At 33.9% G+C, this 72,089-nt stretch overlaps 1 protein-coding gene and 1 long non-coding RNA gene across 2 annotated transcripts; both read left to right on the forward strand.

Moving 5' to 3' along the window:
• The first annotated feature begins 34,517 nt into the window (after positions 1 to 34,517).
• LOC126810282 (uncharacterized) lies at positions 34,518 to 54,477 on the forward strand. Its single transcript, XM_056098853.1, has 5 exons — positions 34,518 to 34,524; positions 49,938 to 49,973; positions 50,309 to 50,338; positions 52,661 to 52,748; positions 53,078 to 54,477. Exons 1-5 carry the CDS (start codon positions 34,518 to 34,520, stop codon positions 53,742 to 53,744), a joined length of 828 nt encoding a protein of 275 aa, XP_055954828.1. The 3' UTR covers positions 53,745 to 54,477.
• A 12,682-nt stretch (positions 54,478 to 67,159) lies between these two features.
• LOC126810299 (uncharacterized) lies at positions 67,160 to 69,071 on the forward strand. Its single transcript, XR_008786230.1, has 3 exons — positions 67,160 to 67,204; positions 67,840 to 67,936; positions 68,265 to 69,071. It is a non-coding gene; the product is annotated as an uncharacterized LOC126810299 (long non-coding RNA).
• Positions 69,072 to 72,089: the final 3,018 nt, after the last annotated feature.

Consider the following 72,089-nt stretch of genomic DNA (forward strand, 5'->3'; position numbering starts at 1 on the left):
TTGGTGAAATATGTGAACAGTCCAAATTGAACGACAACAGCAGTTTGTGCCTACTTAGTCCATTACACACTTTATTATTATTATTTAGTCGTTTGTGAATCAGTCATTTCTAATTACTTTTGTATTGTCTTGGAAGATATGGTTTTTTTTTCATTACAAATGGAGTCCGAAACGATAGAAATACACGACTCGTGTACTGATACAATAAGTTACTGTTCATTCCATACAGCTTATATTTTTCATCTGTGTCAACTGGTAAAAACGCGATCTCGAAATGATTTAATGTGTATAATATCCAAAGCTACCTTAATCTAAGCCTTTTTTTATCATTTCTAGTAGCATCACGTGTAACTAATATAAACATATTTCTTTAAAATATTTCACACTTATCAATATATATCTTTCGCAGTGTAACGAAGAAGAATATAAAATGGTAATGGGAAGAATTAAAGTATTTTTATTGTGTTGGTACCTGATATTGGTATATACTGTGGCAGAGTCAGGTATTATATTTATAGACAAATATTTCTGGAGCTCAACAACAAAAAATATAATAAAATAAATCGAAGGAAAATAAGACCTATTATATAAATACATACAACTATTCTGTAAGGCGGGAACAAAACAGATATACGAATTGAAATGTACCTTGTCCATAACTAATTGAACACGTACAGAAACAAATATGGTTGAACGAAAGTTATGAAGTAGTTATAAAACGTTTATTCCGAATAATAAGTAAAGGGTTCTTAAAGTTCCTTATAAGTTATACCGTATATGTTTAACGCCGTGTTCCCTCAGTTTCCTTATCCTTTCAAACCCTGGAATCAGAACAAAATATCCTCTGATAATTCTTGATTAGAATTTACAGAACTCAAAGTTTAAATAGTTAATGTGATAAATAATGTAGTATTTAGACATGTTGTGCTGTATTAAACTAAACTGCACTGCTCACTTAGGTTAAATGACTGATCCGATATTCTTCTGTATACACGAAGCTCGTCTAGTTGGCAAGGCGCTTCGAAAAGCTTTCAAGTTTCCACCGATTTGACGGACTGTTATTGTTGATATCACCAATCCACGATGGCGCGATGATGTTATGTTTGGTTTACGGTCCAACAGTACGCGTCGTAGATATCACAATTGCAAGATGGCGAAGATGGTCTATATAATACATAAAACTGCATAATACACAATGCCCAAACGTCATTAATGATAATTATATTTATCAGCTGTTTTTGGTCCGCCGGGTAAAGGTTTAGACTGATCTGTAATTCCAGTGGTTATATCACATATACAATAACACTAGTCGATCTCGGGCGATTTGGAAAATGTTGTCTCACTAATATAAACATAATATAATAATAATAATGTAATAATTTATCCTGTATATATTTGATCTATCTATGTTTTCACAATATGTAAAGTCAGTAACGTTTATTGCTCATAAGGTGTATTAGAATTAATATGCATTGTACCGATCCATTTGTTATTTTAATACATACATAATGTGACGTTTGGATATGAGATCCATGTCATGGGCTCCAGATCCACATGGGTCGGTCCTGAAAAGGAAGGCCCAAGCTGTTTGTTGAATCCGCCAGAACTTAATCAATAACTGTATTGCTGGGAGAAGGAGACTAAATTGAAAACATTACAACCGGTCAACTTGCTCCGGAGTCTGTCATGTGGCTCATCAGATGTGGATGCAAGAGTGACAGCTCATGTAGTACGCGTACTTGTAGCTGCACTAGGGACGGCTTAGAATATATCGAATTATATTTCTGGGTATGAATATTAGGAAAATAAAGTCTGTACGATAGGAGAAAAAACAAAAGTCAGTAAAAATATATATTAAGGTAAACATAAGGTTGGTTGAAAGGAATTTGTATTTTAAATGTATAAAATCTGGTCTATTATTACATTTAATCATCTTTATAACAATATCTTACAGCTGAATTCTCAACTGAACAGACAGCAACATCGTCGGGTAGGTTTTCTAACTTTACTTAAGCTCCTTACAATTGCACAGTCTTAAACTAAAACATCCACAGTAATATTTAAATCTTGTTGTTATTTATTTACAATGTTTAAAACTAGCATGGTATTTTGTCATTATTGGTTCTTCAAGACACAACTCTATGTGAACTCCACGTAATACTTCTAATCTTCTTGACATAATGTACAAAACTTCTTTAGTTAAATGATTCCTTGGATAGCATGTATTGTGAGAGCCCTGGTTCTAGCTCGGCTCCCCGGTCTTGATTCGGGACCTTGTCCAAATTAACCGCTAACTTGCGACTATCGTGTAGATCTCTGCATAGTCTTCAGTCGAGGATGGACTATGCTGTGATTGGGTAGAGACCTTTCGCCAATCAGCTACCGACAAGACAGGATGTCAAGATGATTACACAGCTGGCCTATTGCATAATGCCAGATTAGCTTTCTGTAAAAGTCAACGGACGTTACATAACTAAATCTAACCATCTGGTAAACTACTCTTGCAACTTTAAATTGAATTTTGATAGATCTTAATGTTATGGCTGGGCCCATTAGTAAATCCGTAATTTTCGAAATTAGAAAGACCATGTCAGACAGAGCCAGAACCGAAAAGCTTTTTTAACACTTTATTTACACAGCAATATTTGCTCTAAATTAGTAGAAAATGTATTCGATTCAGGGCGAAATATTCACTTATATATTTTTCAGAGTTGGCAGTTCTCATTATAATAGTTAAAACCTAGATAATGTAAAGGGATTGTGCTGAACATTTCAGTCAAATTGCTTCACTCTAGGCCGAGAAAACAATATTTCAAAGGGGCTAAATCGACCTGGAAAGTGACACAAATGGGTCGCAACGCATATAATAATAATATAATATGAAAATGTACACTGATTTAAGTTACATTGTTTCCGTATTTACTCTAATTTCAAATCAGTTATGTTCAGCGAGATACGCCAAAGTCCCAACAGAATGGCAATCTCTAGCGTTTGGTTATTCCGTCTACAACGGTAGTATGTATTGCGCATGCTCTCCAGATAAGAATATCACTTCGGTTGAAGCGGACGTTAAATAAATCTATGTCACACACATATAAGAATATGCGTCACCGTTTGACATGACTTGTGCAATATCTCTAGCTCGAGTGCTTTGTTACAAATGGCGCTGAAACGCATTATGGTACACGAATGGTAAAATGTTCATTTCGTCTTAAATATTGCATATCAGAAGTCCATCTTTTCTCGGTAAAATCAAAACATTATTGTTGATTTAAATTGACACATAATTCGTGTTTTCAATGTTGAAGACTGTGAATGATATATTGAGTTAAAGATTTAGCTACTTTAAAATCACTGTAGCCCCGATTGTTACGATAATTAACAAAGTCTCGATTAAATTTTAAAAGGCCAACCGTTCTAATCTAGTTGAAATCTCGAGTATCCGATGCCATCGAGAGTTGATTGTGGTCTTGTGTTGTTAAAACATGTCTAATTAATAGTTTATATAACATTTCAGGCCTAACGAATTGGCAGATTTAGCACTTACATAATGCCTGTTTAAGGTTTAGACTAATCTTTACCCCAGTGGTTATATCACATATTCAATAACAATAGTCGATCGCACTACTAATGTAACAATGTAATAATAATAATAATGTAATAATTTAACCAGAATATATTTGATCTAATCTATGTTTTCACAGAATGTCAGTAATGTTTATTTGATTGTCCAATTAAATAATTGACAAAGCTGTCTCATGATTAAAAGACTGATTTAGACACGCATTGCGTTCTTGAGAGAGAGAGAGAGAGAGAGAGAGAGAGAAAGAGAGGGGGGATTGAGAGAGAGAGAGATCATGTAGATTCGCTGGGGGATACCGTCGAGGTTGAAGAGACGCTGTCTGGATTCAGAATGCCCCGTTAGGTCGTGGGAGAAGTATATTATGTAGACATTCCGCCAGTAAACCCGTTCTGCGAAATGGCGGAGTTAAGAGAGTAAAAGATGACACTTTTTTGTAATCTATGCTTGTAATCTATGTATCCAGTGCTTGATATAAAATGTTAAAACGAACTGTTGCATTGTTGTTCCTGGTAGACAAACGTCTTAGTGGCTGAGATAAAAAAAAATGAATACACAACGTGAATCCTAGCCAAAGGAAGAGAATTATAAATATTACCAGAGACAATACTGAACGATCACAAGGCTAATCAAATGTGTAGCAGGACTGGGCTTTCCACATCTATCGCTACATGGTACGGGACGGGGGTCTGTCAAGGGACAGTGTATAGCCCTTCGGATGGGAGAGAAAATAGGGGTCCCGTGTACGCAAAAGAAACTGTGTCAGTGGGAATTCGAAATACTGCTGAGGCACCCGTCGTAGAAGTCAATTAATTGGAAAACAAAGTTTACTTGACGAATAGACAACCAAGATATGATACTTCTAAGAAAGAAATAATAACTGGGTTTTTTTTAATCTCGAATAACCAAACACGTTTTGTTTCCTTATTCGTTATTCAAAATTTGAATCCCGAATAACGAACACATTATGTTTCGATATCCATTATTCGCCAATAACGAATAACTAAACACGATTTAACTTTTAAAGGTTTATAAACTTGTCAATTATTATACTTATTCAATAACTATCATCTTTATAAAATCTTACAGCTGATACTTCAACTGAACAAACAACAACATCCTTGGGTAGGTTTTCTAACTTTACTGATTTTAAATTGTTTTTTGTGTCTGAATATTAGACATCAGGATCTCATATTTTCACGAAAAAAAAATATTAATATTGATTGAAAATATGAAATGGATCTATACTGAATTCTAATTTGTGTTTTTAATTTTGAATATTATGGTTAATATTGATTCCGAGGTTTAGCTTTTTAACAGCTGAACTTTTCAACAGCTGACCAAGAGAACCCTTGCTTTGCTCTACGGCACAAGAAAACCCCAAATGTGACCTGTTTGACTTGGCAGCGGCGATCTATGTAAACATCACCGTTTTATCATGCCTGCCATTTGAATAAGCTATACCGACTTAATCTGACAGATTAATTAAATTCGAATTGTAATTCTTTAACGTGTATTTCTGGGTATGAATATTATGGACCTAAATCTCTACGCTTTAATCCGATTCATCTATAATCTGACTTGCCTAGCAGGAACATAGCTTAACCAAACACGCATTCTCGGTATCTACTTTTGCATCGTTCCGTTCTAGGATGTACCGACCATAAACTAATCTGTACAGAACCATTAATGATATCAATAACTAATGTAACGTTTGGATATAGACCAGGATGTTCACCTGTTAATGAGACAGCTACCTGTATGGGTAATATATCATGTTGTAACGAAACGACTGACGATTGTTTTACACCTTACAACCAAACACTTCTATCAGAATTACAACACGCCTGTAATGGCGAAACAACATGTACTCTTAATAGAACTAATGGCTTGGATGAAATATCTTCACTTTGTAATTTTACTAGTGGAGCTATATTTCATTCGTACAGCAAGATAGAATACAACTGTGTTACAAACAGTAAGTTTCAATTGGATTTAAGGGTTTGGTGTATGTAAGTTTCAATTGAGATTAATGGTTTGGCGTATTTAAATGTTGGAAAGGGGTCATAACAAACAAAACTATATCATTGACTCACAAACTAATTGGGTATCCATACAAATAAAACAATGTGTTGCTAAAATGCTGCGACGGCCCGAGTTCACCACCAATTCACAAATCACAAAAAAACGTGAACTAAATTGCAATTTATCCATGATGCAACATGTTTATTTTTTTGATATCCTGCATACTGATGATTAGGTACAAACTCATCGTTTGGCTTTATTTGGCTACTAATTAGCATATTGCCTACTTTCTCTTATGTGATTCACTGAAATGTTCATTATTTACGCGGTCATTCTTGAATGAACGCAGGTGACATCATTGCTTTTGCAATTTGTGCTGGGTCAAACTGTTAATTACTTTCCTAACATGAACAAAGCTTAAATATGTTTGAGACACATCAAGGATGAAACGCCAGGGAGAGGGGGGGGGGGTATTTACGTTTCAAGTTAATCTGCTAGCAAATGATTGAATAATTTGAATATAACGCTAATAAATGACACTGGAAATGTACACAGCATCTGACTTGTGCTCATTAGAGAGAGAGAGGGGGGGGGGGACGTCCACTCAATACAATACTAGGTCTTTTCGGGACTAACATATGGTTCAATTTTATTTCAATAATTCGCGGGAGAGTATGGGTCTTTTAGCAGTGGGGGAGGCATGGGAACCCGGAGAAAAGCCACGAGGTTGGACAGGCGACCCTACTCCTTGTCGTGTACAAGCGGGGAATCGAAACCACACCAGTTGACTAAATATCAGAACTTATGTTCAAACGCGCACGCACTAACCATTAGTTTACCTTGATAAACTATAATGTCATATAGCTCATACTAATCTGTGCTCAATCCTGGTGCATGACGTTTCTGTACTATAAATAACCACTAAACAACATGTAATATAAACTTTATGTAACTGCTTATTTTTCTCGTGATTTGTTTTCACGGCGGCACAGTTTCCCTAGACCCTGTTCGTGTTGTGTAGTCAAATTGATTTTAGCGAATATAGATGTAAATACCATTTGATTCACAAACACCTTTCCAGTCACTTAGAAAATAAATCACCTTGATAACATTATCTTACAGCTACTGTCTCAACTGAACAAACAACAACGTCGTTGGGTAGGTTTTTTAACTTTACTATTATGTTTTAATCACAACTTCAGCTTCATCTTTCCTTTCCACAGTGTTAAACTAAAACATTAACGATAATAACATATGTATTTTGTCAAGTTAATGGTACTACGCTTTAATCACAACTTTTATTTATTAACAATGTTTTAAACTAACATATATTGTACTTTGTCATTTTAATGGAAACGCGAGGAAGATAACTTTCCCCGCTCGATAACTGCGGCCCCTTTGTGAGAATTCAAGTTTTACAAAGCATCAATGAATTGTTACATTATTGGTTCTTTAAGACACAACTCTATGTGAACTCCATGTAATACTTTTATTCCTCTAGACATATATTGTACAGATCTCCTTTAGTTAATGCATCCTTAGATAGCTTGTATTGCGGAAGCCCATGTTCTAGCTCAACTGTCTGGCTTTGATTCGAGACCTTGTCCAAACTAACTGCAATTATCGTTTAGCCCCTTGGACTGTTCAGTTGTCCATCCCAAAATCTGGATCCCTGTCGTGGATGTACTATGCTGTGATTGGGTAGAAAGCGTTAACCAATCAGCTACCGACAGATGTTGGCGCCTGATTAGCTTTCTGTACACGTCACTGGATTATTTGTCCAAAATAGCATAATTTGAATACACCGACACTTGATTTATATACAGCATCTGATAATCTTAAGGTATCTTAAAATGGCTCATACTGATGTATGGTCCTGCTTTTATCCGTTTCTGTATGACAAATAACCACTAAACAACATGTATTATAAACTTTATGATTTGCTTGTAATATCTGATTACAGTTTAATTGATAAATTGACAATAAGTGAAAATAGTTACGTAAAGATTGTCCAATTAAATAATTGACAAAGCTGTCTCATGATTAAAATACTGGTATAGACACGCATTGCGTTCTTGAGGGAGAGAGGGAGAGGGAGAAGAGAGAGAGAGAGAAGAGAGAGAGAGATCATGTAGATTCGCTGGGGGATACCGTCAAGGTTGAAGAGACGCCGTGTGGATTCAGAATGCCCCGTTAGGTTGTAGGAGAAGCACATTATGTAGACATTCTGCCAGCAAACCCGTTCTGCGAAATGGTGGGGTTAAGAGAGTAAAGGATGACACTTTATTGTAATCTATGCTTGTAATCTATGTATCCAGTGCTTGATATAAAATGTTAAAACGAACTGCTGCATCTTAGTGGCTGAGATAAAACAAAATGAATACACAACTTGGGTCCTAGCCAAAGGAAGAGAATTACAAATATTACCAGATACAATACTAAACGATCACAAGGCTAATCAAATGTGTAGCAGGAGAGTGTATGCGTTTTTGGCAGAGAGTTTTTGGCATGTGGGCTTTCCACATCTATCGCTACATGGTACGGGCTGGGGGTCTGCCAAGGGACAGTGTATAGCCCTTCGGATGGGAGAGAAAACAGGGGTCCCGTGTACGGAAAAGAAACTGTGTCCGTGGGAATTCGAAATAAAAGTAGGTCCCATTTCATTTCATATACTGCTGAGACACCCGTCTTAGAAGTCAATTAAATGGAAAACAAAGTTTACTTGACAAATAAACAACCATTATATGATATTTCTAAGAAAGAAATAACAACTGTTTTTTCAATCTCGAATAACCAATAACGTTCTATTTCCTTATTCGTTATTCAAAATTTGAATCCCGAATAACGAACACTTTCTGTTTCGTTATCCATTATTCGCCAATAACGAATAACTAAACACGATTTAACTTTTAAAGGTTTACAAACTTGTCATGTATTATACTTATACAATAACTATCATCCTTATAACATCTTACAGCTGATACTTCAACTGAACAAACAACAACATCGTCGGGTAGGTTTTCTAACTTTACTGATTTTAAAATGTTTTTTGTGTCTGAATATTGGACATCAGGATCTCATATTTTCATTAAAAAAAAACATTAATATTTATTGAAAATATGAAATGGATCTATACTGAATTCTAATTTGTGTTTTAAACTTTATGTAATATAAACTTTATGTAACTGCTTATTTTTCTCGTGATTTGATTTCACGGCGGCACAGTTTCCCTAGACCCTGTTCGTGTTGTGTAGTCAAATTGATTTTAGCGAATATAGATGTAAATACCATTTGATTCACAAACACCTTTCCAGTCACTTAGAAAATAAATCACCTTGATAACATTATCTTACAGCTACTGTCTCAACTGAACAAACAACAACGTCGTTGGGTAGGTTTTTTAACTTTACTATTATGCTTTAATCACAACTTCAGCTTCATCTTTCCTTTGCACAGTGTTAAACTAAAACATTAACGATAATAACATATGTATTTTGTCAAGTTAATGGTACTACGCTTTAATCACAACTTTTATTTATTAACAATGTTTTAAACTAACATATATTGTACTTTGTCATTTTAATGGAAACGCGAGGAAGATAACTTTCCCCGCTCGATAACTGCGGCCCCTGTTGTCACTAAGAAGTGAATCGGACTTTGTGAGAATTCAAGTTTTACAAAGCATCAATGAATTGTTACATTATTGGTTCTTCAAGACACAACTCTATGTGAACTCCATGTAATACTTTTATTCCTCTAGACATATATTGTACAAATCTCCTTTAGTTAATGCATCCTTAGATAGCTTGTATTGCGGAAGCCCATGTTCTAGCTCGACTGTCTGGCTTTGATTCGAGACCTTGTCCAAACTAACTGCAATTATCGTTTAGCCCCTTGGACTGTTCAGTTGTCCATCCCAAAATTCGGATCCCTGTCGTGGATGTACTATGCTGTGATTGGGTAGAGAGCGTTAACCAATCAGCTACCGACAGATGTTAGCGCCTGATTAGCTTTCTGTACACGTCACTGGATTATTTGTCCAAAATAGCATAATTTGAATACACCGACACTTGATTTATATACAGCATCTGATAATCTTAAGGTATCTTAAAATGGCTCATACTGATGTATGGTCCTGCTTTTATCCGTTTCTGTATGACAAATAACCACTAAACAACATGTATTATAAACTTTATGATTTGCTTGTAATATCTGATTACAGTTTAATTGATAAATTGACAATAAGTGAAAATAGTTACGTAATGATTGTCCAATTAAATAATTGACAAAGCTGTCTCATGATTAAAATACTGGTTTAGACACGCATTGCGTTCTTGAGGGAGAGAGGGAGAGGGAGAAGAGAGAGAGCGAGAGAGAGAGAGAAGAGAGAGAGATCATGTAGATTCGCTGGGGGATACCGTCGAGGTTGAAGAGACGCCGTGTGGATTCAGAATGCCCCGTTAGGTCGTAGGAGAAGCACATTATGTGGACATTCCGCCAGTAAACCCGTTCTGCGAAATGGTGGGGTTAAGAGAGTAAAGGATGACACTTTATTGTAATCTATGCTTGTAATCTATGTATCCAGTGCTTGATATAAAATGTTAAAACGAACTGCTGCATTGTTGTTTCTGGTAGACAAACATCTTAGTGGCTGAGATAAAAAAAAATGAATACACAACTTGGGTCCTAGCCAAAGGAAGAGAATTACAAATATTACCAGATACAATACAAAACGATCACAAGGCTAATCAAATGTGTAGCAGGAGAGCGATTGCGTTTTTGGCAGAGAGTTTTTGGCATGTGGGCATGGTACGGGATGGGGGTCTGCCAAGGGACAGTGTATAGCCCTTCGGATGGGAGAGAAAACAGGGGTCCCGTGTACGGAAAAGAAACTGTGTCCGTGGGAATTCGAAATAAAAGTAGGTCCCATTTCATTTCATATACTGCTGAGACACCCGTCTTAGAAGTCAATTAAATGGAAAACAAAGTTTACTTGACAAATAAACAACCATTATATGATATTTTTAAGAAAGAAATAACAACTGTTTTTTCAATCTCGAATAACCAATCATGTTCTATTTCCTTATTCGTTATTCAAAATTTGAATCCCGAATAACGAAAACATTCTGTTTCGTTATCCATTATTCGCCAATAACGAATAACTAAACACGATTTAACTTTTAAAGGTTTACAAACTTGTCAATTATTATATTTATACAATAACTATCATCCTTATAACATCTTACAGCTGATACTTTAACTGAACAAACAACAACATCGTCGGGTAGGTTTTCTAACTTTACTGATTTTAAAATGTTTTTTTGTGTCTGAATATTGGACATCAGGATCTCATATTTTCATTAAAAAACCCCATTAATATTGATTGAAAATATGAAATGGATCTATACTGAATTCTAATTTGTGTTTTAAACTTTATGTAATATAAACTTTATGTAACTGCTTATTTTTCTCGTGATTTGATTTCACGGCGGCACAGTTTCCCTAGACCCTGTTCGTGTTGTGTAGTCAAATTGATTTTAGCGAATATAGATGTAAATACCATTTGATTCACAAACACCTTTCCAGTCACTTAGAAAATAAATCACCTTGATAACATTATCTTACAGCTACTGTCTCAACTGAACAAACAACAACGTCGTTGGGTAGGTTTTTTAACTTTACTATTATGCTTTAATCACAACTTCAGCTTCATCTTTCCTTTGCACAGTGTTAAACTAAAACATTAACGATAATAACATATGTATTTTGTCAAGTTAATGGTACTACGCTTTAATCACAACTTTTATTTATTAACAATGTTTTAAACTAACATATATTGTACTTTTTCAAGATAACTTTCCCCGCTCGATAACTGCGGCCCCTGTTGTCACTAAGAAGTGAATCGGACTTTGTGAGAATTCAAGTTTTACAAAGCATCAATGAATTGTTACATTATTGGTTCTTCAAGACACAACTCTATGTGAACTCCATGTAATACTTTTATTCCTCTAGACATATATTGTACAAATCTCCTTTAGTTAATGCATCCTTAGATAGCTTGTATTGCGGAAGCCCATGTTCTAGCTCGACTGTCTGGCTTTGATTCGAGACCTTGCCCAAACTAACTGCAATTATCGTTTAGCCCCTTGGACTGTTCAGTTGTCCATCCCAAAATTCGGATCCCTGTCGAGGATGTACTATGCTGTGATTCGGTAGAGAGCGTTAACCAATCAGCTACCGACAGATGTTGGCGCCTGGACTGCACTATCAACGATGTAAACATGATTTCATAGCTGGGCTACTGCATAATGCCAGATTAGCTTTCTCTACACGTCACTGGATTATTTGTCCAAAATAGCATAATTTGAATACACGGACACTTGATTTATATACAGCATCTGATAATCTTAAGGTATCTTAAAATGGCTCATACTGATGTATGGTCCTGCTTTTATCCGTTTCTGTATGACAAATAACCACTAAACATGTATTATAAACTTTATGATTTGCTTGTAATATCTGATTACAGTTTAATTGATAAATTGACAATAAGTGAAAATAGTTACGTAATGATTGTCCAATTAAATAATTGACAAAGCGGTCTCATGATTAAAATACTGGTTTAGACACGCATTGCGTTCTTGAGGGAGAGAGGGGGAGGGAGAAGAGAGAGAGCGAGAGAGAGAGAGCGAAGAGAGAGAGATCATGTAGATTCGCTGAGGGATATCGTCGAGGTTGAAGAGACGCCGTGTGGATTCAGAATGCCCCGTTAGGTCGTAGGAGAAGCACATTATGTAGACATTCCGCCAGTAAACCCGTTCTGCGAAATGGTGGGGTTAAGAGAGTAAAGGATGACACTTTATTGTAATCTATGCTTGTAATCTATGTATCCAGTGCTTGATATAAAATGTTAAAACGAACTGCTGCATTGTTGTTCCTGGTAGACAAACGTCTTAGTGGCTGAGATAAAAAAATGAATACACTACGTTGAGTCCTAGCCAAAGGAAGAGAATTATAAATATAACCAGAGACAATACTAGACGATCAAAAGGATAATCAAATGTGTAGCAGGAGAGTGTATGTGTTTTTGGCAGAGAGTTTTTGGCATGTGGGCTTTCCACATCTATCGCTACATGGTACGGGACGGGGGTCTGTCAAGGGACAGTGTATAGCCCTTCGGATGGGAGAGAAAATAGTGGTCCCGTGTACGCAAAAGAAACTGTGTCAGTGGGAATTCGAAATAGATGTAGGTCCCATTTCATTTCATATACTGCTGAGGCACCCGTCTTAGAAGTCAATTAAATGGAAAACAAAGTTTACTTGACAAATAGACAACCATTATATGATATTTCTAAGAAAGAAATAATAACTGTTTTTTCCAATCTCGAATAACCAAACAGGTTCTATTTCCTTATTCGTTATTCAAAATTTGAATCCCGAATAACAGAACACATTCTGTTTCGGTATCCGTTATTCGCCAATAACGAATAATGAAACACGATTTAACTTTTAAAGGTTTACAAACTTGTCAATAACATTATCTTACAGCTACTGATATCTCAACTGATGAACAAACATTGTCGTCTGGTAGGTTTTGTAACTTTACTGATTTTAAAATGTTTTTTGTGTGTGAATATTGGACATCAGGATCTCATATTTTCATTAAAAAAACACATTAATATTGATTGAATAGATGAAATGGATATATATTGAATTTTAATTTGTGTTTTAATTTTGAATATTGTGGATAATATTGAATCAGAGATTGAGCTCTTTAACAACTGAACCTTTCAACAGCTGACCAAGAGAACTAGTGTTTTGCTCTACGGCGCAAATGTGACATTTTTGACTTGGCAGTGGCGATCTATGTAAACGTCACCGTTTCATCATGCCTGCCATTTGAATAAGCTATACCGAATTAATCTGACTGATTAATTAAATTCTAATTGTAATTGTTTAACATGTATTTCTGGGTATGAAAAATATGGACCTAAAATCTCTACAAAGGGTGAAAAAACAAAAGGTCACTAGAAATATAATAATATAAAGTGGGTTGAAAGGATTATGTATTTTAATTGTATAAAATCTTGTCAATTATTATACTTAATCAGTAACTAACATCTTTATACAATTATCTTACAGCTGCTACCTCAACTGATGAACAAACAACATCGTCGTCTGGTAGGTTTTATAACTTTATTATTACTACACTTTATTATTATTACAACTTCAGCTCCATCTATAATCTTATTTGCCTAGCAGGAACATAGCTTAACTAAACACGCATCCTTGGTATTTACTTTTGTAACGTTCCGTTCTACTCCACTAACCCCATGGTCCATTCACGGGGAAAACACATAGTCAAATTGCCCGAACAGCGGCACTGCGGCCTACTCTTATATCGAATTCCAACTGTCAAGGGATCTCTTACGTGCACGCCAATGTGTACACGGGACCTCGGTTTTTCGTTCCTTCCGAACGACTAGACAGCTGTCCTTGTCAAGCCCTCCGCCCTGCATCACTGACAAGGGAGAACCACGCCGGAAAATCTGGATGAACTTTCTCGGCCAATGCAGGGATCGAACAGAGCACAATGGAAAGATAGTATACACAGTATATTAGGTACTGTTTATACTATCTTTCAATTGTGCTCAATCCTGGTGGCTAACCTTTCTTTATGATAAATAACCACTAAACATGTAATATAAACTTTACCTAACTGTTTTTATTTTAATTTGATTTCACGACTGTAAAACACCTAGACCCTGTTCGTGTTGTGTAGTCAAATTGATTTTAGCAAATATAGATGTAAATACCATTTGATTCACAAACATCTTAAGGTTGACTGGAATCCTATTTTCCAATAACTACAATAATCAAATTATTCTAGCTTGTCTTCATTGCCTTTACTTATGTCGGGGGGTTGGATGGCCGAATGGTTAGCACGTGCGTGCTGTATCATAAGGCCTGTCATTGAGTCAACTGGCGTGTTTTCAAATCCCCGGTTGTACGTGACAAGGAGTAGGGTCGCCTGTCCAACCACATGGGTTTTCTCCGGGTCCTCCGGTTTCCTCCCACTGCTAAAGACCCCTATGCGCAAGCGAATTATTGAAATAAAATTAAACCATTTGTTAGTCCCGAAATGACCTAGTTTGTGTCGAGTGGACGTTAAGCCCCATTTCTCTCTCTCTCTCTCGCTCTCTGACATGTCTCTCTTTACTTATGTCATTTATATACTTCGAGAGTTTGACGCGACCTACTGGAGTGATATCATGATTCTTAACTACATACGTTTGTGGATCTACTGCACAAGAAAACCTCAAATGTGAGCTTTTTGACCGCGCATCGGCGATCTATATAAACGTCAACGTTTTATTATGCCTATCATTTGAATAAACTATCGTTCGAATATATTAAATTCGAATTGTAATTCCTTAATATATATGTTTTTGGTGTGAATATTAGCAAATAAAATCTCTACAAAAGGTGAAAGAATAGGAATATGTATTTTGAAGGTTTACAAACTATTATACTTAATTATACAATTATTATACTTAATCAATAACTATCATCTTTATATCATTATCTTACAGCTGCTGTCTCAACTGATGGACAAACAACAACATCGTCGTTGGGTAGGTTTTCTAACTTTACTGATTTTAAAATGTTTATTGTGTCTTGAATATTGGATATTAGGATCTCATGTTTTAATGGTAATATAAAACAATAATTGACTGCCTCCCTTCGTGTTCTCGCTACAGGTACTGGAATAAATGTTCATTCTAATTACCATTTATATTATTATTGAATATATTGCCATATAAACGGAACAATCCATTGTGCCAACCATATCTTTGTCTTTTCTTAAGTTTACCTAACAAAATAAACTTTGCAGTGAGCAAATTTTAAAAAAAAAGCTCCAGCGACCGAGAACGCACATTGTCATTAGGTGAGTTTTTGATTGTTCACCGTCATCGTCGCGTGGTGTGTGCCAGGCTTAAAGGGCCAATCCCGATAATGTTTTGGAGAATAAAACTGCTTAATTTTGTGTTAATAACCCCTCAAAACCATTTGCCAATGAGCTATGCAACTAACTCAATATTTGTTTTCAAACAACTTAAACCCGCCAGTCTTCATCTGGAAATGGAGACCGGTGTCCCAAACTGTATTATGCGGTGTCTGGATAAAACCAGATATGTATTTTATCAATATATCGTGTAGTTGAATTTACCTTTCGTTATCAAGTACAGTACATGGGTCATTCACTGTATAGATTTCTCACGGAACAGGAATCGATTAATCAGATCACCCAACTAAAAAAAATGACCCGAAATCTTAAAAGGGTTACGTGTCCTGATAAGCAGTTTTGACGTTCACGTATATTTAAACGACTCAATATTTTAAGCTGAAATTTTTAGACCAGGTAAATACACCATTCGTCTGTATTTTGGCGTTTAACTTTCATGCTGAACTCTTATATGACTACAACCCTATTAGATCACTTCGCTCTCAAAATAAACAGTCACTAGTTGTTCCAAGATATAATTTAAAGTCATATGGGTATAGGTCTTTCAGTTCAGCTGGTCCTAGATTATGGAACGAACTTCCACAACAGATCAAGAATCAACCATCTTTTAATCAATTTAAATCCGCACTAAAGACTTTCCTGTCTGTTTTTTCAACTAAACTTTAGGCTTCTGTTTACGTCAGCTGTACTTAGAATCCGATATTGTTTTTGTAGAGCAGGGGCTGATCTTTATGGAAGGTTATCCTTGCCAATATTAAATGCTCTGCGACAATGTCGTTTCCATTGATAATATGTAAAAAGTACAATGTACAAAGTCCTAATAGCGATATTGATAAAGTCAAAATACATCTAAGGCAAGAGTTAAATGTAAAACGTCAAATGTTAAGTGTTAAATGACAAATGTTTTGTGGGAAAATGCTTTTTTTTGACGTGTCTACATTTTACATTTCTCTCATTACATTTTACATTTGCGCTCTGCCACATCCCATTTGTCCTTCACGCTTTCTACATAGCAACTTTAGCACAGCATCAACTTGCATATGCAAATGTAGGATATCACGTGACTTATTAACATATATGGAAACCCGGCACAAGCACACTATAAAGATATTCACCGCACGACAAAAGAAATCAAGCTGGCACACCATAAGAAGCTATCTGGACGACCGTGCGTAATTTTGAATGTGCCAGGAAATAATTGATAGATTCAAGCAGCCAAAGAAACATACTTTCCAGTAATTTATAACACAATAACTGGAATTTCTTATTAATACCCGCATTTTTATATTTTAAACACTCCCACTCTTTCCGGTCTCTCTATAAACAGAGTTGAGTAGCCTACTTTGATCCATTAAAAAACAACAATATATAAGCATTGTGCCCACAAATAAATAATATATTTAAAGAGAGGAATGACTATACATCTTTTAGTATGGACATAGAGAATTTTTGATTAAGCCCTGTATCTTTAATTTAGTTTAGTTTAGCCCCCCCCCCTTCCTTCACTTCAACTTTAATCTTATTTTGTAAAGTTAAGCAAATATGAATGTGCCAGAAAATTATTTGCATATTTGAAAAGAGCAATCAGTTATACTTAACATGGTATCTGGAATTTCGTATTTAGACCAGTATTTTTACTTGAATACCCCTTTAATAGTGTGATATTTATTGGATTTAATTATGAAAATACGATTGTACCAGAAAACTATTTACATATTTACAAGCAGAAATAAATGTGATTTTCACTAATATGTAACATGATACCTGAAATTTCGTATTTGGACATTGCACAGCCCAACCCTCCCAACGGTAATCGTCATAAAGTGCCATCCAAGGTGTCAAGGTGAGTAAATTTTTGTTGTGTGCTAGGCAGATTGCCTGTTATAGTGTCATGAATATCCTTGTTCTGGCTTATAGTGTGCCAGGTTTCCGTATATGTTAATAAGTCACATGATATCCTACATTTGCATATGCAAGTTGATGCCGTGTGAAACATGCTATGTAGATTGCGTGAAGGACAAATGGGATGTGGTAGAGAGCAAATGTAAAATGTAATGAGAGAAATGTAAAATGTAGACACGTCAAAAAAAAACATTTTCCACAAAACATTTGTCATTTAACACTTAACATTTGACGTTTTACATTTAACTCTTGCCTTAGAGGTATTTTGACTTTATCATTACCGGTATTATGACTTTGTACATTGTACTTTTTACATATAATCAATAGAAAAGACATTGTAGCAGAGCATTTAATATTGGCAGCGATACCCTTCCATAGATCTTATTGTTATTCATGGCGGCAACACTCCTCTTAAAATGGGTATCAGGATCCTTGCATGGCACGCCGTTGATATCACAATCGCAAGATGGTGGCGATGACGTCCTGCTCGGTCTCTGTAATAATGTACCTCCTGTATATACACGATTTTGTTTTCAGCGAATCTAAAGAAAATGAAATGAAATGAAATGTGGTTTAACGTCCTTATAGTATTCTTCTCCGAACTGGGCTAATGAAGACGGGCATATGCCATACAGTGTGCTATGAGGGAAATTTTGCCCGGACAGCGGCACTACAGCCTACTCATATAGAATTCCAACTGTCAGGAGATCTGTTACGTGCACGGATATGTGTACACGGGACCTCGGTTTTCCGTCCCATCCAAACGACTAGACAGCTGCCATTGTCAGGCCCTCCGTCCTGCATCACTGACAAGGGGGAACCACGCCGGAGAATCTGGGTGAACTTTCTCGGGCAATGCAGGGATCAAAAACTGGACCTCCAGGCTAGCGAGCCAGCGTCTTACCCACTTAGCCACCGTGACCCTCAAGAATTTAAAGGGTATGGTTCAACAGGCGTGGGATGTATTAGCAAAAATATGTTATATTAATATATAATGTAGTATTTTGATATGGGTCGGCTTTTCCTTCTGTTGATGTAAATGTTTGTTTTAATATACAAACGATGTTAGATATAGACGCTGCTATGTAACATGAATAAATTATATCATATACCACATTTAATTATTGACCTTAATACATGTTTTACAGAATCCCTCATAAGTACAGTTTGTAATGGTTCACGAGGTTTATGACTACAGAATCATTGGTTATAACGTTTGGATATAGACTATGATCTAGTAGTAGTTACCTATTCATTTGAGTTAATCTTACATATTTCTTACCTTTTATTTTACCTTTCAGAAACTAAAGTTAGTACAGTTTGTTATGGTTCACCAGGTATAGGAAGATGTACTGAACATAGCCTAATCTGTACGGAACCATCATTGGTTATATCAATAACTAATATAACGTTTGGATATAGACCAGGATGTAATACTGCTGGTGTACCTAGTTGTATTAATACAACGTGTTGTAGAGAAGAGATTGGAGATTGTTTTACACCTTACAACCAAACTCTTCTATCAGTGTTACAACAAACCTGTAATAGTAGATCCAGTTGTATTCTTAATAGAAATAATGGCTTGAATGAAAGATCTTCATATTGTTCTAATGGTATTCCTATATATCATTCTTACAGCAAGATAGAATATCAGTGTGTTATAAACGGTAAGTTGTAATTGTGTTTAGCAGTTTGGTGTTTTTAAGTGTTAGAAGTGGGTGATAACAAACAAAACTGTATTATTGAATTACACTTTTACAAACTAATTGGGTATCCATACAAATAAAACGAGTAGTTGCTAAGAAGCGGCTATAGTCCCAGTTTAACCTCAAATCACACATCACAAAAAACTTAGACTAAATGAATAGACCCCGTTCCCCTAATGGCTTCATTGAGAAGGTGATTAGGGGGGTCACTCCAGGATGAATGCAGATGGAATCAATGTTTTTGATCCAACTATCCATTTGACTTATCTAACAGGAACAAAGTTTATCTAAACACATGCTTCACTGTTTTCAATTGATTGACCGTACCAAACATGTAAGGACTTTAAACAAAATACATCAGCCGGATTATTGTTCATAATATCATAATTTGAATATAGTAGTAGTATATGACACCGAAAGTAAATACAACATATAATTGGTGATCGTTAGATACTACAGTGGTCTTAAGGTATATTAAATACTGCGTAAAATATGCACGCAAATATCATTTGATTCACGAACACCTTACAACTGACTAATAAATTGAAAAAAAAAATCAGTTTTGTCTTCATTGCCTTGAATTATGGCATTAATATATTAAAAAAATTTTACTCGACCCTTTGTGTGATATCGTGATTCTTAACTACATACTGTTTAGTGCATACGAAAACCCCAAATATGACCTTTTGTCCTTTAAATCTATGCAACCACAACAGTTTGATTGTGTCTGTCATTTGAATCAGCTATTGTTCGACTATATATCGACTTAATGTGACTATTTAATGAAATTCGAATTGTAATTATTTAATATATATTTGTTGGTGTGAATATTCGAGACATAAAATCTTTACTATAGGTAAAAAAAAAGTAACTGGAAATGAATATCTATTTCAAATGTCAATTATTATACTTAATCAGTAACATTATTTTCCAGGTACTATATTAACTACAACAACATTGTTTGGTATGTTTTCTAACTTTACTATTACGCTTTAATCCTTTGGAAAGTGTTAAACAAAATGATCCACAGTAATATTTATATCTTGTTTTTATTTTTGGGACGAACACATGGATTTTGTCATTTTAATGGGTACGTTTTCAATTCGAGGAGAATAATATTACCCGCTCGAAAATTGATGTCCCTATTGACTTTGTGAGAATGCCAAGTTTTATTCCATGAAGTATCGTATCGTCCCATAATTGTAACACGTGTAACGACGGATAAGCCTGCAATGTGAACTGTAACATGTATATATAAACGATGCTATGACATCGTTATCCTGTTATTATGAAATTACCTAAAGCTTTGTGATATTTGGTTCGAAAAAAACATCGCCGCGATCAGTATTCTTCCGGCAAACGTTTGTCTTGATAAAACGCGTACATAAAGGACTAAAGTAATTTCATTTAACAGGTGTTACAAAGTAGGGATGTATGTTACACCGAATTTCAGCGAAAACATATTTCATTAGAATTTTAACAGCTCCCATTTTGTTTTTTTTTAGTCCGGTAGCAGGTCGATAAACCTGAAAACATAGTCTACTTATTCTTTGTTTGATGGACTAAATAACCACTAAAGAACATGTAACAAAAACTTTATGGAACTATTTGCTTTTCTTGTAATTAAATTTTACAGCAACAGCAGATAACCTAGACTCTGTTCAATCTGTGTATTCAGATGATTTTACCAAAGATACATGTAAATACCATTTGATTCACAAACACCACCTTACGACTGACTATAATCTGATTTTTAGTCCCTTGGAAAAAATCAACTTTGTCGTCATTATCTTGAATTTATATATTATATATTACGACATTCTGACGCGACCTTCTCGTGTGATATCGAGATTCTGCACTACATACATTATTAGCTCTAATGCACAAGAAAACCTCAAATATGACCTTTTTGATCCTGAATCTGCAATCTATATAAACGTCACAGTTTTATCATGTCTGTCATTTGAATAAACTATCGTTTGAATATATATCGAATAAAAGTGACTGTTTAATTAAATTCAAATTGTAATTCTTTAATATATATTACTTGGTGTGAATATTAGGAAAATAAAATCTCCATGAAAGGTGAAAAATCAAAAATTCAAAATATTGAAATATATATAAGGTAAATAAAAGGATGGTTGAAAGGAATTTGTATTTTAAAAGTATAAAATCTGGTCTCTTATTATACTTTTACATTATCTTACAGCTGCTATCTCAACTGATAAACAAACAACATCGTCGTCGGGTAGGTTTTATAACTTTACTATTACGCTTTTATCATAACGTCAGCTTCATCTATTAATGTTTGAGACTAACGTATGGAATTTTGTTATTTTTATGGATACTGTTTCAACGCAACAAAGATACTTTTTCCGCTCGGTAACTGCTAACCCCTGCTAACCCTATTACCACTAACAATTGAACGTCAAACATTGAATGCATCAATCAATCACGACATGTATGATAATGTTTGAATGGTGTCGAACCATGTCATGCAATGCCAGAACACTACACAAGCTTAGATGGCAATGACCAAAGTAGGGTTTGACAATTTGTACTATTTAGAATTGTGACGATAATTATATTTTCAGTAGGGTAAAGATTTAAAAAGGACATAAATGTAATAATATATTTTAGGAGATACTAAGACAGATGGAGGCGAAACTGACGCGGGTAAGTAGAAGACGATTATCAAGAATATGACGGAAAATAACCGCTTAATTTGTTTTTTCAAAGAAGGCGCGTTTATTAAAATATAATCAGACATATACAAATTGGTACCAGGTGTTCTAGAAAGTGTAGGCATAACCGCCACTATGTATAATCAAGTTGAAATCATAACTTGTATGGAACCGTAAAATATACCGTGTATATATTGGCTTGCACGTAAAGAACCCTTAGCAGTTTGAATGTCTATATAAGAGTCCGGAAAAAATTTCCCTCATAGCAGACTGCATAGATGGACATGTGTCTAAAAGCACACATTAATGTTTTAGAATTTTAATTTTTGCTTTTAATTTCGAATATTATTTATAATATTTAGTTTTAGGTTAAGCTCCTTTAACAACTGTAAATTTCAACAGCTGATCAAGAAAACTCGTAATCATTTTTATATTTTTATTTTTTTTAGACACGGATGTTGGCCGTATATTGTGTATTATTATATTTAGATACAGATGTAGGAGATATTGTTGATGGTATATATGTTATATATGTATATTACTATATTTAGATACAGATGTAGTTGGTAATGTTGGTGGTATATTAGATATTGTATATTATATTTTGATACAGATGATGGAGGAGGTACTAATGTTGGGGATATAGTTGGTGGAATAGTTGGTGTTATATTAGTTATTGCTATAGTCGGTGCTGTCATATTCTTTTATAAGAGGTAGGTTTGTTGTGTGAAATTTATAAAACAAAATTTCAGCATGGCTGTGTGTCTTATACACTGTATTAAAAACAGGTACCTTACTATGCTGACCAGGTGTCCCTTGCTCTTCAGATAGTACTACATACATGGGTGTCCTGGTAGTGTATGTAAAATATCACTCAGCAGTTGGAATTCTAAGACGAGTAGGTGAAAATGATGATGTTAGGGCCACGTGCATATCACTCACGTAACCATAGAAATAATATAAATAATAACACTACGTTTTGAACGAGTTACAACACAAAGACAATTTATATTGAATAAAATTATTTGTATTTTATTCCATGCTGATGTACCTGGGGTTACCAAGAAGACTTATGATACTGATTTGAAATCATTTATTGAAATGAGAATATCTAATCAGTTTAACATTGAGAATACCCAATCCATTATCAATCTGCCAGATGAACTTGTTATGTATTTTATGTATACTTAATATTTTAGGAGAGGCCAAAAAGCTGCCCATGTTAGTAGAAATGTTCCAAATCTACGACATCAAACTGACTCGGCCTTATCTAGAAACATAACCCCTCATTATTCAGATATCGAGTTGGACAATACCACCTGCCTTCCACGTACTAATCCGCCCTCTGGTGACGATTACGATTGTATAGCGGGAGATAATCACATGAAACAAGCTGATCATTTTAATTATATTGGACAGAAAACTGTGACGTCAGATATTAATTTGAACCATACTGGAGGGGATAACTACCACCATATTGGAGAGAACCAATCAAACACCGTTACTGATGATGCCTATAACCATATTGGTGAACATAACAAAACTGAACTGGATAGTGGTGGCTACCATCATATTGGAGGTAATCTCGGACGTAACGGGATAACGGACGTTACATACAATCATATTGGTGGTAGTCATAGACACCCAGTTGTTACTGATGGTACTTACAACCATATTGGTGATAGTCACGGACACCCAGTAGTTGCTGATGCTACATACAACCACATTAGTGATAGTAATGGAAACCCAGTCGTGGCTGATGGTACATACAACCATATTGGGGATAATCATAGACATCCAGTCGTGGCTGATGCTACATACAACCACATTGCTGATAGTAATGGACACCCAGTCGTGGCTGATGGTACATACAACCATATAGGGGATAGTCAGGGACACCCAGTTGTAGCCGATGGTACTTACAACCATATTGGTGATAGTCATGGACATCCAGTCGTGGGTGATGATACATACAGCCATATTGAAGGGGATCATACCGGTGATAAACAAGAAGGGGATTATTCATTGGCTAAACATAATTAATATAAATATATCACTGGGAACTAAACATAATTAATAGTATGTAGTAAATTATTGTTTTACTTATACTTGTTAAATGGTAAATAAGCATATCTATTGAACATGATTATATACCTTGGATACGGTCGCTACTACGAACTCTAGCTTATGGTCGTGATTTCGATCTCTCATGATTGTATGAGGCTTGGAGATAGGGACGCTTTCTCAACCAAGTTGGTTTACTTTGGGTTCTTCGGTTTCCGCCTACAGGAAAGACCCCTGCGCGTGCGCTAAAGGTGGTGGATTTAGACAACTTAAACACTATGTTTCTGCTATACTGTTAACAAGGGCTGATACAAGGTGACCCACAACACACTTGTCTTTCAATACATTCAACCTGACATTATACAACTTGGTGGATTTATTCAAGAAATAAACGATATTTGAGGGCTGAAATATCCTTGTACCAACCATATTCGGAGACTATTATTATCTGATCCAATAAATAATAAAGATTATTCAAAGTTATGTGTCACAATGGTCTTAATATAGTCCTTACGGTCATCAATAATTATGTTATCATATTTGCTAACTGTATATTAAGTGTCGATTGCGTCGTTTGTAAAGATACATTTATGCCAATTCTGTGATTGGTTTATGCGGTTTGGTATGAAATCTCTTTATTCAGTTTTCTTAATTCTCAACTGAAAGTCTTTAATTCTTATTTCTTCATTTGTTGACGTATTTCGTCATTTATACACCAGATTAAAATATGTACCTTTAAACCATTACTCAAAATGGTTCAATTTAATGTTAGATCGGATTAACCCATACAGTTATGCATATAGAAACATAACTCTATCGATTAGCCATACTACAGTCACGGACATCGAGCGATTTGTCTTAGTGTTTGCTTGCTCGATTCCCCATTATTGTATTGTGACTTATTATTGTATGCCAGGTTGATGTCGGCTCAGCTCTAGCGTCCTCTGTCGTCATAATGTTGCGGTTCGGTGAATTTGGAGAAATGTTTTTGGAGAAAAGTTTTGCAAGATTGGTATTTGGAGATTTGTTTTTCGTTGTATGTCTATGATGATATCTGAATGTAAGCCAATTTTTTTATTTTCTAACATAAACCTCCTCTTTATATTAAAATATAATTAAATTAAACAAAAATACAATTTACAAATCTGATATACAAATTTTGATTTTAGTATACAAATGTCGAAATACAACAAATGAAGAATTTAGAATTAAGAACTATGAATTAAAAACTAAAAATTAAGAAAACTGAATAAAGAGCTGATTGATTTTCCATAGTTTGGAAATACGACTTATCATTGGATGATTCATACGGGGATTTCTAGTATTCTATTTTTAATCAACATTTGAGGTTCTATTTATAGATTGATAGTATTATACCATTTGTATTAATTTTGTAACACTCTATAACATTTTATATTATCATATTATACATTACAAATAAAGCATATATTTATGGAATACAGCTACTAGTGTATTTAAGACATCGTTTCGAAGAGTATTATCTCCGCGTTATCAAATTAATATATCAATACATATATGAGACAAATACACGTGTAACTGTTTTCCATAGATATGTATTTTGTAATAATTATGTTATAAGTTGCAGCATTTTGTATGAATTCTTTTATACATTGTAATATTTTTGTATTAATTTTGTTGTAAATTTAAACATTTTGTAGTAATTATGTTATACATTGTAATATTTTGTATTACTTCTGTTATACATTATAATATTTTGTATTAATTCTGTTATAAATTGTAATATTTTGTATTTATTCGGTTATACATTATAATATTTTGTATTAATTTTGTTATAAATTGTAATATTTTGTATTAATTCTGTTGTAGCATTTTGTATTAATTCTGTTATAAATTGTAATATTTTGTAGTGATTCTGTTATACATTATAATATTTCGTATTAATTCTGTTATAAATTATAATATTTTGTATTAATTCTGTTGTAGCATTTTGTATTAATTTTGTTATACATTGTAATAGTTTGTATTAATTCTGTTGTAGCATATTTGTATATAAAGTGGCAATTGCGTTGTTTGTCAAGATACATTTATGCTAATGCTGTGATTGGTTAATGCGGTTTGGTATGGAAGCTCTTTATTCGGTTTTCTTTTGGGAGAAATGTTTTGCACGATTGGTATTTGGAGATTTGGATTTCGAAATTTGTATGTCTATGATGAAATATAAATGTAGGGTATTTTTTAATTTTTGTTTTGTTTTTTATTTTCTAACATAAACCTTATCTGTATATTAAGATACAATTAAATAAACAAAAATAAAATTTACAAATCTAATATACACATTTTAATTTTAGTATTCAAATGTCGAAATACGACAACAATACATGAAGAATTTAGAATTCAGACCTGTGAATTAAGAACTAAAAAAAAAGAACACTTGATACTTTATACGGGGACTTCGAGTATTCTATTTTTAGACGACTTTATTTCGTATCAACATTTGAGGCTCTATTTATAGATTGATAGTATTATACCGTTTTTATTACGTTTTTCATAAACTTTAATATTTTATATTATCATATTATACATTAAAAATAAAAACATATACATATGGAAAACAGCTATTAGTGTATTTAAAGCGATGTTTAAATAAGTATAATCTCCGCGTTATCAAGCTAATATAGCAATACATATATGAAGCAAATACACTTGTAGCTGTTTTCAATAAATATACTGGGTTTTTATTTTGCTTTTACTCTATCCAGTTATTAAATACCATTTAAAGATTATATTACATATTAGAACATTTTGGATTCATTCTGTTATACATTGTAACTTTTTGTATTAATTCTGTTATACATTGTAACATTTTGCATTAATTCTGTTATAGATTGTAATATTTTGTATTAATTCTGTTGTAAATTGAAACATTTTGTAGTAATTATGTTATAAATCGTAGCATTTTGTAGTAATTCTGTTATACATTGTAATATCGTGTATTAATTCTGTTATAAATTGTAACATTTTGTATTAATCATGTTATACATTGTAATGATTATGTATAACATATCTATGATATAACATATCATACATAACATGTAGTGGTGATTAAACGTCATAGCTCTGATATAACATATCATAATATGCGCCTGTATGAATAAAATGTGGTATGATATATAAGTGATTAAACAGCATATATGTGATATAGTAAATCATAACCTACACGGGTGGTGATTGACCAGCATCTCTATTATTTGCAGCCATAAAAATTGTCTTCTTGATATGTCCTGACTTATAAAAACAATGACGGTGTCAAGAGCGAAATTTAATACCTGGTTTTTAAAAGTGTTTTTTTTTTTATACCCGATGATTTGTAAATAATCTGTTTTATTGAATGAACCTATAATATGTATTATGTATTGGACTTTACACAGGTACACAATTATACACTACACGGCCTGAACCAAGTCATGTATACGTTTAAATGATACAATCACATGTATAATGAAACCTACACATGTCATTTGTTACACATTGTTTAGTAAAACATAAGTGAACCAAATCAAACGCGAATGGCGTGTTAATTTATTATGTCAAGTATGTTTTCATTACGTCAAATATTCTAAGGAGCTATTTTGTGTTTAAACGGAACAGAAAGAAGTGAACAAATGTTAACACATTGTCGGTATATTGACAATAAAATTCTGTGAGTAATTCATAGATAATCACGATATATGATTCAAATTAAATTATTCTTTAATCTTCTGTGTTTAGTATCCTGATATTAACATATTGAATACATTATCATTACCACATATTATTCCCACATTCGGAACATTGATTCAATACGTCATTTTATAACAGCAGATGCTGCAGCAACTCTAATACGATACCTTATTTTTTATATGTAATAGTCTGTTATCTTTCCTACTGTTCTGCTCCTAACCTGGGCTAATGAAGACGGGACACGCCATACACATAGGCGTACAGGGAAATTTTTGACTGGGGGGCGGGGGGCGGGGGGCGATGGTGGTTGGTGCCCCAAAAATGTAGTTAGGTTCTTAGTATGTTACATAATAATCATAATATCTCTTTTGCGATGAATAAGTTCTTAACTGTAATTCGTGGCTTACTGTACTCCAAACAATAGAGGGTTCGAGTCTTAAGATTTCTATTTAATTGCCTAACTATAGACACTCTGAATTTAAATTCGCTGTTAAATTGGACGCATTCAAGAACACAATATTTTTTTATACAACTTTTACAAAGTACAATTGTGTGCCCAAATTTTTCCAGCATTTGATACCCAAATTGGACCCCCCCCCCCCCAGCTCGTACGCCTATGGCCATACAGTGTGCTATGAGGGAAATTTTGCCCGGACAGCGGCACCATGGCTTACTTTTATATCGAATTCTAACTGCCAAGGGATCTTTTACGCGCACGCCAATGTATAGACGGGACCTCGGTTTGTCCTTGTCAGGTCCCCCTTCCTGCAGCACCGAGATGGAGATGGCTGAATGGTTCTTTAATGTATAGTCGAGCCACGTGGTAATAAAACAGGGATTACATTGTATAATCTAAACAGGAAGTTAAATAGTGATATAGTTAATAGACTGTGTTAAAGACTGTGTTTAGATCGGTGGTTATTTTTGTAATAAATAACAATATTTATCATTAGTACAATCTTTGTATCCATCTATATTTGGTGTTTGGATATTTATCTATGACATGTATTAAGGTAAGATATTGGATTAACATGTTTAGATGTATTTTGACATGAAGTAAGTCAAAATTAAAGGGACAATAAACTATTGTATTCATATTAAAGTTAAATGTGACTCAGTAAATGGTTCGATCGTATAATAGACGTTTTATGTGTCCAGCTTTGAGTGTAAACACTATGTCTATATCTCACATCGAAAATAAAATAGACATATTGTACATATTGTTGTCAATCCGTATAAATCAATTCATGCCCAATGTGTTATAAATATATTTCATATGTCACAATAAAGAATATTGTAGTTAATTATAAACCAAATAAATAAATTAAATTTCATTTATTCATTGTTTAGTATACCCATTATAAGTTGCCGGCGGGGTATGCTTACTCTTTAAAAAAAAACATTCCACAACTCTTTGAAGGTTTACTCCGAGCACACTGATTTCCTTTCTCACACACAAAACTAGTAATTCATCTAATCCCAACTGTCCAGGTTCTTTACGTGCATGCCATTGACTAAACGTATCTTGCACCAGTGACAAGACAACCAGGCTGGTGAAACCAGAAAAACTTTACTAGTAACGCCAATGCCATTGGGCCCTGCAGCTACATACATTTTGTATAAACTAAATAAAAAGAGCGACGAGATATACACATATGTATGTGAAGACGTACACGTCTCATATTTTATTTTCTTTGAAATTCATATCTAAGTTTGTAAGCAAAGTGTATAAAATATCAGATGATTAATGAAATAAAATCCCCAATTTCTTGACAAGCAGGAAGTAAACTGGGTTACACTGTATAACGCCGTGAACAATATTACATTGCAATCAAGTTGTTACATGAAACTATTGAACGTGTAAATATCTCATTTAAAATAACTTTAAACACGTCTAACTAGCGAACATCTAAATATTGACTAGTTTATTGTAAGGTACTCGTGACACAATTCTACAAATTCACTGAAAACAATATTACAATTAGCGGCATACATTGTTCAGTTTAGTCAATTGGTCAAAATGCGCTCTCAAATGATTTTTAAAAAAATGTGGTTAAAAGTCTTACTTGCCTGCACCGACTGGACTAATGAAGACTGGTTGGCGTCTTACAGAAGTTCAACTGTCCAGGGATCTTTGACGTTCACGCCGATATGTACACGGGAACACTTCCCTGCACCACTGACAAGGCCCTTGTATGTGCGATGACCGTGATGTCTACTAAAAATCAATATAAACAAGTTCCGTCATAAAGTATAACTTCCGGCCTTAATAAGAATTCAAAATGACACGTTTTTCCACTTTAAAAGGGACAGGATGTTACTATACTCAATAACTCTTGGTGCAACTTGAATGTTGACGTGACACAGCGTGACGTCACGTGACGTGACATATCGAAACACGTAATGGATACTGTAACAATCAACTTAAATTTTGTTAGCATTACGTGTAGCGAATATACACACTTTAAAACTGTTCTAAACTATTTCAGAATATAGAGTTGTCAACACATCTACAGTGATATTAATATCTTCCACAGTGTATTTAAGAAGAATATAAAATGATGATGGGTCTAACTAAAGTATTATTGTTGTTTGGATACCTGATATTGCTATATAATGGTGCACAGTCAGGTATTATTTTTATACAAAAGTACTTCTGCCGCTCCACAAAAGGTATGACGACACGCAATGATTTCAACTTATATATACGACGAGAATACAAAAATATAGGTGAATAATTGAAGTGCACGTTATCCCCACGTTATTGAACAGAATCAATATGATTTGAAGGAAATCTAAAACAAGCTATTTTATTTAAACCTGTATAATACCTTACAATTAATTTTTAAGAATGACAAAATATAAATTTGTTTTAAGGGAATATCGTTCTTTACTGAACCACGCTGTGCTTCTTCTCGGTTTGCGTCTCTTTTTCTTTGACAGAAACATAAGTTGGTGCCGACAGTGTGAAATTGGATCGTTTTTCGTTATTCGTTATTCATAACGAGGGATACACCACCTAGTTATTAGTTATTCGTTATTCAGATTTTTATTCGTGATTCAAATATGCAGCTATCCATGACTAGAATGACCGATGTCAAGTATCCCCAGTAGTATAAAAGACAGCAAAACGACTTCTAGACGAAAACAGTCCACATTGTTATTCAAGCAGCGAATAACGAGCTGTTTGTTATTCGTTTTTCACCTCGTTATTCGGGATTCACATATGAAGGGGTTCATGCATCTTTAATGAGGATAATTCAGGATTTAATTCAAAACGATCACTATACAACAATAGAATAATGGATTGTAAAGTATCCCCGAGCAGTGGAAAGCTCGTTAGTAGACGTATAGTCGGTAAATAAACCAGATTGTTATTCAAGCGGTGAATAACGAATAACGAGCTGTTTGTTATTCGTTTTTCACCTCGTTATTCGAGATTCACATATGAAGAGGTCCATGCATCTTTAATGAGGATAATTCAGGATTTAATTCAAAACAATCACTAAACCAGATCGTTATTCAAGCGGTGAATAACGAATAACGAAAAATGATCACTATACAACAAAAGAATAATGGATTGTAAAGTATCCCCTAGCATTGGTAGACGTATAGTCGGTCAATAAACCAGATTGTTAATCAAGCGGTGAAAAACGAATAACGAATGTTTGTTATTCGTTTTTCACCTCGTTATTCGGGTTTCACATATGAAGTGGTTCATGCATCTTTAATGAGGATAATTCAGGATTTAATTCAAAACGATCACTATACAACGATAGAATAATGGATTGTAAAGTATCCCCTAGCAGTAGAAAACATATAAAATGACGTATAGTCGATAAATAAACCAGATTGTTATTCAAGCGGTGAATCCCGAATAACGAGCTGTTTGTTATTCGTTTTTCACCTCGTTATTCGGGATTCATATATAAGGTGTTCATGTATCTTTAATGAATATATACCAGGATTTAATTCTAAACGATCATTAGACAACAATAGAATAATGGATTGCCAAGTATCCCCTAGCAGTAGAAAACATATTAAATGACGTATAGTCGGTAAATAAACCAGATTGTTATTCAAGTGGTGAATAACGAATAACGAGATGTTTGTTATTCGTTTTTCACCTAGTTATTCGGGATTCACATATAAGGTGTTCATGTATCTTTATTGAAGATTTTTCAGGATTTAATTCTAAACGATCATTAGACAACAATAGAATAATGATTGCAAAGTATCCCCTAGTAGTGGAAAACTCATTAGTAGACGTATAGTCGGTGAATAAACCAGATTGTTATTCAAGCGGTGAATAACGAATAATGAGCTGTTTTGGTAAACTGGTACTATAATGTACTGAATGTAATGGTTAAAGCAATAATTAATATTAATAATATTTATTCATGTTACAACCGAAGTGAACATATCGCCCCCCACCATCAGTATACTTTAGTTGAAAGGTGTACTCATAGACAGAATATATTATGATCCCCGTCTTAATTATCCCGATAGGAGTAGACCATTATGGCGTTAAATCCCACTTCATTTCTGTTATTCAAGATCAATATATGTTGTATTTTATAACATGATATCATTAAATTGTTTTACAGAATCCAACGTTAGTACAGCATGTTACGGTTCATCAGGTGTAGGATGTACTGAACATAGACTAATCTGTACAGAACCATTGGTGATATCAATAACTAATATAACGTTTGGATATAGACAAGGATGTCGCGTTGCTGGTGTAGCTGATTGTATTAATAAAACATGTTGTAGTGAACATCTTGAAGATTGTTTTACACCTTACAACCAAACTCTTCTATCAGGATTACAACATACCTGTAATGGGAGATCAACTTGTACTCTTAATAATAATACTGGCTTAAATGAGAGATCTTCACATTGTGATTTTACTATTGTTCTTATATTTCATTCATACAGCAAGATAGAATATCATTGTTCTAAAAACAGTAAGTTTAACACTTTGGTAGACTTTCGGGGGGGGGGGGGCATTTTCACAAATTAATCTTCTTTTCAACAAAGTAACAACAGAGCTTTCCGACTAATCTACCGTGGGTTGGTTTATTACATAAATCATTTAGAACACTACACGAAACATAATGTCTATTAATTTATCTTAATTTGAAAGACACTGGACGAATTAGGTACATCATCCTACCAATTTCAAAATATTAAAACAAATCTTAAATACTGCATAAACAACACTAATTTGTATTCAATCCAGAATTCAGTATGAAAAATAATCCAAATGAAATGAAATGAAATGAAATGGGGTTTAACGTCCTACTGTTCTGCTCCGAACTGGGCTGAAGATGGGCATACGCCATAGAGTGTACTATGATGGAAATTTTGCCCAGACAGTGGCACTACGGCCTACTCTTATATCGAATTCAAACTGTCAAGGAATCTTTTACGTGCACGCCAATGTGTACACGGGACCTCGGTTTTTCGTCCATCCGAACTACTAGACAGCTGTCCTTGTCAAACTCTCCGTCCTGCATCACATAGTTTATGACATGGAAATCATATGTTGTTATAATTTATTTCAGGTAGCGATGACAGTCAAACAGGTAAGTACATAATGATTATCAACAATATCTAAGATACAATATCAATCACCGATCGGTTGATGAACTTGTCTTCCAAACAGAGAGAGAGAGAGGGGGGGGTGAGAGAAAAATTAGGTTTAATGACCACTTGACACAAACTAGTTCATTTCGGAACTAACTAACATTTTTCGTTTTTTTTATCTTTCAATAATTCACTTGTGCCAGTTTTCCAAATAAAGAGGCACATAGTAACTAATCGAACATTTGAAAATATGGGGTACCATAATGTCACAATAATGGAAAAGAACAATCGAAATTAACTCCTTAAAATTATAAATGTTATCAGATGATCTAGAAAGTGTGCGAATACCCATCGCTATATTTAACCAACTGGTTTTAATAACCTGCTAAGCGACCCTTTCAAGTTGATCTTTCGAACTGGAAGGTAAGGCGTGTATTTTACTTTATTATATTGAGATACAGATATTGGTGCTATTGTCCCATATGATACAGATGTGGGTGGATGGCCGTATGGTTAGCGTGTGCGCGCTGTGTCATAAGGTCTTTCATTGTGTCAAATGACCTAGTTTGAATCGAGTGGACGTTACCCCCCTCTCTCCCTCTCTCTCTCTCTCTCTCTCTCAGGGACACTTGTTTGTGATGGTCATGTGATCTTGTGTTGTAACTCCCTCTACAACATTATTATACTAAATGACTTAGAACATCAAATATCGATATACTATAATATAACTTTATCTTACTTTATCTGTAAGATTTGTTTTTATATCATCTGAGGAACTAATAATGGAAGGATAGTCACGACGTAACCCTTTTGTGTCACAATAACACTGACAATGGTTTGTTCTACTTTTGTAGTAAATGCTTAATAATAATCGACGTTGATTTGTCGAACATAACATCATTTCAGTATTGAGACATTATCGATATTCTGGTGTATGAAATGAATTCAAACCTCACTTTAGATCATTTTCTTTATTTATAGAATCATCAACTTCTACAATAGGAAGTATAACTACGGGTAATTATTTTATAACTTAATACACATCTTTAATGTGTTCAATCCTGGTTGTTTCGATTTCCACAACAACCATAATTAAATAAATTATATTTTAAATTGTTAAGTGTTACAAGGCTGGTGTAGTAGTTGTATATTTGTTAAGATATTATGGATACTCTGGTGTAAGCACATCGTGTTCTTTATTTATAGATTCATCAACATCTATAACAGGAAGTCAAATGACAGGTAATTATTCTATACTTATATGTAACACTATGCCTTATCGCACTATGCCATGCCATGCCATGCCATACCTTGCCATGCTATGCTATGCTGGTTAGATGTGGAAAGACAGACTGATCACCAAAAAGCTCCCCACATCCAACGTGTTATGCTTACTCTCTTCTCCGCTACACATTATAATAACCATGTGATCGTCTAGTATTGTCTCTGGTTATTTTTGTAATTCTTTACTCTAGGACTCAACTTTAAAAATTGTGTATATATCTGGAACAATTTGTTGGTTAGCTATGTTTTTATATCTTTGTAACATCGATAATACAAAGGTTATATACAAGAAACTACACACACAGCTATGACATTAGATGTAAGCTAAATATAAGTTCTCTATCCCCTAGCTTGTAATTTGCGGCGGTGTTCCCCAGCCTAAAAGCCTAGGAGGCTGTGGGAACACCATTCTAAGAATACAAAATTATGCCTAAAGAAACTTAAACACCGCACGTTCTTTATAAAGAGGATACGTTGCATGGGTCATGTATTCACCCCAGGGAAAGTTGACCAGGTACTCCTTTATCTGTTTGGTCAGCTGCACAGAAGCTACCCCTAATTTCAACACAGTGTACTTATATAGGCGCCAAGGAGGACGGATGTCCACGTTTCTAACGCATTGGATTGCCATTTTTGGATTACCAGACATTATCCGATTTTAATCTACCAAACATATCCTTGTTCTAGTTCTCGTTGTCACTGGTACTAGCTAACAACTTCAATACATTAACGAGAGCATTTTACAGAACTTAAATTAACTCTGCAGTATATAGACCATATAGTATTGCATGTATGCATCTTTAATGTGTTCAAGACTGGTTGTTTCAAATCCCACAACAACCGTTGTATTATATTTTAAATAGCATAATTTCAGTTGTATTAACCATATACATTATGGATCTTATGGTCCATGTAATGAATTCAAACCATATCATTTTCTTTATTTATAGATTCATCAACTTCTACGACAGGAAGTACAACGACAGGTAATTATTTTATACATATATGCATCTTTAATGTCTTCAATCCTTGTTGTTTCAGTTTCCACAACAACCATAAAGCTGCCTGACAATATAAAATACATTATATTTTAAATAGCACCATTTCAGTGTCACAAGGCTGTTGTATTAGCTATATATTTGTTAAGACATTATGGATACTCTAGTGTATGTAATGAATTCAAACCTCACTTGAAATCATTTTTTTTATTTATAGAATCATCAACTTCTACAACAGGAAGTACAACGACAGGTAATTATTTTAAAACTTAACACACCTCTTTAATTCAGGTGAACATAAAATGTCGATTGTTATTTTGATTTGATGTGTTATATAGGTGGGCAAGTGGAATTTTCGGTAGAGTAATGGAATTTGACTGCTGGTATAAGAACAAAAATATCATGAAATAGGATTGCCAATAGTAGACGAATGTTTAATCGCAGTATACAAATAAGTTTTAAACGGAACTGACCACTGATATTATTATTAAATCATTTTATATTAACCTTGTTATAGTTCTAAACATAAACAAATATTTAAACAACGTTCTGTAACTGCATTGTACATCCTACAATAAGTGATGTAAAAAAAACAGGTCAGCATAAAATGATGTTAAAAACAATTAAAATATGCATGTCTGTAATTTTTCTCATTTCCGCAAGTTTTTTTTTTTTAACAGAGCGTGAATCATGTTTATATCATTGCTAATAAAATTATAAAGATTGTTGTCGTATTTACAATATATTTTACCTGTATGTAAACATAATATAATAAGCTAAGTATAAAATAATAGTTGTATACTTGAATACAGACATTAACTGACAATATTAGCGTCCATATAATTTACATAATTGATAGAACTGATTAAACGAATTCCAAATATAATATTTATAATTCAGAGATGTTTATTGTAGATAGAATCATAGGAATAGGTTAGACACCATCTTTTTCTAAAGATAATTTAGAATTTGGGTAACAATATTATTATTATGATTACTTCTGTATTTAAAAATACAGAAGTAATCATAATAATAATAATTTAGATATAAATGATACATAATAGTACATGGATATATGTTAACAAATCACAGCCTATTGCATTTCGTCAGATACTGCTTGATCTAGTATACATATGCGTTGGGGGATAAACGGTGACTGACATTTTTTTGTTTTGAATTTTGGCTCTCTGTAGTAATTCGTATTCGCTGTAAAGAAAGTGTGTTTCATCAAAGACTATTTTGTTGGCAAGAGTAAGTACAAATCTGAGCTATTGTTGGTGTTATATTAGTTATATGTATTGTATATTATTATATTTAGATACAGGTGTAGAGGAAACTAATGTTGGGGGTATAGTTGGTGGAATAGTCGGTGTTATATTAGTTATTGCTATAGTCGGTGCTGTCATATTTTTTTATAAAAGGTAGATTTGTTGTGTTGAATTTACAAAACAAAATATCGCTAAAGAATGTGCACAAATCTTGTGAAGAAGCGTTCAAGCGATAATTTCATATTTTTAAAATGTATTAAAATAAAGCCTTAAAATAGATGGTATCTGTAAACAGTCCTACCTTGTTAAAGAATAATCCTACTACTCCTATAATTCACAATTGCCAGTTGAGAAATTGGCAAAAATATCATTTTCAACTTTCAATTCAAACGTTTGATGATAGCTATTCCAATTGGGGAATAGAAAATCAAGGGAGATAATTGTGTTATTATTTCCGGGGGTGAATTATTTTTAAGTTTGAGAATGATACCTATGACCGTATAATTGTGAGTTGACAACCTATTGAGCAAAAGACATAGAAATAATTATGTTTTTACCTCATTAGAAAATATAAAATTCTCGCTTTAAGCCCCCTTCTCAATTGGTTAGTGCGCGCTTTAAAGCATAAAGATAATCTATTTGGAATATAATCGACGGTGAATATACATATAAAAGATATTTCTGTCTGTACATTCCATGTAATTTATATTGGTCTAGTCTGTACATTCCATGTAATTTATATTGGTCTGTTCAACGCGATCATGAAGACTAGTACACATTTAACATCCTATGAGATCATTTTTATTGTAAGAATTCCCCAACCATTATCAGTCTGTCATATTAACGTATATTTATTTTTATTCCAGGAGAGACCAAACAGGTAAGTCACCGACTAAAGCTGTCCATGTTAGCAGAAATGTTCCAAATCAACGACATCAAACTGACTCGGCTTTACCTAGAAACATAACCCCTCATTATTCAGATATCGAGTTGGACAATACCACGTGCCCCTCACTTGATCATTATAATTATATTGGACAGAAAGCTGTGACGTCAGATATTAATTTAAACCGTACTGGCGAGGATAACTACCACCATATTGGAGATAGCCAATCAAACACCGTTACTGATGATGCCTACAATCATATTGGTGAACATAATAAAACTGGTCTGGATAGTGGTGGCTTCCATCATATTGGTGGTAATCTTGGACGTCAAGGGATAACGGACGTCACATACAATCATATTGGTGGTAGTCATGGACACCCAGTTGTTGCTGATGGTACTTACAACCATATAGGGGATGGTCATGGACATCCAGTTGTGGCTGATGGTACATACAACCACATTAGTGATAGTAATGGACGCCCAGTCGTGACTGATGGTACATACAACCATATTGGGGATAGTCATAGACATCCAGTCGTGGCTGATGGGACATACAACCATATTGGCGATAGTCATGGGCATCCAGTCATGGCTGATTGTACATACAACCATATTGGTGATATTCATGGACATCCAGCCATGGCTGAGGGTACATACAATCATCTTGAGGACCATAGCGTTGATAAACAAGAGGGGGATTATTCATTGGCTAAACATAAATAATATAATAATATATCACTAGGTACTAAACATAAATATATCACTGGGTACTAAACATCATTAATATAATATAAATAAATAAATCATTGGGTACTAAAAATAATTAATATATTCATAAATCACTGGGTACTGAACATAAATAATAGTTTGTAGAACAGTAAATTATTGTTTTACTTATACTTATTAAATAATAAATTAGCATATCTGTTGAACATGACTATAGATCTTGGATATACGGTTGCTACTACGAGCTCTGGCTTGCAGTCGTGGTTTCGATCTCTGAGCGTATGTGGCTTGGAGATAGGGACGCCTTCTCAACCTCGTTGGTTTACTTTGGGTATTCCGGTTTCCTTCTACAGGACCCCTCGGTGTGCGCTAAAGGTGATAAATTTAGACTTCATGTCCCTGCTAGACTTTTAACGAGGGCTGATACAAGGTGACTCACAATACGCTTGTCTTTCAGTGAATTCAACCTGACATTATACAATTTGGTGCACGTATTAAAGTAAAACATTATATTTGAGGGTTGATTTATCGTTATAGCAACCATATTCGTAGACTATAATTACCCGACCCAATAATGAATAAAAATTAATAAAAAATTATGTGTCACAATATTTTTTTATAGATTGATAATCTATTTATAGATTGATAGTATTATACCATTTGTATTAATTTTGTCATACACTTTAACATTTTATATTATCATATTATACATTAAAAATAAAAACACATACTTATGGCAAACAGCTACTAGTTTATTTAAATCGATGTTTAAATAAGTATAATCTCCGGGTTATCAAGGTAATATAGCAATACCTTTTTGAGGCAAGTACACTATTAGCTTTTTCCATAAATATATTGTTTTTTGTTTTTGTTTTTTTTTTGTTTTTATTCTATCCAGTTACTAAATGTCATTTAAAGATTATATTATAATTGTATTCATTCTGTTATACATTCTAACTTTTTGTATTAATGCTGTTATACATTGTAATATTTTATATAATTATGTTGTACATTGTAATATTTTGTATTAATTCTGTTATACATTGTAACTTTTTGTATTAATTATGTTATACATTGTAATATTTTATATAATTATGTTGTACATTGTAACTTTTTGTATTAATTAGTTTATACATTGTAATACTTTATATAATTATGTTGTACATTGTAACTTTTTTTTATTAATTCTGTTATACATTGTAAATTTTGGTATTAATTATGTTATAAATTGCAGCCTTTTTTATTTATTTATATCATTCATTGTAATATTTTGTATTAATTATGTTATAAATTGTGATATATTTTGTATTAATTATTAATTCTGTTATGGATTATAATATTTTGTATTATTTCTGTTAGTTATTGTAATATTTTGTATTAATTATGTATAACATATCTCTGGTATAACACATAACATATCATATAATATGTGTCTGTAGTGAATAAACAACATAATACGTCGTACGACATATAAGTGATTATATGTGGCATATCAAATCATAACCTGCACGTGTAGTGATTAAAACAATATCTCTATTATTTAATGTTAGTCCAGATTTGTAGCAAATAAAATTGCCTTCTTAATGTGTTATGACCAATTAAACAATGCCGGTGCCCTGGACGAATTTTAACACCGGGCTTTTAAAATTGGCTTTTTTACTCAAGAACTCTTTTATGCAGAGTGTGTCTATTCTTCCCGTTCAATCAAATCTATCCCAAGTACAGCAACATGACACCCATCGTTTAATCTGGGTCTTCCTTAAAACTTTGGACGGTGATTTAGGGTATTAAAAACGGTGAAAGTGTGTTCGTCTCCAAACAGTATCGTTTACATTGTTTTCGATTTGATAGCTTCGTTTGTCACGCAATTAGTTTTTCTGCAATATTCTGCTATGCACTGGTTAATTGGACATAATAAAATCGTGAGTCACGACGTGACGTTATGTAAACATATTTGGTTCAATTTGAAGCTCTGTTTTAAGCGTAATGCTTTTGTTACGCACTTACCTGTTGGTTGTTAACCGGGCAATTGGTCAGTCATAATTTGGAACAGAAATTTGCCTTCGTTAAAGCAGTGTTTAGTGGGATTAGATATAATCAAACGAAACACTGTGAGAGTATGTGCGCTATGTACATACAGACGGTGTGGGATACCCCCATACAAATGTTCACATTATTATTTATTTATTTACTCTATTTATTTTTTTATTTTATTTTTTTAATTTTTTTTTTCGTTCATTAATAACATGACTAGGTGGCTCATTGAGTACAGTGTCGTGGTTCCTAACATCGTTTGTTTGTGGGGAGGGTGGGGGACATCCGGGGGTACTCACAATTTGGGAACCTAGTCAATATTAACATGTTATATCATTATTTATTTACCAAAGATATTTTCCTGAAATAGGTAAAGGTAAAATTGCTGAATTACTATAGTACTGATTTGTGACAATTTACAAAAATAAATTCCAGGTCGTTTTTAACTAATGGAGATGACTGGGTGATTCTTTAATGTGATATACGTATACTCGAGTCGAGCCACGTGCTAATAAAACGGGTATTGTATTGCATAGTCTAAACAGGAAGTTAAATAGCGATGAGTTAATAGACTGTGTTATGTGTAGTCCATGGTGTAGATCGGTGGTTATTTTAATAATAAATAACAATATTTATCATTAGTATGATCTTCTTATCCACCTGTATTGGTGTTTAGATATTGGTCAATAACATGGATTAAGGTAAGATATTGGGTTAGCACGTTTAGATTTAATTTGTATGAAGTAAGTCCATCTTAAAGGAACAATACGCTCTTTATTGTATTCATATTGAAAGTGACTCGGTAAATAGGTCGACAATCTAATAAACGTTGTATGTATGGCCAGTATATACTTTTATATTTTGTAAACACCATATATATTGCTCATATAAGCGTCAATCGGAGTCCTGAGAAAACCCACGAGGCTGAACAGGTAACCCAAATTCTTGCCACATACAAGCGGGGAAGTCGAAACCACACAACTTGACTCAATGACAGACCTTGTGATGTAACGCGCAAGTTGTAATTTCAGTTCTCAAATACAGGTGAATGACCTGAAACTGCTTCTTTAAGTGCACGCCAACGACCACCAGGTCTTGCACCATTGACAAGAGAAACTCCGGTTAGATAATCCCGATAAACTGTCTGCAGTAACGCCATAAATGTACTTGAACACGTCTCATATTTTATTTTCTTTGAAAATCATTTAAGTTTGTAAGCGAAGTGTATAAAATATCAGATTATGAATGAAATAAAATCCCAGTTTCTTGACAAGCAGGATGCAAACTGGGTTACAATATATAATTTAACCCCGTGAACATTACAAAAAGGATTAGTGAATCAAGTTGAAAACCTTGAGCGTATCATTCTTTTTATAAATGTCTCATTGTAAATAACTTAAGGCTCATCTAACCAGCGAACACCCAAAACACTGACTTGCTTAGAGTAGGGTAATTTGCATCCATGATATGATATGTCAATGAATTAGCGGTGCACACAATGTCATGGTTCATTTGAATCGACTAACATTTTCCATTTGGTCAATCGGTCAAACGCAATCTCAAAATGATATAAGCTGTATAAATGAAATGAAATGAGTTGGGGTTAATCGTTCTACGTCTCTGCACGGACTAGGTTAATGAAGACGGGCTTACGCCATACATTGTGTTATTAGGGAACTTTTTCCCGAACAGCCGAGCCTACTATTATTTCGAATTCCAACTATAAAGGGATCTTTTACTTGCATGCCAATGTGTACCCGGGACTTGGGTTTTAAACACCATCGGAACGACTAGGTACTGTCCTTGTCAGCCTCCGTCTAGCACCACTGACAAGGGGAAACCGCGCCTGAAAATCCCTAGTTAGTGAGTCAGTGTCTTACTCACTGAGCCACCTCGACCCCCGTTAAGCCGTATAATAACAATAACTGTCCTAATTTAAGACTTTTTGTTATCATTTGTAATTTCCGGTAGCATCATGTGTAGCTAATATACACATAATTCTTTGAAATATTTCAGAATATTGAGTTGTCAACAGATCTAAAGCGATATGAATATCTTCTACAGTTTACATAAGAAGAATGTAAAATGGTAATGGGAAGAATTAGACTACTATTATTGTGTTGGTACCAGATGTTGGTATATAATGGGGCACAGTCAGGTATTATATTTATACAAAAGTACTTCTACATCTTCATAAAATGGCATGCCGACAGATAAAAAACAAAATAAAAATACGTCGAAGAAAAAGAAGACATATAATATATAATACTACATGTACTTTGTTTCACGGTAAACGATAAAAAGATAAAAGGTTTTCCTACACGCACTGAATTCAACATGTAGACGACCGAGAATACAAAAAGTTTACGTTATCCCAACGTTATTGAACATAATAAATATGCTTTGAAGGAAATATAAAACAAACTATGATTTATTTAAAACTGTATTCAGAATAATAAATAAATGACATATTATGGCTAAACATAAATTTGTTTTAAGGGAATATCGTTTTATACAGATACATATAACAAAAAAAAACATGCTGTACTCCTTCTTAGTTTTGCTTCTGTTTTCTTTGGTTTTTTGACAGAAACATAAGTTGCGCACATCGTATAATACTGTTTCCTTTTCAGAACCTAACACCAGAGCAGATGTTTGGTAAACCGTTATTATAATGTACTAAACATAATAGTTAAAACAAAAACTAATGTTGAATAAAATTTATTGATTTTACAACCGAAGTAAACAACTTTCCCCTAGTACAGTTTAGTTGAAAGGTTATTGACACATGATCCTCGTCTTTATTATCCATGTGGAAGCAGGACATTAGCTCATTTCATTTCATTTATTTCGGATAGTTAATTATTTATCCAAATATCTTGTATATTATACATCTTTTGTTTTACAGAATCTAAAGTTAGTACTGCGTGTTATGGTACACTTGGGCGTGGTAGTTGTACTGAACAGAGACTGAGGTGTACAGAACCATTGGTTATATCAATATCTAATATAACGTTTGGATATAGACAAAGATGTGCTGTTAATGGTATATCTAAATGTAATGGTAATATAAGATGTTGTAGGGAAGAGCCTGACGATTGTTTCACACCTTACAACAAAACTCTTCTATCACAACTACAACAAATCTGTAGTAGTAGACCCAGTTGTACTCTTAATAGTACTAGTGGTTTGAATGAAGCATCTCGATATTGTCATTTTAGTCATATATTTCATTCATACAGCAAGATAGAATACCATTGTACTGAAGACAGTAAGTTTTTATTTCATTTAACACTTTGGTATAGACTTTCGAGGATGGGGGGGGGGGGGGGCAAAAACAAGTTTTATCATAATAATGACATTTAGACAAATTAATCTTCCTTTCAACAAAGCAACAACAGATCGCATCAATCATTTAAAACACTACACGAAACAAATGACCATGTCCATGAATATAAAAATTAAAAAAAAAGAATTATATAATAAAAGACATTGGACGAATAAGATACAGCATCCAATTTCAAATATAAAACAAATCTTAAGATATTTTAATAAACAATACTAATTTGTACTCAATTCTTAATTCAGAATGATAAATAACCAAACTAAACATACATGTTATGCAATCCATTAAAATATATATAAACGTCGCAATTATGTAATTGTAGTTAGTTTTTTGGGGAAATCTATTTTAAAGCACCATTCACTATGGCAGTGCTGCAGGGCGGAGGGTTTGACAAGGACAGCTGTCTAGTCGTTCAGATGGGATGATAAACCAAGGTCCCGTGTATACATTGGCGTGCACGTAAAGATCCCTTGTCAGTTGGAATTCGATATAAGAGTAGGTCATAGTGCCGCTGTCCGTGCAACATTTCCCTTATATAACATACTGTACTGTATGGCGTATGCACGTCTTCATTAGCCCACTCGGAGCAGGACAACAGGATGTTAAACACCATTTCATTTTATTTCAGTTCACTATGGCATTGCTTTCTTTGGAATTCGTTATGTGTATTCAGATGATTGCCATTGCATTTAATATAAATTCTCTAAATGCAGTTATTTTACTAAACAACCTTACGCCCGTTTTCCATGTATGCGTTGTCTCGATGTTTCTGAGCGCGTTTTAATCTGTTACATGGAAACGGCCCCATTACATTTGCATTATACTGACCTTTTTCGCGGGCGATATATATTTTGCTGTTGTTCTTGGAGGCGACGTTGTTTCAGAAAAACCTAAGGCTTCGCCAAATCAAGTACGATTATATGGCACTAGGCATAATACGCTCGACTATAATAACGTGTCAGTGTCCCTTATCTTTATGCCACTAACCGATTATGATATTATCATATAGCTTCTTCACTGAAACCTAATATCAGTATTTTAACACCACCAACGGGTAGGTACCTTTAGCTTTAATTGTTCTCATTAATTCACAGTTTAGATTGACAATAATATTTATATATTGTTTTAAGTTAACACAATAAATCCGGCATTTTAGACTAACAGCTATTTGTGTTCGTTTAAAAATCCCCGCAAATACTGGGTATTACACATCAAGTATTTTAAAGACAATTCAGCGATAAGTCACGTTCTTAGGTACATATCTGTAAATGAGAACATATATCCAACTACCAAAATAAACCTGACTAAATCCGTTATATGTTCATGATCAATCAGCAATGTTGAAAACACTGCTTGTTTGACAAAACGGTAATTCCATTTATTATGTGTATAGTATACACGCCTTGTTGTTAATTATATTTTCCTGGTCTGGTAGAAATATCATCTGTTTTATGACATGGAAATGATATGTTGTTATAATTTATTTCAGGTAGCGATATCAGTCAAGCAGGTAAGTACATAATGATTATCAAAATATCTAAGACACATGATCAATCACCGATCGGTTGATGAACTCGTCTTCCAAACACAAAGAGAGAGAGAGAGAGAGAGAGAGAGAGAGAGAGAGAGGGGGGGGGGGGTTAACGTCCACTTGACACAAACTAGTTCATTTCGGGACTAACATTGTTCGTCTTTTATATTTCAATAATTCGCGTGTGCCAGTTTCCCAAATAAAGAGGCAAATAGTAATTAATCAAACATTTGAAAATATGGGTTACCATAATGTCACAATAATGGAAAACAACAATCGAAAGCTAGAAATGTTATCAGATGTTCTAGAGAGTGTGCGAATACCCATCACTATGTTTAACTAACTGATGTTAAGAACCTGGTAATCGACTTTTCAAGCTGATCTTGCGAACTGTAAAGTAAGGGTTGTATTTTACTTTATTATATTGAGATACAGATGTTGGTCCTATTGTTCCCATATTACGTATACAGGTGGGGGTGGGTGGCCGTATGGTTAGCGTGTGAGCGCTGTGTCATAACGCTATTCATTGAGTCAACTGGCGTGGTTTCGATTCCCCAATTGTACCTGAAAAGGAGTTAGGTCACCTGTTCAATTCCGTGGGTTTCCTCTGGAACTTCCGGTTTCCTCTCACTGCTACAGACCCATACGCGCAAGCAAATTATTGAAATAAAATTGAACCATATGCTAGTCCCGAAATGACCTAGTTGGTGTCGAGTGGAAGTTACCCCCCCCTCTCTCTCTCTCTCTCTCTCTCTCTCTCTCTCATGTACACATGTTTGTGATGGTCATGTGATCTTGTGTTTTAATTCCCTCTACAACATTATTATATTGAATAATATAATAATCATCAAATCCAGTTTAATATATCGATATATTATGTAAACAATTTGGTGAATGACCGCCTCTGCTAGTCTCAAGGTTGTCCTGTACCCATGTGTAACCTTCTGAAGTCCTAGTGCTTCAGTTAACTATTGCAAGGGGCAATTTTTGTTTTTATATCATCTGAGGAACTATAATAATGGAAGGATAGTCACGACGTAACCCTGTAGTGTCACAATAACACTTTTGTAGTAAATGCCAAAATTCCAATGCTTAATATCAAACGACATTGATTTGTCGAAAATAACATCATTTCAGTATTCAGTGTTGAGCAATTATGGATACTGTGGTGTATGAAATGAATTCAAACCTCACTTGACATCATTTTCTTTATTTCTAGAATCATCAACTTATACAATAGGAAGTACAACGACAGGTAATTATTTATACATATATGTAACACTGTGCCTTTATCGCTACGCTATACTATGCTATACTCTGCGTCGCTGGTTAGATGTAGAAAGACAGACTACCCAAAATATCCCCACATCCAACGTGTGATCCATACTCTCTTCATTGCTACATATTATAATAGCCCTGTGCTCGTCTAGTATTGTCTCTGGTTATTTTTGTAATTCTTTACTCCAGGACTCCAATTTAAACATTGTGTATATATCTTTATCGCAGCCGCTAAAACATTAACTCTGGAACACATTTTACGTTATAACTAAGTTTATATATCGAATACAACATCCATACTACAAAGGTTATATACAGGAAACTACACACACAGCTATGCCATTAAATATAAGCTAAATATAAGTTCTCTATCCCCGAGCTTGTGATTTGCGGTGGTGTTTCCCAACCTCTCAGCCTAGAAGGCTGAGGGAACGTCCTTCTTGTAATACGAAATGATGCCCAAGGAAACTTAAACCCCGTACATTCTTTATAAAGAGGATACGGGCATGAGTCATGTATTCACCCCCGGGAAAGTTGACCAGGTACTCCTTTATCTGTTTGGTCAGTTGCACAGAAGCTACCCTGAATTCCAACACAGTGTACTTATATGGGCACCCAGGAGGGCGGGTGTCCACGTTTCTAACGCATGGGATTGCCATATTTCATTACCAGACGATGATGTTATTGCCCGATGTTAATCTACCAGACATATCCTTGTTAGCCTAGTTCTCGTTGTCACTGGTACCAGCTTACGACTTCAATATATTAACCAGAACATCTTTTCAGAGAACTTAAATAATCTCTACAGTATATAGGCCCTATAGTATTACATAATATATATATATTTAAAATGTGTTCAATCCTGGTTGTTTCAAATCCCACAACAACCATAAAATTACCTCTGACAACCCCAAATAAATTATATTTAAATAGCACCATTTCAGTGTTACAAGGCCGTTGTATTAGCTATATATATTATGGTTCAGACAGTATGTGGTCCATGTAATGAATTCAAACCATATCATGTTCTTTATTTATAGATTCATTAACTTCTACAAAAGGAAGTACAACGGCAGGTGATTTTTTTTATAACTTAATACACATCTTTAATGTCTTCATACTTTAATTCACCTCTCTAACGTCTTCAATCCTGGTTGTTAAAATTTCCACAACAACCATAAATCTGCCTGACAACATTAAATATATTATATTTTAAATAGCATGATTTCAATGTTACAGGGCTATATTAGCTATATATATTTGTTGACACATTATGGATCTTGTGTTGTATGAAATGAATTAAAACCTCACATTATTTATCTTTATTTCTAGAATCATCTACTTCTATTAACCCTGTTATAGTTCGGAAAGGAGCGGTGTCGGGGGGGGGGGCAAACTTTATTACAATAATGACTTACATTTTTATAAATTAATTTGTCTTTCAACAAAGTAACAGAGCTTTCCGACTAATCTGGATTGGTTGATCTGGCAAATCATTTGGAACACTACACGAAACGAATCTTTTCCATGTATATCTTAATATAAGATAAAGAATATTTTAAAAACGACAGTGAAAGAAATAGGTACAACTAAACAACATACATGTATACTTTTAAAAAAAACAATCCATTAAAATAATATAAAATTTAAACAAATTACATGGCAATGCGTTTGTGTTTCTCGCAAATCGATTTTTCCGCACCATTCACTGTGACATTGATCTGTTTTGCACTAATTTTTTGTATTCAGATGATTGTCATTGAATTTGGCGAATATAAATACATACGTATCAACTGACTAAATGGAATGACGGACTTTGATTATGGTTCCCAGTTCATGGCACGCCCGCTCTTGTTCAAGCACATTGACGTGTCAATTATTATTCCATTTCAGTGTCTCTAACGTATCGTAATATTATCGCAGTTTCGTCACCGAAACCTAGTACCGGCATTTAAAATAAAACCCCACCGGGTAGATGTACCAACTTGACTATTGCATTTTTAACAACAACTTTAGCTTTAACTGCTCTCATTGTTTTATGTTATCACAATATGTCCGTCATTTTATTATATTTAGATACAGATGTAGGAGCTATTGTTGGTGGAATAGTCCTCATATTACGTACACACGTTCGTGGTGGTCCTGTGATCTTATGTTACACCCCCCTTTTCGATATTCGCATATTGAATGACTTATACCATATGTAGTTTAATATATCGATTAATATATCGATATATTATATCAACAATTGGGTTGGTGATTGACTCACTAGTCTCAAGGTTGTCCTGTACCCAGTTGTAGCTTTCTGAAATCGTATTGCTTCAGTAGCTATTGCAAGGGGCAAGATATGCTTACTTTATCTGTAAGCTTTGTTTTTTATATCATCTGAGTGAGGAACTAATAATGGAATGATAGTCACGACGTAACCCTGTGGTGTCACAATAACACTATCAATCGTTTGCTGTACTTTTGTAGTAAATGCCAAAATTCCAATGTTTAATAATAATCGACATTGATTTGTCGAAAATAACATCATTTCAGTGTTCAATGTTGAGCAATTATAGATACTGTGGTGTATGAAATGAATTCAAACCTCACTTGACATCATTTTCTTTATTTCTAGAATCATCAACTTCTACAACAGGAAGTACACCTTCAGGTAACTATTTTATAACTTAATTCACCCCTTTAATGTGTTCAATACTGGTTGTTTTAATTTTCACAACAACCATAAAGTTGCCTGACAACATTAAATACGTTTTTTTTAATTAGCATCATTTCAATGTTACAGGGTTGTTGTATTAGTTATATATTTGTTAAGACATAATGGATACTCTGGTCCATGTAATGAATTCAAACCACATCATGTTCTTTATTTATAGAATCATCAACTTCTACAAAAGGAAGTTCAACGACAGGTAATTATTTTATAACTTAATACACCCCTATAATGTGTTCAATCCTGGTTGTTTTAATTTCCACAACCACCATAAAGCTGCCTAACAACATTAAATAAATTATATATTAAATAGCACCATTTCAGTGTCACAAGGCTGTTGTATTAGCTATATATATTTGTTAAGACATTAAGGATACTGTGGTGTATGTAATGAATTAAAACCTCACTTGACATATCTAACTTTATTTGTAGAATCATCATCTTCTACAACAGGAAGTACAACTACAGGTAATTTTTGTTTTAACTTAATACGCCTCTTTAGTTCAGGCGAACATAAAATGTCGATACTCTGGTGTATGTAATGAATTCAAACCTCACTTGAGATCATTTTATTTATTTATAGAATCATCAACTTCTGCAACAGGACCTAGAACCACAGGTAATTATTGTATAACTTAACACACCTCTTTAATTCAGGTGAACATAAAATGTCGATTGTTATTTTGATTTGATGTGTTATTTAGGCGGGCAAGCGGAATACTGTTAACATTTCGGCAGAGTAATGGAATTTGACTGCTGGCATAAGAACAAAAATATCCTGAAATGACATTACCAATAATATACGAATGTTTTAATGCCGGTATAAAAATAAGTTTTAAACGCAAATAGTTTGATTTACAGAAACGATCATGTTATTATTAAATCATTTATATTAACATTGTAACAGCTCTAAAGATAAAAATATTTAAAAAACCCTTTGTATTGTTATTGTAGATCCCACAAAACGCGGTCTGAACGAAACGGGTGAGTATAAAATGATGTAAAAACAATTAAATATATAAGATCTATATTTGTAATTTCTCTCATTTTCGCAAGTATTTTTTTTTTAACAGAATGTAAATCATATTTATATCATTGCTAATGAAATTATAACCATTTTTGTCCTATTTATATTTACAATCTATTTCTACCTGTATGTAAACATAATATAATAATCTAAGTATACAATAATAGTTGTATACTTGAATACAGACGTTAAATGACAATCCGCGTCCATATAAGTTAAATATTTGATAGAACTGATTAAACGAATTATTTATAATTCAGCGATGTTTTATTGTAGATAAAATCATAGGAATAGGTTAAAAACGAGCTTTTTTCTAAGGATAATTCAAAATTTGTGCAACAATATTTAAAATGTAAACTAAAAATAAAGATTAATCAAAACTATAAAACTATATATTGCAGATTATTATATATAACTACAGATATACTATTCAAAAAAAGTAGGGGATATTTGATTTTTAAGTGTTATTAAAGTCACCTAATGAAACTGACGAAGAAACAAATGACAAAATGAAATGAAGTTCACATTCATCGATTTATTCCAAATGATCGTTAGACTAAGTAAGGCACAGACTGACCATTATAAGGGTAAAATGATACCCGGGGTCAAACAGCAAAGTTACCACAGCATCACAACCAAGTCAGTAACGGGTAAATCCTCCTCTGTTTGCCAAACAAGCATTGATCCGACGTGGCATACTCCTAATGAGACGTCTAAGGTCATTTTGGTCCAGATTGTCCCATTCCTGTTGCAACGCAGCAGCAAGTTCTTGGACATTGGCAGGACGTTGTTGACGTTGACGTAACCTCTGTCCAAGCATGTCCCAGACATGCTCGATGGGGGAGAGGTCGGGACTCAGTGCTGGCCAAGGTAATGTGGTGATGTTCTGTTGTTGGAGGTAACCTGTAACGGTCCTGGCCCTGTGACATCTTGCGTTGTCATCCTGGAAGATGAAACGGCGGCCATGACGTCGTGCGAACGGCACAACATGGACTGCCAAGATGTTGTCCCGGTAGTACTGGCCTGTAACACGCCCTGCAACAACATGTAAAGCCGTTCTTCCAGCAACAGTGATGCCTCCCCACACCATAACAGAACCACCCCCAAATCGATCATGTCTGATGACGTTAACGTCTTGGAAGCGCTCCTACGTCTGTCCAAAAAATCAACAGTGAACCTTGACTCATCTGAAAACATCACATTGCTCCAGCGTCGATTATCCCAGTGTTGACGATCCCTACACCAACGACGTCTTGCCTGAATGTGATGATCTCTCAAACAAGGGATCACGCGAGGACGTCGGGCGCGAAGGTGACCCCTATGCAGTCGATTCCGAATCGTCTGGCCACTCACTCTCACACCAGTGTCTGTTTGAAGACGAGCGCTGATCTGATTTGCTGTGATGACACGATTTCTCAAGGCCAAGGTACGGATAAATCGATCCTGGGCTTGAGTTGTCGCCCTTGGTCGACCTGAGAGTGGTCTGTCCTGTACAGATTGTGTATCACGGTATCTGGACCATAGCCTGCTTATGACAGACTGAGAAACATTCATCGTCCGCGCCACAACCGCCTGTGTTGTGCCGATCTGTAGCATGCCAAGGGCACGTAACCTTTCATTTTGGGTAAGCCGAGGCATATCAAAATTTGTTTTCTGGTCACTAAAACAATTAAACTGATGTTTCCACCCTGGAATTCAATGCCACAATGACTGTAACATTCAAAGTCAGAGTCGTGCAAATCTTGGGTTGGACCCCCATGATGATCCCAAGCATCACCTGCATTCCATGCGGTAGCTATTGGTGCGTTTGGGCGTCACATGTAACTGGAAATGTTTCTTCTGTTAGGTTCTATAGTGACCTTTTTCGTAGTCATTTGCATATTTTAGTATTATGCCCCCAAAATCAAATATCCCCTACTTTTTTGGAATAGTATATATTGTAAATTAGTATATTTAGATACATATGTCGGTGATACTAATATAACACCGACTATACCTCAACATCTGTATCTAAATATATAAATATACAATATATATATAGCTAATATTATATTATATGTATATTGTATATTATTATATTTAAATACAGATGTAGGTGGTATTGTTAGTGGTATATTAGTTATATATGTATTGTATATTATCATATTTAGATACAGATGTAGGAGGTATTGTTGGTGTTATATTAGTTATATTATGTATATTGTATATTAGTATATTTAGATACACATGTAGGTGGTATTGTTGGTGTTATATTATGTATTGTATAATATTATATTTAGATACAGATGTTGGAGGTATAGTTGGTGGAATAGTTGGTGTTATATTAGTTATTGCTATAGTCGGTGCTGTCATATTCTTTTATAAGAGGTAGGTTTGTTGTGTTGAATTTACAAAACTTAATACCACTATAAAATGTGCTCGAATCTTATGAAGAAGCGTTAAGCCCCCACTTCAATTGGCTAGTGCGCGTTTTAAAACATATAGACAATCTATATGGAATACAATCAATGGTGAATATACATATAAAGGATCTGTTTTTATATTCCTTGTAATTTAATATTGATCTGCACCGCTCGATCATGAAGACTTGTACTCATTTAAAATCCTATTAGATCATATTTATAGTGAGAATTCCCCAACCATTATCAGTCTACCAGATAGACATGACAATTTATATATATTCATTCTTATTCTAGGAGAGACCAAACAGATAAGTCACCGACTAAAGCTGCCCATGTTAGTAGAAATGTTCCAAATCAACGACATCAAACTGATTCGGCTTTACCTAGAAACATAACCCCTCATTATTCAGATATCAAGTTGGACAATACCACGTGCCCTTCACGTGATCATTATAATTATATTGGACAGACAGCTGCCGAGGATAACTACCACCATATTGGAGGGAACCAATCAAACACCGTTACTGATGATGCCTATAACCATATTGGTGAACATAATAAAACTGGACTGGATAGTGGTGGCTACCATCATATTGGTGGTAATCTCGGACGTCAAAGGATAACGGACGTTACTTACAATCATATTGGTGGTAATCATGGACACCCAGTTGTTGCTGATGGTACTTACAACCATATAGGGGGGAGTCATGGACATCCAGTTGTGGCTGATGGTACATACAACCACATTAGTGATAGTAATGGACACCCGATCGTGGCTGATGGTACATACAACCATATTGGGGATAGCCATAGACATCCAGTCATGACTGATGGGACATACAACCATATTGGTGATAGTCATGGACATCCAGTCGTGGCTGATGGTACATACAACCATATTGAAGGTGATCATACCGTTGATAAACAAGAAGGGGATTATTCATTGGCTAAACATAATTAATATAAATATATCACTGGGTACTAAACATAATTAATATAAATAAATCACTGGGTAATAAAAATAATTAATATAAATATATCACTGGGTACTAAACATAATTAATATTATATAAATATATCACTGGGTACTAAACATAATTAATATACTATAAATAAATCCCTGGGTACTAAACACTATTTATAGTATGTAGAACAAGAACAGTAAATTATTGTTTTACTTATACTTGTTAAATAATAAATTAGCATATCTATTGAACATGATTATAGACCGTGGATACGGTTGCTACTACGAGCTCTGGTTTGCGGTCGTGGTTTCGATCTCTGAGCGTATGTGGTTTCGAGATAGGGACGCCTTCTCAACCTCGTTGGTTTACTTTGGGTACTTCGGTTTCCTTCTACAGGAAAGACCCCTGCGCGTGCACTAAAGGTTATAAATTTAGACAACTTAAACACTAACAAGGACCAATACAAGGTTACTCGCACAACACTTGTCTTCCAGTACATTTAACCTGACATTATACAATTTAGTGGATTTATTAAAGTAAAAAAAACCCCGATATTTGAGGGTTGACATATCCTCGTAGCAACTATATTCGGAGACTATTATTACCCGACCTAATAAATAATTACAAATTATTCAAAGTTATGTGTCACAATGGTCTTATGCTGCATAATATACTTACAGTCATCAATTATGATGTTATCTTGTATATTAAGTGTCGATTGCGTCGTTTGTAGAGGTAAATTTATGCTAATTCTGTTATTGGTTAATGCGGTTTGGCATGGAAGTTATTTATTCAGTTTTTTTTTAAATTCTTAATTCTTAATTGAAAATCGTTAATTATTATTTCTTCATTTGTTGTCGTATGTCGACATTTGTAGACGAAATTTAACATTTGTAGACTAAATTAAACATTTGTATCTTTAACCCAATACTAAAAGTAGACTACGTTCAATTCATTCTGTTTAATGCTATATCAGATTTACCCATACAGTTACACATATAGAAACATAACTCTATAGATGCCCATACCACGCACATGATTTCACTACAGTCACGGTCATCGAGTCTATGCTTGCTCGATTCACCATTATTATATGGTGACTTAATATTGTATGCCAGGTTGATTTCGGCTCGCACTATCGTCCTCTGTCGTCATAATGTTGCGGTTCGATGAATTTGGAGAAATGTTTTGGGAAAAAAGTTTTGCAAGATTGGTATTTGGAGATTTGTTTTTCGTTGTTTGTCTATGATGAAATCTAAATGAAGGCTATTTTTTTTTATTTTCTAACATAAACCTGGACTTTATATTAAAATACAATTAAATTAAACAAAAATACAATTTACAAATTTGATATACAACTTTTGATTTGAGTGTAGAAATGTCGAAATACGACAACAAATGAAGTGTTTAGAATTAAGAACTGCGAATTAAAAACTAAAAATGAAGAACATTGAATAGAAACCTGTATGGTCTTCCATAGTTTGGAAATACCACTTATCATTGGATGCTTCATACGGGGATGTCCAGTATTCTATTTTTAGACGACTTTATTTTTGTATCAACATTTGAGACTCTGTTTATAGATTGATAGTATTATACCATTTGTATAACTTTGTCATACACTATAACATTAATTGTTTATATTTATTATACATAAAAAATAAAAACACATACTTATGGCAAACAGCTACTAGTGTATTTAATACGACGTTATGATATTGATCCTGTTATACAAATAGAACATATACTTATGGAAACAGCTACTGGTGTATTTAAGACGATACAGCTGATACAGCAATATATATATGAGGCAAATACACTTGTAGCTGTTTTCCATAAATATGTGTTTTTGTTTTTACTCTATCTAATTATTTAATGCCATTTAAAGATTATATTATACATTGTTACATTTTGTATTATTTCTGTTATAAATTGTAATATTTTGTATTATTTCTGTTATAAATTGTAATATTTTGTATTATTTCTGTTATAAATTGTAATATTTTGTATAGTTATGTTATACATTGTAATATTTTTTATTAATTATGTATAACATGTCTCTGGTATAACATAACATAACATGTAGTGTATATTAAACATCATATCTCTGGTATAACATATCATACATGACATGTAGTGGTTGTTAAACGTCATATCTCTGGTATAAACATATCATATAACACGTGCCTGTAGTGATTAAACATCATATTTTTATAATTGATTAAACAGCATATATGTGGTATCGCAAATCATAACCTACACGTGTGGTGATTAAACAGCATCTTTATTATTTGCAGCCATAAAGATTGTCTTCTTGATATGTCATGACTCATAAAAACAATGACGGCGTCCAGAGCGAAATTTAACACCGGGTTTTTAAAAGTGGCTTTTTTTATACAAGAACGCTTTTATGTTTTAATCCCTTTTATTACTCCATGATTTGTAAATAATCTGTTTTATTGAATGAACCTATAATATGTATTATGTATTGGACGTTACACAGTACACTAGGGTCGCCTGTCCAATCTCGTGGGTTTTCTCCGGGTCCTCCGGTTTCCTCCCACTGCTAAAGACCCCTACCCACAAGCGAATTATTGAAATAAAATTAAAAACCATATGTTAGTCCCGAAATGACCTAGTTTGTGTCGAGTGGACGTTAAACCCCATTTCTCTCTCTCTCTCTCTCTCTCATGAAACCTACAATGTAAACACATGTCAGTTGTTACACATTGTTAAAACGTAAGTGAAGCAAATCGAACGCGAGTGGCGTGTTATCTTATTAAGTCAAGTATGTTTTCATTACATCAAATATTCTATTTCATATTTAAACGAAACAGAACGAAGTGAACGAATGTTAACACATTGTTGATATATTGACAATACAATTCTCCGAGTAATTCATAGATAATCACGATATATGATTCAAATAAAATTATTCTTTTATCCTGATATTCACCTATTATTATTATTATCACATTAGGAACATTGGTTATGTGCGTCATTTTATAACAGTAGATGCTACAGACACTCTGGTATCTATGCTACGTTGTCTTATTCTTTCACGTCGATTGTTTCACGAACTAAAGTTTGTGACCACATATCGCCTGTTTTCTCCTCTTGTGATGAGCTTCGTATTAAATTATTGTGTTTAACATATCAGGCAATATCTCCAAGAACTTGTTCCAGAACTTTAACCCTCTGGGAACCGACGATTAAGAAATAATCTTCAGCTACAATTACCATCTTACAATTTAAAACATTTGGCGCAAGATCATTTTCATATCTGGCAGCTTCTCATTATTTACAGTTTCCATTCGTACCAACTTTCAAATCGTCACTGAAGAAATATGTTTCAATTCCATGTTTTCATGCCCTACGAACATACAGACAGGGTGGAATAGGGGTTTACAAATGTTCACATTATCATTCATATGTTTTTGTTCATTTCCATTAATAACGCGGTTCGGTGGCTCATTGGGTCACGTGTTAAGTTTTAAATTTCTATTTAAAATCAAAGATTACATTTGCGGAAATCGGTAAAAAAAGAATTAAAGTCACTGAATCACTTTAGCACTGACGTGTGACAATTAACAAAAAACAATTCGAGTTCGACTGTATGTAATGGAGATGGCTGAATATTTCTTTAATATGATATACGTATAGTCAAGTCACGTGGTAATAATAGCAAGTATTAGATTGTAAAGTTTAAACAGGAAGTTAAATAGCGAGTTAATGGACTGTGTTATATCACGACTACGGTGAAATCGGGGGTTATTTTGATAATAAATACCAATATTTATCGTGACTACAATCTTTTTCTCCATTTGTATTGGTGTTGGGATATTAATTTATATAATGGATTATGGTAAGATATTTATGTATATCATGGATTAAGGTAAGATATTGGATTAACATGTTTACATGTATTTTGACATGAAATAAGTCAGTATTAAAGCGACAATACGCTGGTAATTGTATTCATATTCATGTTGAATGTGACTCAGTCCACAATATAATAGACGTTTTATCTGTTCAGCTATGAGTGTAAACACCATATAGAGAGATGAGGTTAAACTTACCGTCCACTCGACACAAACTAGTTCATTTCGAGACTAACATATTGTTCCATTTAATTCAATAATTTGCGTGCGTGTAGATTTTAATTATTCATTATTTAGTAAAGTCCCTATAAGTAGCCGAGAGGGTATACGTACTCTTTAAAAATCAATCAATACAACTTCTTTCCGATATCTAAGACTGGGCGTACCTTGTTTAAGGTACTTGTTAATTTATCTATGTTTATTTGAGCAGGTGGGGGGCGAATAGTTACCACGCGCGCGCTGTATCATACGGTCTGTCATTGAGTCAACTGGCGGGGTTTCGATTCCCCGGTTGTACGTTATAAGGAGTAGGGTCGCCTGTCCAACCTCGTGGGTTTTCTCCGAGTCCTCCGGTTTCCTCCAACAGCTAAAGACCCCTACGCGCAAGCAAATTATTGATATAAAATTGAACCATGTGTTATTCCCGGAATGACCTAGTTTGTGTTGAGTGGACGTTAAACTACATTTCTCTATCTCTTTTTTTGAGCAGTTAAGACATCTGAGACTGGTTGTTCTAGTATTAGGTAGTGTAGTCTATGTGTATTGTATTTCGTGTTTGAATGTTTTGAGTGTGAAAATAAATGTCAATTTTCTTTCTTCAAAAATTGTTGTAATTTTCGGTACCAGGTCCCTGTTTCAGGAAATTTTAACTAAAGATAAAATCCAAAGTTTAGTAGATACTTCAATTTTAATTGGCTAAGCACTAAAATCAATCCAATATTATCCAATCAAATTACTAAAATTTCATCTTAATTAACATTTCGTGAAACCGGCCATAGGCCTGGACGTTACATACAGTAGATTCGCCTGCCAAACACCGAGTCTACTGATTTTCTTTCTCATTCACCAAATTGGGGAAATCATCTAAATCCAACTGTCAAGGCTTCTGTTACGTGCACGCTGACGAATACCCGGGTCTTGCACCAGTAATCAATGAAAACAAGACTGGAAAAATCCAGAGAAACGTTCTCATTCATGTTTGTAAGCAAAATGTATAAATGAAATAAAATTACCAATTTCTTGACAATCAGTGGCGTGAAATTAGCTTATGATTCGTAGTTCGTGGTTCGTTATTCGCTATAAACGAACTACAAATTAGTATGTGGTTCGTTATTCGCATATAACGAATCACGAACTAGTTATTCACCAGATATGGAATTAGTGATATAACAAAGCCGTTTTTATCGGGAATATGCCAGAAGTGTTTTCCATATCAGCCCAAGTGGTTTATAGCACTTTAAAGTCTTTTTGACACACATTCTAACATCTAACAAGCTGTCTTTGTACCTGTATGACGAGTTTTCTCATACAGGCGACAGGTGGTAATGAACCACAAAACACTAGTTCCTCAATCGTTATTCGCCAATATGAAATAGCTCGTTTTTAAAGTAGAATCTATTTCCCATGACTTTGAATTGTTATAAACCAGAAACCTACTCCCATCGAATCCCCTTGAAAAGCGCCTTTATTATATTACTATTTCAATACCTGGTGAATAATTCGGAGCTTTTATTATCTTGAATCTGAGACAAATTCTTTTTAAACGTTTTGATATTGTCTATTCTCTTTGTAGGCTTCGGCTGTTGATTGGCTATTAATCAAGTTCGTTCGAAAGTCCAAATTCTATACTGAATGACCATCTGGTTCTCAATTTCGGGACAGTGTGACGTCGCATAAGAGTAATATAATTGGCAATCATGATACACTATGACACTAAACCCTACAAATTCACTGAAAACAATATTAAAATTAGTGGTATACAAAATATTACTGCTCATTTCATCAGGGTTACCCTTTCCATTTGAGTAAATCGGTCAAAAGCCGCTCTCTAAATAATTCAAGCTGTATAAATGAAATAAAATGAAATGGGGTTTAACGTCATACTTTTCTGCAGCGATTGTTCTATATGAGAGGAATTTTGCCCGGAGAGCTGCACTTATGGCCTACTCTTATTTTACATGTACGCCAATGAGTACACTGGATCTCTATTTTTGATCTCATCTGAACGACTACACACTTTACTTGTCGGGCTTCCTGTCGTGCACGACTGACAAGGTGACACCGAACCTGAAAATCCCGAGGAACTTTCTTGGTCAACACCGGGAGCGAACCCGAGCCCCCAGATTAGCAGGCCAGCGTCTTACTCACTTAGCCACCGCGGCTCCCTTGAAGCTGTATTATAACAATAAGTGCCATAACTTAAGACTTTTTGTTATCATTTCTAATTTTTGTCAATATACACATATTTCTTTAACACATTTCAGAATATAGAGTTGTCAACACATCTACATCAATAATGAATATCTTCCACGGTGTAACTAAGAAGAATATAAAATGATAATGGGAGGAATTACAGTATTACTATTGTGTTGGTACCTGATATCTGCCGCACAATCAGGTTTTATATATTTGAATTATTTCAAACACATCTACATCTTCCACAGTGTAACTGAGGAGAATATAAAATGGTAATGGAAAGAATTAAACTACTATTATTGTGTTGGTACCTGATATTAGTATTTAATGGGATACAGTCAGGTATTATATTTATACAAAAGTATTTCCACTGCTCCATACAAATCAAAAACAAAAATAAAACGTACCAAAACGGAAACGAAAGGCGTATTATATAACCGCATATATATACGTCGAAAATACAAAAAGATAACCGAAACTGAAGTGCACGTTATCCCCAATTGATTGAACAAAGTACAGAAACAATAAACTTTGATGGAAATCTTAAACAAGCTATGATTTATTTAAACCTGTATTCGGAATAATAAATAAAAAAGTTATTGAACATACATTATGCAAGAGCTAAATCTGCTTATTGCAGGTCTTTCATTAGGCCTGAAATGTTATCTAAATTATTAATTAGACATTAATTAACATATCCAGACCATAATCAACTATCGAAGGCATCATTAGCCTGTGATGTTTATTGGATTAGGTTCTGATTTGCTGTTCGACTTCCATTCAAAATTAAATCATGAAATAGATAATCGAGACTATGTTTTTATCCTATCAACTTTAGTTATGATGATCGAAGCTACGCCGAAAATTCAATCGCTATATTCTCAGTTCAGACTGGATCAATTTGACTGAAATTTTCAGCAAATTCCCTTTACAGTATCTTGTTTGTAACTATCATAGTGAGAACTGTCAGCTCTTTATCTAATCTCCGATAATATATCTTTAAGAATTCCTTACAATTTCTTTTAGAGAATGTCTAAATGGAATATACAGATACATGTGAAACATATACGCCGTGCCAGTTCGCAGATTTACTTCCTATTTTGACAAAAACATAGTAGACTGGTGGTGCCGACAGTGTGCCGCACATAGGATACTGTTCCCTTTTCAGGAATTATAATTATTATAATTATATTTCTGAACATATGGTTAAAACAGTAACTAATGTCAATATATTGTCTCAATGTTGAACACGTTTGGTCCGGGGGTGGGGGCGGGAGGTACTCTTCAAAACAAAAATCTTTAAGGTCCAGCCAATTCAATTATGATCGACATCAAATTTCGCACCGATTGAAGGACTTCGATTGGTGATATCACAAATCCAAGATGGCGGCGATGACATCATGTTCGGTTCCTGGTCCATATAGAAATACCGTACAGAATACCCCATGCAGTGTAGCTTTAGACTGATCTGTACTACACTGGTCATTACCACTTATTTAATAACAAAATTCATACATAATCTCTGGACTGTTATATCACTAATGTAACCTGTATATATTTATCTAATCTTTGTTTTCAAATAATCTATAGTCGTTTGTAATAATATGTTGTAGCCATACACTTAATATATAATGTAAAGATATCCTGCTGCTGGTGTGTATTTGTAACATGAATAAATAGTATTTAAGACCATTAATTTTTTACCTCAACATATGGTATTTTATAACACGATTATCATTTGTTTTACAGCATCTAACGTTAGTACAGTCTGTTATGGTTCACTAGGTGTATATTGTACTGAACATAAACTGATCTGTAAAGAACCATTGGTTATATCAATAACTAATATAACGTTTGGATATAGACAAGGATGTTTACCTGTATCTGACTGTATTAATACAACATGTTGTAGAGAACAACCTGGAGATTGTTTTACACCTTACAACCAGACTCTTCTATCAGTATTACAACAAACATGTAATGGTAGATCAACTTGTACTCTTAATAGAGATACTTTATATGAACAATCTAGACATTGTAATTTTGGTGATCTATTTCATGCGTACAGCAAGATAGAACATCAGTGTAAAACTAACAGTAAGTTTCAATTTATGTGGTAATAATAGGGTCATAACGTATTGACTTACACTTTTACAAACTAATTGTGCGGCTATAAAATTAAAACTATGCCAGTCAGTCTAGCTCATTTTAGGTCTTAACACACAACTAATTTCATAGGAAGCGATTCTACCTACATTCATTCAGAAATGCCCACCCCACCCCCCCCCCAAAAAAAAAAAAAAAAAAATCTGCTGCTAAGATAAGACAAAAGTCCCCGAGTTTACACCCAAATCATTTAAAAAACAACATTAATTTGCACATTACCCATGATGCAACATAATTGCCTTTCTTAATAATAGTTACTTACAATTTTGGATCTGCTGCACAAGAAAACCCCCAAATATAACCTTTTAGACCTCCAGGCGGAGATCTATGTAAACACCGTAGTTCTGTCATTTGAATTAACTGTCGTTCGAATATATATCGACTTGATGTGACTGTTTAATTAAATTCGAATTCTAATTATTTAATATGGTTATGATTATTCTGAAGATAAAATCTCTACGAGAGGTGAAAAACAAACAATCAATAGAAATATATCTTAAGGTAAATATTAGGTTGGTTGAAAGGACTATGTATTTTAACTGTATAAAAACTTGTCATTTATTATACCTACTCAGTACCTCTCGTCTTCATAACATTATATTACAGCAACAGATGCTATATCAACTACAACAACATCTTTAGGTAGGTCGTCTTATTTTACTACTACGCTTTAGTCACTTCTATTCACCTTCATCTATTCTTTCCAAAGTGTTAAACTAAACGAACCACAGTCACATTTATATCTTGTTTTTATTTATTAACAATGTTTGAGACTAACATATATGGTAATTTGTCATTTCAACTCGAGGAAGATAATTTTATCAACTCGATAACTGCGGACCCTATTACCACTAACAATTGAACCGGACTTTGTGAGAACGTCAAACCTTGAATTCATCAATCAATTACGACGTGTGTGAGGACGCTTTGGTGATGGCGAACCTTGTCATGCAATGCCAGCGAACTGCAAACTATCAGATAATAATGACCAAAACACGGGTTGACATTCTGTACTATTTAGTTAGTCTCATTCCTTGTGGCCCGTCGGGGGCTTGGGTGGCCGAATGGTTAGCCCGTGCGTGCTGTATCATAAGGTCTGTCATTTAAGTCAACTGGCGTAGTTTCGATTCCCCGGTTGTACGTGACAAGGAATAGGGTCGCCTGCCCAACCTCGTGGGTTTTCTTCAGGTCCTCCGGTTTCCTCCCACTGCCAAAGACCCCTACGCGCAATTAAATTTTTGAAATAAAATTGAACCATGTGTTAGTCCCGAAATGACCTAGTTTTTGTTGAGAGGACGTTAAACCCCATCTCTCTCTCTCTCTCTCTCTCTCCGATAGCGCGTTAAACCCCAATTCATTTCATTTCTTGTGCGCTTGGAATGCCGATATTTATATTTCAATAGGGTAAAGATTGGAGAATGGCATAATGTAATAATATATTTCAGGAGATCCTCCATCTGAAGGCTACGACAGTGGATCAGGTCAGTAGAAGACGATATCACGAATATGTACGAAAAATAATCACAATTGTTTTTCAAATAAGGGGCGCATATTAAAATTTGAAAATCGTTATCGAAATGAAATGGGGATTATCGTTCTAAAGTTCTGCTCCGACTAAGCTAATGAAGACTGCTAATTGGTATCAGGTGTTCTAGAAAGTGGATGCGTACTCATAACTAGTGTATAGACAACGTAAGATCATAATTTGTTTGGAACCTTAGAATATACTGTGTACACATTGGCGTACACGTTTAAAAGAAGCCTCAACAATTTGGATTCGATATAAGAGTAGACCATAACGCCACTGTCCGGGAAAATTTCCTTCATAGCACACTGCTTGGCGTATGTCCGTCTTCATTATCCTTGTCAGAGCAGAACAGAAACGCTATTGTATTTCATTTTCTTTAACAAATTAACTGAAAGTTTTAACAGCTCATCAAAGTATGCATTATATTTTTAATTCATTTTTAGATATATATTGTATAGTATTGTATTTAGATACAAATGTAGTAGGTATTGTTGTTGGTATATTAGTTGTATATAGCTACATATATTGTATATTTCTATAGATACAGATGTAGGAGATATTGTTAGTGTATATTGTATATTACTATATTTAGACACAGATGTAGGAGGTATTGTCGGTGGTATAATATGTACTGTATATTATTATATTTAGATACAGATGTTGTAGGAGATATTGTTGGTGGTATATATATATATATATATATATATATATATATATATTGTATATTAAAATATTTAGATACAGATGTGGGTGGTGTTGTTGATGGTATAATAGTTATATATATTGTATAATATTATATTTAGATACAGATGTAGGTGTTGTTGTTGATGGTATATTAGTTATATATATATTGTATAATATTATATTTAGATACAGATGTAGGTGGTGTTGTTGATGGTATATTACTTATATATATATTGTATAATATTATATTTAGATACAGATTTAGGAGCTATTATTGATGGTATATTAGTTATATATATATATATATTGTATATAACATTATTTCTTTATGCTGTTGTATTAGCTGTATATTTGTTGAAACATTATGGATCCGGTGTATGAAATGAATTAAACCCTCACTTGACATATTTATCTTTATTTATAGATTCATCAACTTCTACAACAGGAAGTACAACCACAGGTAATTATTGTATAACTTAACACACCGCTTTAATTCAGGCGAACATAAAATGTCGATTGTTATTTTGATTTGATATGTTATATAGGTGGGCAAGCGGAATTCTGTTAACAATTCGGCAGATTAATGGAATTTGACTGCTGGCATAAGAACAAAAAATATTATGAAAAAACGATGCCAATAATATACAAATACGTTTTAAACGGTAATAGTTTGATTTACAGTCTAGCAGAGACATGAAGTCTAAATTTATCACCTTTAGCGCACGCAGAGGGGTCTTGTAGGAGGAAACCGGAGTACCCAAAGTAAACCAAAGAGGTTGCGAAGGCATCCCTATCTCCAAGCCACATACGCTCAGAGATCTAAATCACGACCGGAAGCTAGAGCACGTAGTAGTAACTGTATCCAAGGTCTATAATCATGTTCAATAGATATGCTAATTTATTATTTAATAGGTATATTAAGTACAACAATAATTTACTGTTCTACATACTAGTAATTATGTACCCAGTCATATATTTATGTTTTGTACCCACTGATTGATATATTTATATTATATTATTTATGTTTAGCCAATGAATAATTCCCTTCTTGTTTATCAACGGTATGGTCGCCCTCAATGTGATTGTATGTACCATCAGCCATGGCTGGATGTCCATGACTATCACCAATATGGTTGTATGTCCCATCAGCCACGACTGAATGTTTATGGCTATCCCCAATATGGTTGTATGTACCATCAGCCACGACTGGGTGCCCATTGCTATCACTAATATGGTTGTATGTACCGTCAGCCACAACTGGATGTCCATGACTCCCCCCTATATGGTTGTAAGTACCATCAGCAACAACTGGGTGTCCATGACTACCACCAATATGATTGTATGTGACGTCCGTTATCCCTTGATGTCCGAGATTACCACCAATATGATGGTAGCCACCACTATCCAGACCAGTTTTATTATGTTCACCAATATGATTGTAGGCATCATCAGTAACGGTGTTTGATTGGTTATCTCCAATATGGTAGTAGTTATCCTCGTCAGTTGTCTGTCCAACATAATTATAATGATCACTTGAAGGGCGCGTGGTATTATCCAACTCGATATATGAATAATGAGGGGTTATGTTTCTAGGTAAGGCCGGGTCAGTTTGATGTCGTTGATTTGGAACATTTCTACTAACATGGATAGCTGTAGTTGGTGACTTATCTGTTTGGTCTCTTCTAAAATAAGAATGAATATATATAAATCGTCAAGTCTATCTGACAGACTGATAATGGTTGGGGAATTCTCACTATAAAAATGATCTCATAGGATTTTAAATGAGTACTAGTGTTACAAGGCTGTTGTATTAGTTATATTTGTTGAGACATTGTGGATCTTGTGCTTGCATGAAATGAATTAAAACCTCACTTGACATATCTATCTTTATTTATAGATTCATCAACTTCTACAACAGGAAGTTCAACCACATCAATTATTTTATAACTTAATACACCTCTTTAATTCAGGTGAACGTAATTCCGTTACGATTTCGACAGAGTAATGGAAATTGACGCTGGCATAACAACAAAAAGATATCATGAAATAACCTTGTCAATAATATACGGATGTTTAATGCCAGTATACAAAAAAGTTTCAAACAGTAATAGTTTGATTTACAGAAATTAACTAATGTTATTTTTAAATCATTTTATTAACATTGTAATAGCTCTAAAGATAAAAATATTTAAAAAAAACCCTTTGTATTTTTATTGTAGGTCTGAATAAAATAGGTCAGTATAAAATGATGTAAAATAATTAAATATATAATATGTATGTCTGTAATTTCTCTCATTTTCGCAATGTAAATCATGTGCCAGAATTAGATACAGCATTAAATTGTAATCAATGCGATAATCTTAAGATATATTAATAACTGTATAAACTGAATTTTCATATACCCATAACTAATTTGCACCCAAACGTAACTAAACAATATGTAATATAAACGTTCAAACAAATCAAATGCCAATCATATAACTGTTATAAATCCAGGGGGGGGGGAGGTTCCCGGGACGATATTTAGCCTACATTAATAAACCTATATTGGAGAATTATTTGGGGACTGTGTGATACGCAACCCTGACTCTGTTCGGTATTAGTTTTTTGTATTCAGGTGATTATCTTTGATTTCAGCGAAAAGACTGTACTCGTATTTCCCTTCGTTGTTGTTAAATGAAATGTTTTTGAAAGGAATATATTATACCTTATCAGTAACTATCATCCTTAAAACTTTATATTACAGACACTCTATCAACTACAACAACAACAACATCGTTGGGTAGGTATTCTTTCTAACTTTAATCAAGCTACAGCTTCATCTAGTCTTACACGTGCACAGTATTAAACCAAAAGATCAACAGTAATATTGTTTTTTTATCAATAATTTTAATGGCTATGTTTGCAGTTACGGCGAGTTCTTGGCGTACTGGTCATGGAACTGTGGGTAAACAACTAGAAACGCCAATTAATCAATGTCTGCCGTCAGAGGGTCAAAAGCCGCTCGTATGACCTCTGATGCGACCTCTCACTACAACCGGTCAGATCTTCTTGTAGGGTAGGCCATCGAAACGACAAGAAATATAGATTGTCTTTAATCGGATTGTCTTCTTTTCTTATTACAAATGGCGCTCGAAGAAATCAGATTACACGACGTCTTGTACTATTTTATAATGTTCAGTTCATTGTGTTTTAAACATTGGATATAAGGATCCCATATTTTCTCGGCAGAGTAACAATTTTGATAGTGACAGAGATTTATCAACAATGAATTCAAATTCATGTTTTTAATTTCCAATATGAGGGATGATCAAGCGAGCTCCAAACAGGCATTGTATGTTATATATGTATTGTATATTATTATATTTAGATACAGATGTAGGAGGTATTGTTATGTATTGTATATTTTTTATATAGATTTAGAGGATACTAATGTTGGGGGTATTGTTGGTGGAATAGTTGGTGTTATATTAGTTATTGCTATAGTCGGTGCTGTCATATTCTTTTATAAAAGGTAGGTTTGTTGTGTGGAATTTATAAAACAAAATACCACGATTGAATGTGTTCGGATCCTGTGAAGGAGCGTTAAGCCCCTTCTCAATTGGCTAGTGTGTGCTATAAAACACAAAGACAGTCTATTTGGAATATAATCGATGGTTAATATACATATAAAGGATCTGTTTTACATTCCATGTAATTTTATATTGATCTGCATCCGCTCGATCATGAAGACTAGTACTCATTTAAAATCCTATGAGATCATTTTTATAGTGAGAATTCCCCAACCATTATCAGTCTGTCAGATAGACTTGACGATTTATATATATTCATTCTTATTTTAGAAGAGACCAAACAGATAAGTCACCAACTACAGCTGTCCATGTTAGTAGAAATGTTCCAAATCAACGACATCAAACTGACTCGGCCTTACCTAGAAACAAAACCCCTCATTATTCAGATAACGAGTTGGATAATACCACGTGCCCTTCAAGTGATCATTATAATTATGTTGGACAGACAACTGACGAGGATAACTACCACCATATTGGAGATAACCAATCAAACACCGTTACTGATGATGCCTACAATCATATTGGTGAACATAATAAAACTGGTCTGGATAGTGGTGGCTACCATCATATTGGTGGTAATCTCGGACGTCAAGGGATAACGGACGTCACATACAATCATATTGGTGGTAGTCATGGACACCCAGTTGTTGCTGATGGTACTTACAACCATATAGGGGGGAGTCATGGACATCCAGTTGTGGCTGACGGTACATACAACCACATTAGTGATAGCAATGGGCACCCAGTCGTGGCTGATGGTACATACAACCATATTGGGGATAGCCATAAACATTCAGTCGTGGCTGATGGGACATACAACCATATTGGTGATAGTCATGGACATCCAGCCATGGCTGATGGTACATACAATCACATTGAGGGCGACCATACCGTTGATAAACAAGAAGGGAATTATTCATTGGCTAAACATAAATAATATAATATAAATAAATCAATCAGTGGGTACAAAACATAAATATATGACTTGGTACATAATTACTAGTATGTAGAACAGTAAATTATTGTTGTACTTAATATACCTATTAAATAATAAATTAGCATATCTATTGAACATGATTATAGACCTTGGATACAGTTACTACTACGTGCTCTAGCTTCCGGTCGTGATTTAGATCTCTGAGCGTATGTGGCTTGGAGATAGGGACGCCTTCTCAACCTCTTTGGTTTACTTTTGGTACTCCGGTTTCCTCCCACAGGACCCCTGTGCGTGCGCTAAAGGTGATAAATTTAGACGTCATGTCTCTGCTAGACTGTTAATAAGGGCTGATACAAGATGACTCACAATACGCATGTCTTTCAGTGAATTCAACCTGACATTATACACTTTGGTGGATTATTAAAGTAAAACATTATATTTGAGGGTTGATTTATCGTTATAGCAACCACATTCGGAGACTATAATTACCCGACCCAATAATTAATAAAAATTAATAAAAATTATGTGTCACAATGGTCTAAATATAGTTCTTACAGTCATCAATAATTATTTTATCTTGTTTGCTAACTTCATTTTATGATAATTCTGTGATTGGTTAATGCGGTTTTGTATGGAAACTCTTTATTCAGTTTTCTTAATTCTTAATTGAAAGTCCCTAAATCTTGTGTCTTCATTTGTTGTCGTATTTCGACATTTGTGGACTAAATTTAACATTTGTATCTTTAACCCAATATTAAAAATAGACTACGTTCAATTTATGCTAGATCGGATTAACCCATACAGTTAGACATATAACGACACAACTCTATAGATTAGCCATACCACGCACCTCATTTCACTACAATCACGGTCATCGAGCGATTCCCCATTATTGTATGGTGACTTATTGTATGCCTGGTTGATTTCGGCTCAGCTCTAGCGTCCTCTATTGTCTTAATGTTGCGGTTCGATGTTATTGCAGAAATGTTTTGGGGGAAAAGTTTTGCAAGATTGGTATTTGGAGATTTGTTTTTCGTTGTATGTCTATAATGAAATCTAAAAGTAGGGGTTTTTTTTTATTTTCTAACATAAACCTTATCTTTATATTAAAATACAATTAAATTAAACAAAAATACAATTAACAAATCTGATATATGAATTTTACGTTTAGTATACAAATGTCGAAATACGACAACAAATGAAGAATTTAGAATTAAGAACTGTGAATTAAAAACTATAAATTAAAAAAAACTGAATTAAGAGCTGATTGGTCTTCCATAGTTTAGAAATACGACTTATTATTGGATGCGTCACACGCGAATTTCCAGTATTCTATTTTTAGACGACTTCCGTGTCAATATTTGAGGCTCTATTTATAGATTGATGGTATTATACCGTTTGTATTACTTTTTTCATAAATTTTAATATTTTGTATTATCATATTGTACATTACAAATAGAATATATACTTATGCAAAACAGCTACTTGTGTATTTAAGACGAAGTTTTGAAGATTATTCTCTCAACGTTATCAAGCTAATACAGTAATACATATATGAGGCAAGTACACTATTAGCTTTTTCCATAAATATATTGTGGTTTTTTTTTTGGTTTTTTTTTTTTTATTCTATCCAGTTACTGAATGACATTTAAACATTATATTATAATTGTATTCATTATGTTAACATTGTAACTTTTTGTATTAATTCTGTTATACATTGTAATTTTTGGTATTGATTTTGTTACACATTGTAGCTTTTTGTATTAATTCTGTTATGGATTGTAATATTTTGTATTATTTCTGTTAGTAATTGTAATATTTTGTTATAATTATGTATTACATATCTCTGGTGTAGCATATCATACATAAGATGTAGTGGTTATTAAACATCATATCTCTGGTATAACATATGATATAACACTTGCCTGTAGTGCATAAAAGTGATTATATGTGGTATAGCAAATTATAACCTGCACGTGTAGTGATTAAAAAAATATATCTATTATTTAATGTGAGTCCAGATTTTTAGCAAATAAAATTGTCTTCTTAATGTTTTCTATTTAACAATGCCGGTGCCCTGGACGAATTTTAACACCGGGCTTTTAAAATTGGCTATTTTACTCAAGAACTCTTTTATGTTTTTACCCCATTTTATTACTTCGTCAAGCGTAAATGATCTTAACTGAATCCACCTATAATGTGTATTGTATTGGACGTTAAAATTTGTAATACACAGGTACACAATTATATAACACAGGTACACTATGATACTACACTACACGGCCTTAACCATGTCATGTATATGTTTAAATTATACTATTCCATGTATAATAAAACCTACACATGTCAACTGTTACACATTGCTGCACACATAAGTGAACCAAATCGAACGTGAGTGGCGTGTTATCTTATTATGTCAAGTATGTTTTCATTTCGTTGAATATTCTAACGAGCTAGTTCGTATTTAAACGAAACAGAAAGAAGTAAACAAATGTTAACACATTGTCGATATATTGACAATACAATTCTCTAGCAGGTAATTCAAAGATATTTGATTCAAATAAACATATTCTTCTGTCTAATATCCTTCACCTATTGAATGCATTATTATTACCACGTTCGGAACATTGGTTCAGTGCGTCATTTTATAAGAATAGATGCTACAGCATCTCTGGTACGACGTCTTATTCTTTCTCACCGAGACAACTGTAATAGTCTATTATTCATCGGCAAGATTGTTTCACGAACTAAAATCGTCACTGAAGACGTATCTGATGTCGTTTAGTTCCTGTTTAATTTATGTAGCTGTTTTATATTCTGTTCCCGATTTAAATAAATCATATATTTACGAAACTGATATTCCGTTATTACTAATACAATAGTGTTACATTTCTTCCAGTTTTCAAATCGTCACTGAAGAAATATCTGATTCAACTCTATGTTTTCATGTGCAACGTACACACAGACAGAGTGGGATAGCCCTATACAAATGTTCACATTATTATTTATTTATTTACGTATTTATTTATATTTTTTTCTTGTTCATTTCTGTTAATAACGCGGTTGGGTGGCTCATTGAGTACAGTATCATGGTTTCGATCCAACACTGACAATGAGCAGAATCGCCATTCTAACTTCGTTTGTTTGTCGGGAGGGTG

This window comes from Patella vulgata, chromosome 2 (assembly GCF_932274485.2).
Source record: "Patella vulgata chromosome 2, xgPatVulg1.2, whole genome shotgun sequence".
NCBI lineage: Eukaryota > Metazoa > Mollusca > Gastropoda > Patellidae > Patella > Patella vulgata.

Coding starts and splice junctions, on each gene's coding strand:
- LOC126810282 (XM_056098853.1), top strand. Junction 49,974..50,308: donor AACAGGACCTAGAACCACAG/GTAATTATTGTA, acceptor TTGTTATTGTAG/ATCCCACAAAACGCGGTCTG. Junction 52,749..53,077: donor GTCATATTCTTTTATAAGAG/GTAGGTTTGTTG, acceptor TTCTTATTCTAG/GAGAGACCAAACAGATAAGT.